Below are 72,089 nucleotides of genomic sequence, written 5' to 3' on the forward strand. Positions count from 1 at the left end.
GCCCTTAAAAGGGCTTTTTGCGGGGCATGCCCCAAAGTCAACAGCTCTTTTGCCTGTAAAAAAAAATACAACCCCCAACATTAAAACCCACCACCCACATACCCCTAATCTAACCCAAACCCCCCTTAAATAAACCTAACACTACCCCCCTGAAGATCTCCCTACCTTGAGCCGTGTTCGCCCAGCCGGGCAAGGATGGACCAAAAGAGGACATCCAGAGCGGCAGAAGTCTTCATCCTATCAAGGCAGAAGAGGACATCCGGACCGGCAGACATCTTCATCCAAGCGGCATCTTCTATCTTCATCCATCCGACGAGGAGCGGCTCCATCTTCAAGACCTCCGGCGTGGAACATCCTCCTTCCCCGACAACTAGACAACGAATGACGGTTCCTTTAAGTGACGTCATCCAAGATGGGGTCCCTCGAATTCCGATTGGCTCATAGGATTCTATCAACCAATCGGAATTAAGGTAGGAAAATTCTGATTGACTGATTGAATCAGCCAATAAGATTTAAGTTCAATCCGATTGGCTGATCCAATCAGCCAATCAGATTGAGCTTGCATTCTATTGGCTGATCGGAACAGCCAATAGAATGCAAGCTCAATCTGATTGGCTGATTGGATCAGCCAATCGGATTGAAGTTAGATCCCTAGGCGGAGGCCTACATCTGAGCTTCCAATTCCCCCTACCCGATCAGCCAGGTTAGAGCGATGCTAATACTACTGAAGATCTGAGACCATATCGGATACAGACACTACCTAGATCATGGAGGAGGGTTGCCTTTCAGCACTATAAATACTGATTACTCAACTGGACGTGCAGATGCAGAACAGATTCTTTGATCTCAGGCTCACTATTAGAGCCTCAATGAGGAAAGGACTTAGCGACACCCTCAAGATGGCGGACAGCAGAGCTTTCTTTGTACAGGATATGGAGCTACACACAGCTACAAAAACCATTTGTCCTGAGGCAGACAATAACCAGCACTGTGCTCCACAGTTCTGTCGGGCAGAAGAGGAGAATAACTTTTCCCCACCTACGAGTAACTTAGGTAACTCACGCACCGGGAATCATCTTACCACCATGATTCAGCAGGGGAGACCCCAAATAGAACCCCCACTAGATGGAAATCAGGACGGTGCTGCTGGCCATCCTACATATAAAGCCTGGGGTGTTGGGAGTCGGACCCTCACAATGCGAGGAAGACGGGGAGCATCCCAACAATGCTTGGACACTTTGGAGCAGCAAGTTACTACCAGAAATGGAAATTCCCGACAGCCTATACCAGCTTCCCTGCAATACCCCTAGACAATCACACACGCTGACCTGGTGGTGGTTCATAAGGTTTCCGATCCAGTCTCTGTTACATTGCAGCTTCCTACAATACCTAAGTTCTTGCATTTACAAACTTGATCTACTGACCCAATTTATCTCTTAAGCACATCTTGTGCTGCTTACCAACTCTGCTATACTTTGGGTTTGAGCTAGGCTATCTTAAGTACCGCATCCCAAATAATGTACCAATCTATGCATATAGATATACAGCTTGTCTACTACTCAGTGACATTATAGGTATACCAATATTTATTAATTAAGGGCATTACTATGTGCACACTTCATCTGAGATTACTCAACTATACTCTATTCTCCCTTTAAACCTTGGCTTGTGGGTATATTATATGTTTGATCTTTATCCCCCTAAACCCCCAAAATGTGGTCCCCCTTCATTACTATATCCCCTTATATCCTCAGTTAGTACTCAACCTATAATTTATATTATTATATATTTTAAAAAGTATCATAAGGTCCAAGTGTGGCCATCCTTGGGACTACCATATATATACTAGTTCCATAACCATATGACCCACAAGTGGTCAGCTTAGTAGTCACCCCAATAAGCTATGTTTATTATTATAAAATGGAGGATTCAGAAGCTCATGCCATGCACTATCTCAATCCTTAACTTCAATGTACCCTGTTAATGCTTTTCTCATGTTTCTCTGTGACTAAAATTGTAACATTTATTATTTGACAGTTACTATCTGCTGTATTGTTTTGTTTTGTTTTTTTAAATTGCTTGCGGTATAGCTATACCGACAAGACTTATAATGGCTGCGTTACTGTTTTAACACTGAAATGGCCATTTTTTCAGTGTTAAAACCTTAACGCAAAACTCATAATCTAGGTGTATGTTTGTAAAACATCAGAAAAATACCTCTTGGCAAGAAAGGCAAGAGTGAACAACCTGTAGTTAGACATTTCTGTGAAAAAGAACACACTATCCTGGATTTGAGGTTTAGATTAATTGACCACATCACCCCTCTAAAAAGTGGTGACCGCAGCAAACTTTTGTTACAGTTTTAGGCACGATGGATTGATAAGCTGAACACATTGGACCCACACTAAGTACATATGGCAATTGACTGCCATTGTTTTCTTTAGCTTAGCTTGGCAGGACTTCTCTCCTCAACTGTGGTGGTTGCTAGACAACTTTTTTACCTATTATCCACCGTGCAGTTTATAGAGAAGGATACATCAGGATTCACCGACTGAAAGTCTGGATCTTCTGCTGTTTCATAGTAATGGTGCCATGGCATATATTTCTAAAGGTATCTTATATGACTTTGCCTGCCTGAACACCATCAGTGGAGGGTTGCCTGTATCGCAATAAAGTCCAATGTGCACGTGAAATGGTCATAACCACCTACTTACCAACTGTGAACAAAGCGTATGATGAAACAGCCACTGTTTGGTTGAGAAACGCGTTGCTTGTTTTTAATTTTTTTTTATATTAAAGTAAGATTGTAACTTACCACTTGCTGCCATACTTTTATTTTTATTTCTATTTTTATTTTTATTTGACATTTTGTCACTGATACACCATCCTGTATCATCTCTGTATTTTACTGCTGAGCTGCCAAGTTTCCTGGTATACCAGAGGCCAGTCTGCTGGGTGACTGTTTAATCCCAGTCTGCCACATTTGCACCAAGAGGGGTGCTTCACTACATGTGATTGCAACTTTTATTACTATCTCCTGTTGTACCATACAATACAAAGCCATATTGGCGTATTTGTCTCTTTACATCATTTACAGATTACTCTATTAACACCGGAGGTCAGTCTGCTGGGTGACTGTTTTGATCCCAGTCTGCTTCACTTGCTCCAAGGGGTGCTTCATCTAATGTGAGTGCAATATAACACATTTTATATATATTATATCACTTAGTCATATAATACTAGGCCATGTGGCGCTTCTGTTTCCTTGTATATCTACAGATTACTTATCAACTGTTCTGTTCCAACACCTTGATGTCTCTACAGGTAGTCTATTAAACGATACATGTCTGTGTGCCTATCATGATTGGCATTTGTAATTAAAATCTATGATCTTTAGTGTGAAAATTGCAAAAGGTATCACAGGATGGGTTAAGAAACATTGAATGTTTCTTTTTGCTTATACTTTAGTATAATATTTAACCATGGTTACGATCAACAACATAACATTATCCTGATTGTCACTTGTAACTGCTACCCAATAATCTTCACTGGTTTGGACTGCAGTCTTGACTCAGGATTTATATTTGAGCTAACTTTAATTTACTGCTGTTACATACTAGCATACAGCAGCACTAATCATTATATGCTGGCTTTCTTCCACTATTTGATCAATACTTGGTGTAAACACCCATACCATAATCTCCAGGCTTGTGAGAAGTTTGTGTGGTGGGTCTGACATACATTATGGCATTATTGGTTAATATCCTGATTGCCCTTTAAAACTGCATCCCTGTGACCTACATGTCTTGTCATATAATTGCACCTTTAGACTTTGTAATATGTTGTCCACAATACATAGATAATGTGCCAATAATAACATGTAATTTTGTTGTTCATACCCAGACTGTTCAAGCCTAATAAGTAAATGTGATCAGGTCTTAGTGGCCGATATCTGGCTTTTGATGTTAGCCACTATTACTCTGCTAGTACTCCTTATTCTGATGACCGAGTGTCTGCTGTAAATACAATTATCTGTATCGGCAGTGTAACTTTGTTTAGTAACATGCCATTAATTGAAATAACAATAGGTGTGTCTAGAGTACCACCCACTTTTTTCCCACATTAGCATAGTATTCCTTTTTGTGAAGATTGCACACGTGTTGATACACCGGGGCCTATTTATGAAAGGCCTGTCGGACATGATCCGACATTGTGGATCATGTCCGACAGACAATACGCTCTCCGCATTCAGCATTGCAACAGCAGCTCTTGTGAACAGGGGAGTGTCAATCAACTCGATCGTATTGGATCGGGTTGAATTGCGGCAATGTCTATCCGCCTCCTCAGAGCAGGCTATGGAGCAGCGGTCTTTAGACTGCTGCTTCATAACTGGTATTTCTGGCGAGCCTGAAGGCTCACCAGAAACACAGAGCTTCAAGCTCCATACGAAGCTTGATACATATGCCCCACCTTCTTCGAGGGGATAGGCTGCTTGCTGGCAATACACACCCAATAGGCTGGACTTATGAACTGGCCTGTAAAAATGTATATTGTTTAAATTTGCTCTTGGTATGTTTATGTAAATGCTCTTGGTATGTTAACAACTTTATTTAAACTTAAGGATTACTTTGGATATACTTTTTTTACCATAAATACTTAAACACACTTTACTTTCCCGGAATAACACTAATGTTGATACATATTTTTATTTAATCATATACTGAGTCTCATTGTTGAATGTTAGTCCCTCTAGCAGTATACTCCCATCTGGAACTATTTGTAAGAATATAACATTGTCTGTATTTCTGAATCTTGTATATACACATGTTTGAGTGGAGGTTTGTATGACAACAACACTTGGGGTTACTATGGCAACATCTGGTTTGGGCACAATTTTTACAGGGGGGGTGTGCTTATTGTCTTTTTTAAGTGTGTGTCGTGCTGCACTTCTGGTTAGTCTGAGGAACGGGAGACAATCCCCAAAACGTCACCTTTAATAGAGGATTAATGAACACTTGATGTAATCCAGGGAGTGTGGTCTGTATTACATTATTTATACTATGTGTTTGCCCAGCACCCTGGTTAACATAGAAACATAGTAGATGAGGTTGAAAAAAGACAGAAGTCCATCAAGTTCAACCTATACAGATCTTAATACACTTACAAAAATGCTTTAATGAATTAAAAAATGTGACCTATTTAACAGAACCAATCATATCCCTGAATTCTGTTTTTAGCCAGAAATGTATCTAAACCATTTTCAAATGTATCTTAGACACTGGCATTTACTATCTCCTCAGGTAACAAGTTCCACAATCTGATTGCTCTTACAGTGAAAAAACATTTACATTGCAGGAGATTAAATCTCCTTTCCTCCAGCCTTAAATTGTGACCTCTTGTCACAAACAATTTTCTTGGAAAAAAACAGAACTTCTTCCATCTCTGTATAAAGGCCTTGAATATATTTGTATACAGTAATCATGTCACCTCTCAAGTGCCTTTTTTCTAGAGAAAACTGACCTAGTTTGTCTAACCTCTCACTATAGCTTAAATTCTCCATTCTCCTTATTAGCTTTGTGGCCCTTCTCTGATTTTTTTCTAAGTCTGCAATGTCTTTTTTGAGATCAGTCCCAGGAACTGCAGTCCATACTCAAGGTGAGGTCTTACCAGGGATTTGTATAGTGACAGAATTATGCTTTCCTCCATTGCAACTATACCTCTTTTAATACATGCTAGTATCGTATTAGCCTTAGAAGCCGCTGCCCTGCATTGTGCACCCATATTTAGCTTATTATCTATTACTATTCACAAATCCCTTTCCTCCTCTGTTTGGCTAAGTCTAGTTCCATTTACATAATAGATTACCTGCTTATTTTTAATTCCAAAATGTAGAACCTTGCAGTTTTCAGTATTAAATCTCATTTTCCATTTACCTGTCCATTCTTCTAATTTTTGTAGATCTCCATGTAAAGTAAGTTAATCCTGCCCTAATGTCCTTACACAACTTTGTATCATCTGCAAATATAGAGATGTTGCTTTTGAATCCTTGCTCCAAGCCATTCATAAAAAAATGGTTGTTGTTTAAAAATGTGTCAGTGAGAGTGGAAATCCCTATATATATCTATATATATATATATATATACATATACAGGGAGTGCAGAATTATTAGGCAAATGAGTATTTTGACCACATCATCCTCTTTATGCATGTTGTCTTACTCCAAGCTGTATAGGCTCGAAAGCCTACTACCAATTAAGCATATTAGGTGATGTGCATCTCTGTAATGAGAAGGGGTGTGGTCTAATGACATCAACACCCTATATCAGGTGTGCATAATTATTAGGCAACTTCCTTTCCTTTGGCAAAATGGGTCAAAAGAAGGACTTGACAGGCTCAGAAAAGTCAAAAATAGTGAGATATCTTGCAGAGGGATGCAGCACTCTTAAAATTGCAAAGCTTCTGAAGCGTGATCATCGAACAATCAAGCGTTTCATTCAAAATAGTCAACAGGGTCGCAAGAAGCGTGTGGAAAAACCAAGGCGCAAAATAACTGCCCATGAACTGAGAAAAGTCAAGCGTGCAGCTGCCAAGATGCCACTTGCCACCAGTTTGGCCATATTTCAGAGGTGTAACATCACTGGAGTGCCCAAAAGCACAAGGTGTGCAATACTCAGAGACATGGCCAAGGTAAGAAAGGCTGAAAGACGACCACCACTGAACAAGACACACAAGCTGAAACGTCAAGACTGGGCCAAGAAATATCTCAAGACTGATTTTTCTAAGGTTTTATGGACTGATGAAATGAGAGTGAGTCTTGATGGGCCAGATGGATGGGCCCGTGGCTGGATTGGTAAAGGGCAGAGAGCTCCAGTCCGACTCAGACGCCAGCAAGGTGGAGGTGGAGTACTGGTTTGGGCTGGTATCATCAAAGATGAGCTTGTGGGGCCTTTTCGGGTTAAGGATGGAGTCAAGCTCAACTCCCAGTCCTACTGCCAGTTTCTGGAAGACACCTTCTTCAAGCAGTGGTACAGCAAGAAGTCTGCATCCTTCAAGAAAAACATGATTTTCATGCAGGACAATGCTCCATCACACGCGTCCAAGTACTCCACAGCGTGGCTGGCAAGAAAAGGGTATAAAAGAAGAAAATCTAATGACATGGCCTCCTTGTTCACTGGTCTGAACCCCATTGAGAACCTGTGGTCCATCATCAAATGTGAGATTTACAAGGAGGGAAAACAGTACACCTCTCTGAACAGTGTCTGGGAGGCTGTGGTTGCTGCTGCACGCAATGTTGATGGTGAACAGATCAAAACACTGACAGAATCCATGGATGGCAGGCTTTTGAGTGTCCTTGCAAAGAAAGGTGGCTATATTGGTCACTGATTTGTTTTTGTTTTGTTTTTGAATGTCAGAAATGTATATTTGTGAATGTTGAGATGTTATATTGGTTTCACTGGTAAAAATAAATAATTGAAATTGGTATATATTTGTTTTTTGTTAAGTTGCCTAATAATTATGCACAGTAATAGTCACCTGCACACACAGATATCCCCCTAAAATAGCTAAAACTAAAAACAAACTAAAAACTACTTCCAAAAATATTCAGCTTTGATATTAATGAGTTTTTTGGGTTCATTGAGAACATGGTTGTTGTTCAATAATAAAATTAATCCTCAAAAAAACAACTTGCCTAATAATTCTGCACTCCCTGTATATATATATATATATATATATATATATATATATATATACACATATATGTGTGTGTTTGTGTATGTATACATATATAACCGCAATAGGCGGGATCAGACTGATCTTTACTTTACTAGAGGAAAGTTTTACTCTTTGAAAAGTATTACTGGGCTAAAAATAAACTGCACCCAGGTGGTAAATCCCCATAGACCAGACTGTTTTATTCAGTTGGTTGTTCATTCCTGTGAGTGCGCTTCTCTCTGTGTGTATTAAGTCTCCCTAAGGGAAAAAGGGGCAATCAAAAGTGGACTCCTTGCTCAGTGTGCTTAGGGGAATACTGCTACACCTCACTGACGAGGCGCAATGAAGGCCATCATTATTATCTGGGGTTGCTGTGTTCCTTGTTCAGAGAGAAATTGCCTGGTATTTTGTTATTAGACTGACCGTAATAGGCGGATCGGACTGATATAGTACAGGAAAGTTCTACCCTGTGAAAATAATTACTGGGCTAAAAAGAAGCTGCAACAAGGTTGTAAATCGACATAGAACAGGCTAACAAAGTTATTGAGCTGGTTGTTCATTCCTGTGAGTGCACTTCTGTGTGTGTGTGTGTGTGTGTATATATATCTACACACACATAATAGCCCTTCCTAGTCAATTTGCCACATACCATATCCCTTTTAACCCTTATTGGACATTTTTATTAATATTTACATTATTTGATTTATTAGATAGTGTATATATGAGTGCAATAGTTTATTTAAATATGTTTTTAATGTCTTTCAAATGTTATTTTTAACCCTTACAGTTTACACAAGTGCTCAAGTCACGCTAATTCTTCTAACACAGTTTCTGTTTGCACTTAAGGACTACCTTTTACTTTTTAACTCGTTATTTGTGTGCTACTTATCACAGTCGTGATATTGCTTATTGCGTCCCACACTAACATAAGTGAGCTACGTGTAATCTAGCCCACTGACATATAGTGCCCTGCAGTGTATCAGAAAGTGGAACTGTAGCCGGGGATTACATTTATGGTGCATGTGTAAGCTTTTTTTTTTAAAAAAAATAACTGCATAAGTACGGGCACTGTGTGAACACACTTTGAAACAAGCAATTTCATTGTATTTGTCAGCAATGTCATTGCTAACATCACCCACACTGACTGGAAGTTTATCAGAATGCAAAAGCACAACAAGGAGTCAAACTTATTTTGCATGAATAACTGCGGAAGGCCCATTCGAGTGCACTCTGGGATTTTTTTATTTTATTTAAAATCTAATTTAAAATATGCAATATGATTATAAACATTTAACTTTATTTCTAGACTAAAGTAAGTTTAAGTTATTTTAATTGTGCCATAATAATTAAACATTTTTTAGTTTAAATATCAAAATTCATTCAATGTAATGTCCTTTTAATGCTGAAATGTTTGAACCCGCTAAATAACATCTGGGATAACTTTTTTGCTCTGTAGCCTCTAGATCATTTTACATTTTAATATTTATATTAAATGGTATTTGTATCAAAATTTAGCTCAGCATACAATTTTACTAACAACTCAAATCCATTAAATTTATAATTTAGCAGAACTGTAGGGTATGTGTACATACAAATTGAGGTCAATAATGCCAAATTTGTCAATACTTTTATTAAACACAAACATAAATGATCAGTTATTACCAACTTAATTACTTAGAAGAATGCATTGTACCACTAGAAATGTACAATTAATAAATGTAAATGTAATATTTAAACATATCAATTTTATTCAGTAGTTCATCAGTATGATTAAGAGTTGAACTGATATATTTATATTAAAAAAATGTTCTAAGAAATCATTTTTATTATTAGAAGAGAGAGAAAAGCTGGTAAAAAAATGCCAATATGTAGACCCGTACTTCCATTGCTGCATGTCACAGAAACGCCTTGGATAGACGTTTGACTAGCACTGTCACAGATACTTTTAGTAGCACAACCCCGGACTGCTGTTTTTGTTCCTGCAAAGCACAAATATATTTATATATAAATCCAATACTTGAAAAGGTGATAACAACACTGTTTTAAAGATGATACATTATAAAATATCTTAAAAGAGGTGCATTCCTTAACTAAATATAAATTAAATAATATACGTATTATTTTACAAATAGCTGCAAAATAAGAATAATGCTATCTATTTTTATGGTCAAAAATATCTTATAACAATTGGTTTAGCGTAATATAAGATTAATTACAAACGGTGTAGTAACATCTGTAAGAGATGTCTGCATCTGAACATGCATATCCATTCATCATTAACTAGATGCGCAGATCAGGGATAATTAATTATCTTATAAACTGACTTGACCTCCCATGAAAAAAATAAAACATTTAATGTCAGTTACTTAATATTCAGTCTGTTTCCTGACTCCCACTTAACTATTTCACTAATATATATATTTTCAGTCTGAGTAGAATATGAGCCCTTACATCAGCAACACAACAAAATGATGGTAGCTGTTGGGTGATGTTAATTACTAAATCCCTTGACAGTTATACGGAGATTATACTTTGGGGCCGATTTAACAAGGGCCGAATGGCTCCTGATCCCCCTGTCTTAAGACCGCTGCTCCTTAACTAGTCCACCACCTTTGAAGACAGCAATTAACCAGATTGGATACGATTGGGTTCATTGGCACCTACTGCTAGCGGCCGATTGGCCGCAAATCTGCAGGGGACTGCATTGCACAAGCAAATCACCAGAACTGCTTGTGCAATGTTAAATGCCGACAGTGTATGCTTTCAGCATTTAGCGATGTCGGACGAACATGATTCGCTACAGAGATGTCCGTGCTCTATTTGATAATTCTGCCCCCATATTTGAATCACAGGAATTTAGTCTTTAAAATGAGAAGACTGATATATTTCTAAGGTGCCAGTTTTAAAAATCACCAGAAACCATAAAATAGCTGCTGGGTGATCTTAATTACTACAACAATCAGTTAACAGTTCTACAGAAATGATACCTTATTTTACTTACAGGATCTCAGTATATAAAATTAGGGGACTTATGATATATTTCTAAGTTGACAGGGTAAAAAAGGCCTCTCACACATCACCAGGACCCACAAAATACCTGCCGGGTGATCTTTATTACTACAACAAGTAGTTAACAGTTATACAGACATGATAACTTATTTTAATCACTGGCTCTCAGTATATAAAAGAGGGGACTTATGATTTATTTCTAATGTGAAGGGGTAAAAAAGCCTCTTAAAAATCATTAGAATCCAAAAAAAGAACAAATTATGTGAGTTATGAACTGGCAGCTGGACACAGTATCACGCATTTGAATGATAAGGAAGGCTAGTTCAAATAATGGGTCTCAGGTATGTTTACATATGTTGGGGGTTATCAAAGGTTATCAAAGGTTATATGCCACCCCCCTGGTGTTATCCAATATGCTTATGTTTCTGCAAGGTGATCATAGTTGCCATGGTTATCCACTAATAACCACCCAGAAATGTGACTCCTCCTTTGAAAAAAGGGCCCCTACTCTTTCAAAAACGAATCACATGTCCTGTTGTAGTGTTATTTTTGGGCACTTTGTTATTTTGGGGTATAATCAACTAGCAGACAGGTGATTTTAATTTATATGGCATTCACCTGCTAACTAAAGGGGGGCCCCCTAATTTTTGGGTAATACCATTTTTAATGTGAGGGGCAGTGTATTTGTTTGTTGTATGCTGCTTTGGGGATATAGTTTTCTTAGAAGTCACTGCTCCTCATACATTTGTTATAGCAACCACATAATAATGAGAACCATAAGAAACTTCCCACTTTCCAAACTGGGGGTACCCCTCTGTGTTTTATGGGGATAATAGGGACTCTAAAAGTGCCCCTTTCGTCTCATGATACACTGTACAGACGCTTAATTGGGGCCATTGATCACCATTACCATGGTGATAACCAATTAGAAGGAGTTTAATCATTCATTTAAAAGGGAGGAATTGCCTCTTTTAAACTCTTCTAATCAAACCATAATGAGACACCTGATCTGTATAATAGCCCTATCTCCCATAAGCAGAAAATATCAGATTTCTTGTGGGGTACATGATCATTTGTTTTAAAGGGACATGAAACCCATTTTTTTTTCATTCACGGTTTAGAGTATACAGTTTTAAACAACTTTTCCATTTACTTCTATTATTAAATTTGCATCATTCTCGTTTTATTCTTTGGGAGTAGCAATGTCCTACTGATTGCTATCTGAACACACTAGGAGATCCAGCAACAAGAGACATTTTTGTTTTTAAAGTATCCCTTTTCCCTGCAGTGTGGGACCCCCTAAACATTGACCTTCATACTTTTTTACTTGGTATTGGCAGACATTATGTCTTCAGGGAAAGAGTTTCACAGTTTGATTACTCTTACTGTAAAAAACAAAATGTTTATGGATATTCATTTTTATTCTTCTACCATTAAAGTGTGAGTTCTCCTAACCAATAGTTTATTTTTAAAAACATTTCTCACGCAATCTATTTGTATGATCCATGAATATATTCATAGAGTAAACACGGATACTTTGTCTACCCTCTTAAGTTCATCATTCATTGTATTACTTTTGTAGCCCTTCATACTCAATTATTATCAGGGTTTCATATGGAGGCAGCACTTAGGTTGTCTTCTCTTGTATTAATGCCCTTCTATTTATACATAATAATATCTTATTTCCAGTAAAGGCCACTGCCTAACATTGAGCACTAACTTTTACTTTGTTGTCTATGAGAACCCATAATCATTTTCAACCTGTTTCACCAAGTCTTGTGCCATTTACGTAATAGGTAGCCAGTTCACTTTTTCTTCAAAAATATATACTTTATTAATATTAAATATAATTTGCCATTTACCAGTCACCTCCTCCGGGTTTTATAAATCCCCTTGCAGAGTAATATCCTGATATGACTTTATCTCTTTACACAATTTAGCTTCATCTGCTATCTTGCAAAAATGATATGATGGATGATAACTAAATGAATTAAAACTGTACCTGCTAAGTTTGTAGACTGCAAAATACACCTGTCCTCATCTCCAGTACATGACACAGTTTCCTGAGTGTAACACCAGTCTGAGGTTGCAGAGATACAGGATCTACAGGTCAGTCCATTTTGTTGGGAGCTATAAGTTGGTACTTTCCATAAAATTAAGTAAATAAAAGCAAAGAAAAACACATTGAAATTATAAACAGATTGTCACCAACAACTCATATGGTGTTTCAGGTCAAACAGTGTAAATACATTGTATTAGATTAGTAGTATGCAAATGTTATTTTATAGTTCTATTTAATTATATAAATATTAATACATTGTTTGGGCTATATAACAAGTGGCGCACTATTGTTTACGCACAAGCGATATTGTTTTTTTTGTTAACGTTTGCATGCAAATTAAATTCCACAACTTCAGAGTTCTGGTTAACTGTTACGCGAGTCTATATATATATATATATATATATATATATATATATATATATATATACATACACATGTATTTATGTATTTATACGTGTATATATGTATTTAAAGACATATATACACATATAAATACAGATATACATATGTATAGAAATACATACAGTACATATATCTCATTGAAATCCTGCTCTCGTGTTTGCGAGAGCTGGTGGCTGTTATTTGTTTTGTTCAAAATGAGGCTCCAAAGTCTATGGAGGAATACAATCCTGCATTTGCAACTTCTTTTTTTCTGCGCAAGGATGTGACTACGAGAGAGAGTTTTACTTGCAATCTGTAACAAGTGCACAAATGGGAGCGAGATGGTAAAAAAAGTAGAGCGCAGATAAAGCACTCCACTAGTAATCTTGCCTTATATAGGTGATCATTTATTCAGCTATAATTAAAATGGACATAGGCTAAAATACTTTAACATACAATATATAGGTGTAATATGAAAGTACTGTTGCAATTATTACCAAAGTATGAATACGTTAATTAAAACATTCTAAATAATAATCAGCTAGATTACAAGTTTTGCGTTGCGGTGCATTCTGGTTGTAACGCTGGAAATATGTCCATTTCAGCGATAAAACCGGACCACTTGTCAGTATAGCTGGACAGCAAGCATTGTAGTCTGTAACGCAACGTCAATCCCGCACACAAAAAAGTGAAATTTTTGCTGGGATTTCCATTGCGCCAGTATTACAAGTTTTGGGGTGAGGCTAAAATGCTAGGGGTCTAGCCTATACCGACACAATCCATACCGCTTTCTGAAAGCAGTAGTTGTGGGTTTAAGGAAACAAAACTGTTTCACAAAACTCATAACTAAACTGCTACAAAGTACCCTAAACACCCAAAAACTACATATTAACCCCTAAACCGAGGCCCTCCCGTATCGCAAACACTATATAAAAGTTATTAACCCCTTATTTGCCACTCCCGACATCGCTGCCACTATACTAAAGTTATTAACCCCTATTCCTCCGCACCCCAACATTGCCCACACTATATTAAATCTATTAACCCCTATTCCGCCACTCCCTGACATCGCCGAAACTAAATAAAGTTATTAACCCCTAAATCTCTGGCCTCCCACATCACTACCACTAAATAAACTTATTGACCCCTAAACCACCAGCCCCCCACATCGCAAAACAACCTAAATTAAACTATTAACCCCTAAACCTAACCGTAACCCTAACACCCCTTTATTTTAACATAATTAAAATAGAGCTAAATTAAATTATAATTAATAACTTAATAATACCTATTTAAAACAAAATACAAACTTACCTGTGAAATAAAACCTAAGCTAGCTACAATATAACTAATAGTAATTTAGTGGGGGTTTTTTTTTGGGGGGGGCGGATTTAGCTAATTTAATTTAATTTATTTAATTGTATTTAATGTAGGTAATTTATTTAATTGTAGTGTAGTGTTAGGTGTTAGTGTAACTTAGGTTAGGTTTTATTTTACAGGTAAATTTGTATTTATTTTAGCTAGGTAGTTATTAAATAGTTAATAACTATTTAATAACTATTGTACCTAGTTAAAATAAATACAAACTTGCCTGTAAAATAAAAATAAACCCTAAGCTAGCTACAATGTAACTATTAGTTATATTGTAGCTAGCTTAGGGTTTATTTTACAGGTAAGTATTTAGTTTTAAATAGGAATAATGTAGTTAATGATAGTAATTTTATTTATATTTATTTAAATTATATTTAAGTTAGGGGGTGTTAGGGTTAGGGTTAGACTTAGATTTAAGGGTTAATAAATTTAATATAGTGGCGGCGACGTTGGGGGCGGCAGATTAGGGGTTAGTAAATGTAATGAAGGTGGCAGCGATGTTGGGGGCAGCAGATTAGGGGTTAATAAATATAATGTAGGTTGCGGCGATGTCCGGAGCAGCAGATTATGGGTTAATAAGTATAATGTAGGTGGCGACGATGTTAGGGGCGGCAGATTAGGGGTTAATAATATTTAACTAGTGTTTGCGAGGAAGGATTGTGGCAGTTTAGGGGTTAATATGTTTATCATAGTGGCGGCGATGTCCGGAGCGGCAGATTAGGGGTTAATAATTTTATTTTAGTGTTTGCAATGCGGGAGGGCCTCGGTTTAGGGGTTAGTTTATTGGTGTTAGTGTACTTTTTAGCACTTTAGTTATGAGTTTTATGCTATGGCGTTGTAGTGTAAAACTCATAACTACTGACTTTAGAATGCGTTAGGGATCTTGTCGGTATAGGGTGTACCGCTCACTTTTTGGCATCCCAGGACAGACTCATAATACCGGCGCTATGGAAGTCCCATAGAAAAAAGGGTTTATGAAGTTTACGTAAGTCGGTTTGCGGTAAGGCCAAACAAGTGTGCGGTACACCTATACCTGCAAGATTCGCAATACCAGCGGGCGTAAAAAAGCAGCGTTAGGACCTGTTAAAGCTGCTTTTTTTCCCTAAACACACAACTCGTAATCTAGCCAGAAATTATCCAAAACAATAAAAATTATTCCTTTTTTAATAACCTATTTAACAAAAAAAAAAACACCCCAAAATAAAAAAAACCCTAATCTATAATAACCTATCAAGGGCCGTTAAAAGGGCCTTTTGTGGGCCCTTAAAAGGGCCTTTTGTAGGGCATTGCCCTAAAGAAATCTGCTCTTTTTCTACAAAAGAAAAACAAACACCCCCTAACATTATACAAACCCCCACCCCCCAAACCTAAAAAATAAAGTAAAACCTAATCTCCCCCTTGCCTTGAAAAGGGCATTTGCATGGGCATTGACCTTAAAAGGGCATATAGCTCTTTTGCGGCCCATTAAAAAACATAATGGCTATTCTTAAAACAAAAAACCCACCCCAAAAAGAAGAAAAAACATTACACAAAATAACAAACGGATTATCAAAAATAATAACAATTATTCCTATTCTAATACCACCAACAACAAAAAAAACACCCCAAAACAAAAGAAAACTAATCTATAATAAACTACCAACAGCCCTTAAAAGGGCCTTTTGTAGGGCATTGCCCTAAAGAAATCAGCTCTTTTTCTAACCAAAAATACAAAGACCCACTAACATTATACACACCCACCCCCGGAAACCCACAAAATAAAATAAACTATTTTTAAAAAAACTACCCATTGCCCTGAAAAGGGCATTTGTATTGGGCATTGCCCTTAAAAGAGCATTTAGCTCTTTTTCTTGCTCTTAAAAGGGCATTTAGCTCTATTAAGAAATGCCCAAACCCTAATCTAAAATAAAGGTCCAGGTGAAGGTCCATCAATCCGATGTGGAGGTCCCTTTCATGCAATCATCCACCGCACACTGAGGATTGAAATGCAAGGAACCCCTTTTATACAGCCAATATGATTTTATCAGCCCTAATTCCTAATGGCTGAGTCCAAATTTTCAGCCAAGAGAAATGCAATGGTACCCCCAGGGTTCCTTACATTTCATTCCTCAGTGTGTGCTGGACGATCGCATGAATGGGACCTCCACGTCAGATCGATGTACCTCCGCCTTGGACCTCCACCTGGACCTCCTCTTTGGACCTTCGCCTGGACCTCCGCCTCCGCGCATCGACCGCTCCACCTCCAAAGGGATAAAGAAGATGCCGGTCCTGCGATGGATGAAGATGGAGCCGTCGGGATGAAGATCCCTCAAGTGGGACTTCAGCAACTGTGAGTACCTAAAGAGAGGTTAGTGCTAGGTTTTTTAAAGTTGGGGGGTGGGGTTTGTAATGTTAGTGGATCTTTGTATTTCAGGTTCGAAAAATAGCTGATTTCTTTAGGGCAATGCCCTACAAAAGGCCCTTTTAAGGGCTATTGGTAGTTTATTATAGATTAGTTTTCTTTTATTTTGGGGTGTTTTTTTCTTAAATGGGTATTAGAAAATAAATCATTTTTATTGTTTTTGATAATTTGTTTGTTATTTTGTGTAATGTTTTTTCTTCTTTATGGGGTGGGTTTTTTGTTTTTAGAATACACATTTTTTTTTTTTTTAAATGGGCAGCAAAAGAGCTGATTTTTATTTTGTGGGTTAAGGGGGTCGGAGTTTGTATACTGTTAGGGGGTGTATGTTTTTCTTTTGTAGAAAAAGAGCAGATTTCTTTAGGGCAATGCTTACAAAAAGGCCCTTTTAAGGGCCCACAAGGTCCTTTTCAGGGCCCTTGGTAGTTTATTATAGATTAGGGTTTTTATTTTGTTTTTTGTTTTCTTTGTTAAACAGGGTATTAGAATAGGAATAATTTTTATTGTTTTGGATCATTTTGTTGGTTATTTTTTGTAATGGTAGTTATTTTTTTCTTTTTTGTAATTTTAGTGTTTTTTCTTTTTTGTAATGGTAGGGTTTTATTTTTGTAATGTTAGGTTTTAGTGTAAGGCAGCTTAGGTTTTATTTCACCGCTAAGTTTGTATTTATTTTAACTAGGTAGTTAGTAAATAGTTAATAACTATTTATTAACTAGTCTACATAGTTAAAAAAAAAAAAAAAAACTTACCGGGGAAATAAAAATAAAACCTAAGCTAGCTACAATATAACTATTAGTTACATTGTAGCTAGCTTAGGTTTTATTTCACAGGTAAGTTTTGTATTTAGTTTTAAATAGGTAATATTTAGTTAATAATTGTAACTTTAATTTAGCTCTATTTTAATTATGTTAAAGTTAGGGGGTGTTTAGGATTATGGTTAGGTTTAGGGTTAAATTTAGAGGTTAATAGTTTAATTTAGGTTGTTGCAATGTGGGGGGTTGGCGGTTTAGGGGTTAATAGGTTTATTTAGTGGTAGTGATGTGGGAGGTCAGAGGTTTAGTGGATAATAACTTTATTTAGTGGCGGTGATGTCAGGGAGCCGCGGAATAGGGGTTAATACATTTATTATAGTGTGCACAATGTTGGGGTGCAGGGGAATAGGGGTTGATAACTTTAGTATAGTGGCAGCGATATCGGGAGTGGCAGATTAGGGGTTAATAGATTTATTTCGGTGGCGGCAATGTCGGGATCGGTAGATTAGGGGTTAATAACTTTATTAAGGTGTCAGTGATGTCATTGGCAGCATATTAGGGGTGTTTAGACGTGGCGGTTATGTTAGGATGTTAGGTTTAAAATGTAACTTTTTTTCCACATAGATATCAATGGGGTTGCATTAAGGAACTTTTCATTCCGCTCTTCTCTGACTCTCTCTCTATTGATGTCTATGGGGAAAGCGTACACAAGCACGTATTCTCAGCCCTTGTATTTTTTGCGGTATGGAGCTAAACGCAACCAAATCGCACGCACAAGGAGGCTGTTCTGAAATTTGTAATGGCAGTGCTATTGGCAGTGAAATAACACAACTTTTGTTGCTTTCGTTTCGCACCCTCTAACGCTCATAACTTGTAATCTACCCGATTGTTTGTATTAGATGGGATAAGATTGTTTGTATTAGATGGGATAAGATTGTTTGTAATAGATGGGATATATATATATATATATATATATATATATATATATATATGTGTGTGTCTTCTTTTGAAAAATTACACATCTGCAAACTTTCCTTCAGATTTGAACCATACCTGCCATCAATTACAGACAGACAAACAAATGAGACAAAGCTAGACAAAGAGATAGTAATGGGATTATACAACATTATAAATAAAGGTATTGTAAAGAATGGGATAACATAATGATGGGGCTAATATAAAAAGTTACTTACAAGTGGGTGTTGTTGGAGTGCAATTGTCAGTGCTACAACAACTGCTTGAAACTCTGACTTTCATATATGGATTGCTGATACTTCCCTTAACATTACATTCACTTGCTGGAGAGCATGATCTGGCAAACAAGTTAACTTCAGTTCCACCTAAAAATACAAATGGACGTTGTTATTGAATGTTAGAGAGACAGATAAATAATAAATAATGTTCTTCAATAGTGATTACTTTATAGAAAATAAATCCACTAATATTTTTTAATGCATCTTACTGCTTTACATTTCTATATGGTTAAATAATCTAAAGCTGCTCCCATAGGGACATGAAACCTTTTATGATTTAGACAGAGCACACACATTTAAAAAAACTTTCCAATTTACTTTTATTTGCAAATTTGCTTAATTTTCCTGGTATACTTTGATGAAGGAACAGCAAGGCACTACTTGGAGTTAGCTCAGCACATCGGAAAAGCCAATGACAAGAGGCATGAATGTGCAATCAGCTTCCAGCTCACAGGAGTGCATTGCTGCTTTTGAGCCCGACTAGGTATGCTTTTTAACAAAAGATACTAAGAGAATGAAGAAAAATAGCTAATAGAAATAAATCAGACATTTGAAAAACATTGCATGTTCTATCTGTATCATAAAAGTTTAAGTTTGACTTTACTGTCACTATAAAGGACAGTGTAGTAAAAAATAAACTTTCATGATGCAAATAGGGCATGCAATTTTAAACAACTTTCCAATTTACTTTTATTATCAAATTTGCTTTGTTCTCTTGGTATTCTTTGTTGAAAGCAAAACCTAGGTAGGCTCATATGCTAATTTCTAAGCCTTTAACGAACGCCTCTTATCTCAGTACATTTTGACAGTTTTTTACAGCTTGACAGCGCTCGTTTATGTGTGCCCTATAGATAACATTGTGCTCACTCCGGTGGAGTTACTTAGGAGTCAGATGATTGGCTAAAATGCAAGTCTGTCAAAAGAACTGAAATAAGGGGCATTCTGCAAAGGCTTAGATACAAGGTGATCACAGAGGTAAAACGTATTAATATAAATGTGTTGGTTATGCAAAACTGGGGAATGGGTAATAAAGGGATTATCTATATTTTTAAACAATACAAACTCTGGAGTAGACTGTTCCTTTTAATTTGCATTAATTTATATTTTATGCTGATTTAATTTAAATAAGATTATTTATTTTCAGGATTTTATTTCTTTAATTTCTTTAGACCATTAACATTACCTGTAACCGTAGTAACACTGTATGTTGACAAACATTGGTAGCCAGTTGCACATGTTTTGCTGCTGCCTGTACATGAACTGCTAGTTCCAAAGCACTCTACACATGAGAGAGAATAACCTAAAATGAAAAATACTTTCTCATGAATTTCAAATAAACAGAAAATAAATAATAAATAAAACCATCCCCTAAAACATGCCCATATCAATGGGCTGAGCCTGCAAGTTTTTATGTTAGGTATTAAAATGCTTATTATGGCTTGGGGGGATGAATAAGCCCAACCAGCTATTTGATTATTATTATTATTTATTTATTAAGCGCCAACAGATTCCGCACCACTGTCCATGGGTACAATGATAAAAAGTACAGTACAATACAATATAAGACACCGGACAACATTAAACAAACAAATACAGGGGGAATTTAGTGCCCTGTTCCCGTGGGAACTTACAATCTACATGGGTAGAAGGGTGAGAAACAGGAGGTGGGGACTGCAAAGGTGATAATGATGTTAGTGTGGAGTTAGATGAGGGCAGCTATTAGGCAAGAGGAATTCATTAGTTGCTGATTTGGTTATAGGCTTTATATATAAAATCTATCTCTTCCTCATGCTCCCACTGGCAGATTAAACAGTACTATTATATTCTCTTTACATAGTTTTTATACAGAGAAAACATTTGTTACTCATATTTTCAGTGTAGATGGAAATACTACAGGAAAAAATAGCTATTTAAAGTAACAAAACTAAAGTAGACAATTAAATACAATCCAGCAGGTAAAATGGACCATTGGGAACACATTAAAGCAGTGATCTCAAAGTACAGGCCCTGGGGCCATATGCGGACCCCAAGATAGTTTCATATGGACCTCCCTTGTTTGAGATAAACCATTAATTTGGGCTATCATTTTTTTTTAGGGTTCTAAGAAGTGTAACTAGTTGATGTTGTTTTATATAGGCACTCAAAAGATAAATATAAAGACTAGAATCCAGTGTAGACTTCCACCATGCACTGGTTGGATAAATGTCACTTTTGACATTGTTATACAGATCCAGAATGATCAATTCACTTGGCACTCACAAGATAACTATAGAAACTGTGTATGTCTGTTGTGGGCTACAACTCCCACCATGCATTACTACTTGGGTAAATGTCACTTCCAGTTCCTAGTACTTACTAATTTCAGGCAGCCCCAATGAGTGCAGGACACTTGGCCAGTGGCCCCCGGATACTTTGAGTTTGATATCCCTGAATTAAAGGGTAGAACATTTTAGAGTATGCTATTTTTTAAGTTATATTGGTTATTTAACCCCTTAAGGACCAAGGGCATTTTTCAATTTCTTTCCCTAAAGGACCAGGGCTATTTTTAAATTTCTGCGGTGTTTGTGTTTAGCTGTAATTTTCCTCTTACTCATTTACTGTACCCACACATATTATATACCGTTTTTCTTGCCATTAAATGGACTTTATAAAGATACCATTATTTTCATCATATCTTATCATTTACTTTAAAAAAATGATAAAATATTAGGAAAAAATGGAAAAAACACACTTTTTCTAACTTTGACACCCACAATCTGTTACACATCTACAACCACCAAAAAACACCCATGCTAAATAGTTTCTAAATTTTGTCCTGAGTTTAGAAATACCCAATGTTTACATGTTCTTTGTTTTTTTGCAAGTTATAGGGCCATAAATACAAGTAGCACTTTGCTATTTCCAAACGATTTTTTTTTCAAAATTAGCGCTAGTTACATTGGGACACTGATATCTGTCAGGAATCCCTGATTAACCCTTGACATGTATATATATATATATATATATATATATATATTAGAAGACATCCCAAAGTATTGATCTAGGTCCATTTTGGTATAATTCATGCCAGCATTTCACCACCAGATGCAATCAAATAAAAAAAATTGTTCACTTTTTCCCAAATATTTTCACAAACTTTAGGTTTCTCACTGAAATTATTTACAAACAACTTGTGCAATTATGGCATAAATGGTTGTAAATGTTTCTCTGGGATTCCCTTTGTTCAAAAATAGCAGAAATATATGACTTTGGCGTTGCTTTTTGGTAATTAGAAGGCCGCTAAATGCCACTGCGCATCACACGTGTATTATGCCCAGCAGTGAAGGGGTTAATTAGGGAGCATGTAGGGAGCATCTAGGGTTAATTTTAGCTTTAGTGTAGTGTAGTAGACAACCCCAAGTATTGATCTAGGCCTATCTTGGTATATTTCATGCTACCATTTCACCGCTAAATGCAATCAAATAAAAAAAACGTAAAATTTTTCACAATTTTAGGTTTCTCACTGAAATTATTTACAAACAACGTTTGCAAGTATGGCATAAATGATTGTAAATGCTTCTCTGGGATCCCCTTTGTTCAGAAATAGCAGACATATATGGCTTTGGCGTTGCTTTTTGGTAATTATAAGGCCGCTAAATGCCACTGCGCACCACACGTGTATTATGCCCAGCAGTGCAGGGGTTAATTAGGTCATTTGTAGGGAGCTTGCAGGGTTAATTTTAGCTTTAGCATAGAGATCAGCCTCCCACCTGACACATCACACCCCAGGATCCCTCCCAAACAGCTCTCTTCCCTCCCCCATCCCACAATTGTCCCCGCCATCTTAAGTACTGGCAGAAAGTCTGCCAGTACTAAAATAAAAGGTATATTTAAAATGTAAAAAAATTTTGTAAAGCATATTTACATATGCAGCTGTGTAGGATCCCCCCTTAGCCCCCAACCTCCCTCATCCCCCCCCCAAACAGCTCTCTAACCCTCCACCTCTACCTTACTGGGAGCCATCTTGGGTACTGGCAGCTGTCTGCCAGTACCCTGTTTGCAAATACAAATGTTTTTTTTTAGTTTTTTTTTTAAGTTTTTTTCCATTTTTTCTGTAGTGTAGCTTCCCCCCTCCCACAGACAAATCCCCCACCCGCTCCCAGATCCCTTAGATTTACTTTTGTTAGGGATTTTATCCCCCCTTACTGCCAGTCTTATATAATGATTTTGCTGTAGTGTAGCGGTTCCCACCCGTTCCCTCCCCATGCACGCGCCCACCCACCGGCCCCGTGCATGCACGCACTCCAGTGCGCGTGCCCAACAACCCCGCCCCCCTCTCTCTTCAATTTGTCACCGATGGCCGCCCACCCGCCTCCCACGGTCAGCTCCCATCCACCAACGATTGCGGCCATCGATGCCGGTGCAGAGAGGGCCACAGAGTGGCTCTCTCTGCATCGGATGGGGGAAAAATGTTATTGCAGGATGCCTCGATATCGAGGCATCACTGCAATAACCGTAAAGCGGCTGGAAGCGATCAGGATCGCTTCCAGCCGCTTTAATCCCCAAAGTCGTACAGGGTACGTCGCTGGTCTTTAAAGACCAGGTTGTGTGCGACGAACCCTGTACGGCTCGTGTCGTTAAGGGGTTAAAGTATTTTTGAAGCATGAGACAATGTTATGTCTGTTTGTGATTTTATGACCAAGTAATTTATTATATTTTGTTTTGGATGAAACAGATTTTTTTTTTTGGGGAGGGGTTCTTTTATTTGCACCAAAACATGTATTATGTTTTCACTTAAAAATATATAGGACACTGTAAAACAAATTGCGATTGAGAAAACTCCGCTAGAGTTAAACATTTTGCTCTAGTCGGGTTGCATTCATAGTACAAGTTCAAAACAAATTATTTTACGCAAGCGGAAACCCGAAAAGCACAAAAATCCTAACGAGTTTTCGCGTGCGTGTGCATGTATTTCTCCATAGAGAACAATGGAGTCAAATAAGTTGAAACACCTTGATCGCGCAAACTACATTGCATTTTTTAATTCCCCATATAAGTCAACGGAGAAAATTAAATAGTTGGAAAAAAAACTTACACCCATAGCACAAACAACATAGCACAATCGCATTAGCAAATAGATATTATTTACAGTAAATACATAGTTAAAACCTTTATTAAATATGAATATTGCATAATGGCAAAGGGCTCTAATGCACTTACAGTATATACTGTATGTCTATATACTGTATGTGTAAATATATCTTAATGTTTTTATTTGTGTATATAAGACTGTAAATACATATATAAAGATAAAAATACATTAAGTACATGTTTATAGACATATATATATATATACATACAAATAAATATTTAGCAATGTATATGTATGTATCTCAATGTTAAAAGTCCTTTTTGGCTTTCTTTTTTTCTAGCACCCAAGATCTCTTATCTTTGAGCCCTTATAACTGTTTGGTGCAATTTTTTTTTTTTACATAATTTATATTACACAGTGTTAATAGTAGTGTACTTTTTAGTATATTTTTGAAGTGATTTGTGCAACTTTTTTTTTTTTGTAAAACAGTTAAAGGGACACTGAACCCAAATTTTTTCTTTCGTGATTCAGATAGAGCATGACATTTTAAGCAACTTTCTAATTTACTCATATTATCAAATTTACTTTATTCTCTTGGTATCTTTATTTAAAATTCAAAAATGTAAGTTTAGATGCCGGCCCATTTTTGTGAACAACCTGGATTGTCCTTGCTGATTGGTGGATAAATTCATCTACCAATAAAAAAGTGCTGTCCAGAGTTCTGAACCAAACAGTAGCTTAGATGCCATCTTTTTCAAATAAACAGAACAAGAGAACAAAGAAAAATTGATAATAGGAGTAAATTAAAAAGTTGCTTAAATTTGCACGCTCTATCTGAACCACGAAAGAAAAAATTTGGGTTCAGTGTCCCTTTAACCACAGCTCTGAGATTGCCGTAAAGTTTGAAGAGTAAATCGCAATTGCACTAGCGCAATCTGGATTTTGCTCAACTTGTAATACCAGCACAATGGAAATGGCTCGAGAAAACGCAATATTGCTTGCATTAAAGAGTTATAAGGGCTCAAAGATATATATATATATATATATATATATATATATATATATATATATATATATATATATATATATATATATATATATATATATATATATATATAGATAGATAGATAGATAGATAGATAGATAGATAGATAGATAGATATAGATAGATAGATAGATAGATATAGATAGATAGATAGATATATATATATATGTGTGAGCAGATGTATTTGTGTGTTACTGTATATTTACTGTACATATTTCACATTCTACTGTACCTCACTTACAGGATAATGTACTTTTTATTGTAAATACATATTTCTTTATACATCTGTATATACCAATATATATTCCTATAGATATTTAGGTATAGATATGTACTTTACATGAACAGTATTTCATATATATATATTTATTAATAAAAAAGCACATTATTTTCTACGTGAAGAACAAAAAATGTAAAATATATTGGGTTTTGCAATTTAGATTTTTTATTTTAAAGCTGGTTATTGAAATATTACATATAAAATATTAAAGAAAATTAATATAAATTATTAACAATTAGTAAACATACTGTAAAATATATAGATATATTATATGGAATATTTATAATATTTTACAGTATGTTTAATTTTTTTAATAATTTGTATTCATTTTTTTAATATCTTATATGTAATATTTCAATAATGTGCCTTAAGTTTACTGTTTTCATGCATGCTAACCCGACCACTTTAAAATCCAAATTGTGAAAGACGATGCACAAAATAAATATTATTTATTCCAATGTTCTTCACATACACCTAGATTACGAGTTTTGCGTTGCGGCTTTTAACACTGAAAAAATGGCGATTTCAGCGTAAAAGCAGAAACTCTGCTATCGGGAGTCGTGTCAGTATAGCTATACAGCAAGCATTTTAGCCTGTAACGCAATGTCAATCCCGCACTCAAAAAAATGACGTTTTTGCATGGGATTTCCATAGCGCTGGTATTACAGGTTGTGCGTTGAGGCTAAAAAGCTTGCATTACAGCCTATACCGACACGATCCATATCGCTTTCTGTTCTGTTTCACAAAACTCATAACTAAACTGTTACAAAGTACACTAACACCCATAAACTACCTATTAACCTCTAAACCGCCACCCTCCCATATCGCAAACACTATAATAAACCTATTGACCCCTAATCTGCCGCTCCCGACATCGCCAACACTAATAAAAATTATTAATCCCTATTCCGCCGCTCCCCAACATCACCGCCTCTATAATAAAGTTATTAACCCCTATTACGCAGCTCCCCGACATCGCTGACACTATAATAAAGTTATTAACTCCTAAACCTCCAGCCTCCCACATTGCTGCTACTAAATAAACATATTAACCCCAAAACCTCTGGCCCCCCACATCGTCGCAAATAAATAAACCTAGTAACCCCTAAACCTCCGGACCCCCACATCGCTGCTACAAAACAAACCTATTAACCCCTAAACTGCCAGCCCTCCCACATCGCAAAACACTAAATTAAACTATTAACCCCTAAACCTAACACCCCCTAACTGTAAATTAAAATTACAACATAACTATCTTAAAATAAATACAAACTTACCAGTGAAATAAAAATAAACTTAAGTTTAAGCTATAAATTAATCTTACATAACTATTCTAATAAAATTAAAAAAACTACCAATTAAAAAAAAAAATTACACATTTAAAAAACCCTAACAGTATGAAAAAAAAATAAAAATCTAAAATTACAAATTTAGAAAACCTAACACTACGAAAAAAATTAAACAATCAAAAATTACAAAAAATAATAAACACTAAATAATGAAAAATAAAATCACTAAACTTACTAAAAATAATAAACAAAATTATCAAAAATAAAAACAATTACACCTAATCTAATAGACCTATAAAAATAAAAACAATTACACCTAATCTAATAGACCTATAAAAATAAAAACAATTACACCTAATCTAATAGACCTATAAAAATAAAAAAGCCCCGACAAAATAAAACACCCCCTAGCCTACAATAAACTACCAATAGCCCTTAAAAGGGTATTTTGTAGGGCATTTCCCTAAGTTAAACAGCTCTTTTACCTGTAAAAAAAAAATACAAAGTCCCATCAACATTAGAACCCACCACCCAACCAACCCCCAAAATAAAAAAACTAACTCTAAAAAAAAAACAAAGCTACCCATTGCCCCTAAAGGGGCATTTTTATGGACATTTCTCTTAAAAGGGCATTCAGCTCTTTTTCATTGCCCTTAAAATGTCATTTAGCTCTTTTAAAAAGCCCAAACCCTAATCTAGAAAAAAAATAAAAATACATTTGAAAACAGAATTTATGCTTACCTGATAAATTACTTTCTCCAACGGTGTGTCCGGTCCACGGCGTCATCCTTACTTGTGGGAATATCTCTTCCCCAACAGGAAATGGCAAAGAGTCCCAGCAAAGCTGGCCATATAGTCCCTCCTAGGCTCCGCCCACCCCAGTCATTCGACCGATGGACAGGAGGAAAAATATAGGAGAAACCATATGGTACCGTGGTGACTGTAGTTAGAGAAAATAATTCATCAGACCTGATTAAAAAACCAGGGCTGGCCATGGACCGGACACACCGTTGGAGAAAGTAATTTATCAGGTAAGCATAAATTCTGTTTTCTCCAACATTGGTGTGTCCGGTCCACGGCGTCATCCTTACTTGTGGGAACCAATACCAAAGCTTTAGGACACGGATGAAGGGAGGGAGCAAATCAGGTTACCTAAACGGAAGGCACCACGGCTTGCAAAACCTTTCTCCCAAAAATAGCCTCCGAAGAAGCAAAAGTATCAAATTTGTAAAATTTGGCAAAAGTGTGCAGTGAAGACCAAGTCGCTGCCTTACATATCTGATCAACAGAAGCCTCGTTCTTGAAGGCCCCAGCCCTAGTGGAGTGAGCTGTGATTCTTTCAGGAGGCTGCCGTCCGGCAGTCTCATAAGCCAATCGGATGATGCTTTTAAGCCAAAAGGAAAGAGAGGTAGAAGTTGCTTTTTGACCTCTCCTTTGACCTCTCCTTTTACCAGAATAGACGACAAACACAGAAGATGTTTGTCTGAACTCTTTTGTAGCTTCTAAGTAGAATTTTAGAGCACGGACTACATCTAAATTGTGTATTAGGGGCCCTAAGCGCCAGCTTATTTCTGTTCTCATCTAAATTGTGTAGCAAACGTTCCTTCTTTGAAACTGGATTCGGACACAAAGAAGGTACAACTATCTCCTGGTTAATATTCTTGTTGGAAACAACCTTTGGAAGAAAACCAGGCTTAGTACGCAAAACAACCTTATCTGAATGGAACACCAGATAGGGCGGAGTACACTGCAGAGCAGATAACTCTGAAACTCTTCTAGCAGAAGAAATAGCAACCAAAAACAAAACTTTCCAAGATAATAATTTAATATCTATGGAATGTAGAGGTTCAAACGGAACCCCTTGAAGAACTGAAAGAACTAGATTTAGACTCCAGGGAGGAGTCAAAGGTCTGTAAACAGGCTTGATCCTAACCAGAGCCTGAACAAATGCTTGAACATCTGGCACAGCTGCCAGTCGTTTGTGTAGTAAGACAGATAAAGCAGAAATCTGTCCCTTTAGAGAACTCGCAGATAATCCTTTATCCAAACCTTCTTGCAGAAAGGAAAGAATCTTAGGAATTTTTATCTTATTCCATGGGAATCCCTTGGATTCACACCAACTGATCTTTTCCATATTTTATGGTAAATCTTTCTAGTTACCGGTTTTCTGGCCTGAACCAGAGTATCTATCACAGAATCTGAAAACCCACGCTTTGATAGAATCAAGCGTTCAATCTCCAAGCCGTCAGCTGGAGGGAGACCAGATTTGGATGTTCGAATGGACCCTGAACAAGAAGGTCCTGTCTCAAAGGTAGCTTCCATGGTGGAACCGATGACATATTCACCAGGTCTGCATACCAAGTCCTGCGTGGCCACGCAGGAGCTATCAAGATCACCGAGGCCCTCTCCTGTTTGATCCTGGCTACCAGCCTGGGAATGAGAGGAAACGGTGGAAACACATAAGCTAGGTTGAAGGTCCAAGGTGCTACTAGTGCATCCACTAGAGTCGCCTTGGGATCCCTGGATCTGGACCCGTAGCAAGGAACCTTGAAGTTCTGACGAGGCGCCATCAGATCCATGTCTGGAATGCCCCATAATTGAGTCAACTGGGCAAAGATCTCCGGGTGGAGTTCCCACTCCCCCGGATGGAATGTCTGATGACTCAGATAATCCGCTTCCCAGTTTTCCACACCTGGGATGTGGATCGCAGATAGATGGCAGGAGTGATCCTCCGCCCATTGTATTATTTTGGTCAATTCTTTCATCGCTAGGGAACTCCTTGTTCCCCCCTGATGATTGATATACGCAACGGTCATCATGTTGTCTGATTGTAATCTTATGATTCTGGCCTTTGCAAGCTGAGGCCAAGCCCTGAGAGCATTAAATATCGCTCTTAGTTCCAGAATGTTTATCGGGAGAAGAAACTCTTCCCAAGACCATAGTCCCTGAGCTTTCAGGGATTCCCAGACCGCGCCCCAGCCCACTAGACTGGCATCGGTCGTGACAATGACCCACTCTGGTCTGCGGAAGCTCATTCCCTGGGATAGATGGTCCAGGGTCAGCCACCAACGGAGTGAATCTCTGGTCTTCTGATCTACTTGAATCACTGGAGACAAGTCTGTATAGTCCCCATTCCACTGTTTGAGCATGCACAGTTGTAATGGTCTTAGATGAATTCGTGCAAAAGGAACTATGTCCATTGCTGCAACCATCAACCCTACTACTTCCATGCACTGAGCTATGGAAGGACGTGGAACAGAGTGAAGAACTTGACAAGTGCTTAGAAGTTTTGACTTTCTGACATCTGTCAGAAAAATCCTCATTTCTAAGGAATCTATTATTGTTCCCAAGAAGGGAACTCTTGTTGACGGAGACAGAGAACTTTTTTCTATGTTCACCTTCCATCCGTGAGATCTGAGAAAGGCCAGAACGATGTCTGTATGAGCCTTTGCTTTTGAAAGGGACGACGCTTGTATTAGAATGTCGTCCAAGTACGGTACTACTGCAATGCCCCTCGGTCTTAGAACCGCTAGAAGGGACCCGAGTACCTTTGTGAAAATCCTTGGAGCAGTGGCTAACCCGAATGGGAGGGCCACAAACTGGTAATGTTTGTCCAGAAAGGCGAACCTTAGGAACTGATGATGTTCTTTGTGGATAGGAATATGTAGGTACGCATCCTTTAGATCCACGGTAGTCATAAATTGACCTTCCTGGATAGTGGGTAGAATCGTTCGAATGGTTTCCATTTTGAACGATGGTACCCTGAGAAATTTGTTTAGGATCTTTAAATCCAGAATTGGTCTGAAGGTTCCCTCTTTTTTGGGAACTACGAACAGATTTGAGTAAAATCCCATTCCTTGTTCCGTCATTGGAACAGGGTGTATCACTCCCATCTTTAACAGGTCTTCTACACAATGTAAGAACGCCTGTCTCTTTATTTGGTTTAAGGATAAGTGAGACATGTGGAACCTTCCCCTTGGGGGTAGTTCCCTGAATTCCAGAAGATAACCCTGAGAAACTATTTCTAGTGCCCAGGGATCCTGAACATCTCTTGCCCAAGCCTGAGCAAAGAGAGAGAGTCTGCCCCCTACTAGATCCGGTCCCGGATCGGGGGCTACTCCTTCATACTGTTTTGTTAGCAGCAGCAGGCTTCTTGGCCTGCTTACCCTTGTTCCAACCTTGCATAGGTTTCCAGGCTGGTTTGGGCTGTGAGGCATTACCCTCTTGCTTAGAGGATGCAGAATTAGAGGCCGGTCCGTTCCTGAAATTGCGAAAGGAACGAAAATTAGACTTATTCTTGGCCTTGAAATTCCTATCTTGTGGAAGGGCGTGGCCCTTTCCCCCAGTGATGTCTGAGATAATCTCTTTCAATTCTGGCCCAAAGAGAGTTTTACCTTTGAAAGGAATGTTGAGCAATTTTGTCTTGGATGATACATCCGCTGACCAAGACTTTAGCCAAAGCCCTCTGCGTGCCACAATTGCAAACCCTGAATTTTTCGCCGCTAATCTAGCTAATTGCAAAGCGGCATCTAAAATAAAAGAGTTTGCCAACTTAAGTGCGTGAACTCTGTCCAAAACCTCCTCATATGGAGTCTCTCTACTGAGCGACTTTTCTAGTTCTTCGAACCAGAACCACGCTGCTGTAGTGACAGGAACAATGCACGAAATGGGTTGTAGAAGGTAACCTTGCTGTACAAAAATCTTTTTAAGCAAACCTTCCAATTTTTTATCCATAGGATCTTTGAAAGCACAACTATCCTCGATAGGAATAGTAGTTTGCTTGTTTAGAGTAGAAACTGCCCCCTCGACCTTAGGGACTGTCTGCCATAAGTCCTTTCTGGGGTCGACCATAGGAAATAATTTCTTAAATATAGGGGGGGGGAACAAAAGGTATGCCAGGCTTCTCCCACTCCTTATTCACTATGTCCGCCACCCGCTTGGGTATAGGAAAAGCGTTGGGGTGCACCGGAACCTCTAGAAACTTGTCCATCTTGCATAATTTCTCTGGAATGACCAAGTTGTCACAATCATCCAGAGTAGATAACACCTCCTTAAGCAGTGCGCGGAGATGTTCTAATTTAAATTTAAATGTCACAACATCAGGTTCAGCTTGTTGAGAAATTTTTCCTGAATCTGAAATTTCCCCATCTGACAAAACCTCCCTCATGGCCACTTCAGATTGGTGTGAGGGTATGACAGAACAATTATCATCAGCGCCCTCCTGCTCTTCAGTGTTTAAAACAGAGCAATCGCGCTTTCTCTGATATGCAGGCATTTTGGATAAAATATTTGCTATGGAGTTATCCATTACAGCCGTCAATTGTTGCATGGTAATAAGCATTGGCGCGCTAGATGTACTAGGGGCCTCCTGCGTGGGCAAAACTGGTGTAGACACAGTAGGAGATGATGTAGTATCATGTCTACTCCCCTCATCTGAGGAATCATCTTGGGCAATTTCATTATCTGTGGCAGTACTGTCCTTACTTTGTTTGGATGCTATGGCACAATTATCACACAATTTTGAATGGGGAGACACATTGGCTTTCATACATATAGAACATAGCTTATCCGAAGGCACAGACATGTTAAACAGGCTTAAACTTGTCAATAAAGCACAAAAAATGTTTTAAAACAAAACCGTTACTGTCTCTTTAAATTTTAAACAGAGCACACTTTATTACTGAATATGTGAAAAAGTATGAAGGAATTGTTCAAAATTTACCAAAATTTCACCACAGTGTCTTAAAGCATTAAAAGTATTAAAAGCTTTAACCCTTAAAATAACGGAACCGGAGCCGTTTACAAATTTAACCCCTATACAGTCCCAGCAACAGCCTTTGCTGTGACCTAACCAAGCCCAGAGGGGAATACGATACCAAATGACGCCTTCTAGAAACTTTTCCAACTACTTTCAGGTCTTCACACATGCATCTGCATGTCTTGCTCTCAAAAACAACTGCGCAGTAATGGCGCGAAAATGAGGCTCAGCCTACAAATGGGAAGGCCCTCCCTGACTGGAAAAGGTGTCTAACATAGTGCCTGATGTTAAAAACGTTCCCCAAGTTTATAAGTGTGAATTATCAGCATAAACATGTATAAAATGTCCAAATAAAGCAATCAATTTAGCCCATAAAAGTGTCTACCAGTTTTATAGCCCATATTAAGCCCTTTATTCTGTTTGAAACTAAGAAAATGGCTTACCAGTCCCCATGAGGGGAAATGACAGCTTTCCAGCATTACACAGTCTTGTTAGAAATATGGCTAGTCATACCTTAAGCAGAAAAGTCTGCTAACTGTTTCCCCCAACTGAAGTTACTTCATCTCAACAGTCCTATGTGGAAACAGCAATCGATTTTAGTTACTCTCTGCTAAAATCATCTTCCTCTCACAAACAGAAATCTTCATCCTTTTCTGTTTTAGAGTAAATAGTACATACCAGCACTATTTTAAAATAACAAACTCTTGATAGTAGAATAAAAAAAAACTACATTTAAACACCACATACTCTTAACCATCTCCGTGGAGATGTTGCCTGTGCAACGGCAAAGAGAATGACTGGGGTGGGCGGAGCCTAGGAGGGACTATATGGCCAGCTTTGCTGGGACTCTTTGCCATTTCCTGTTGGGGAAGAGACATTCCCACAAGTAAAGATGACGCCGTGGACCGGACACACCAATGTTGGAGAAAAATACCTATGGTTGCTGAAGTCCAGACATCCAGGCGGTGATAAATCTTCATCCAGGCGGCAGAAGTCTTCATTCAGGCGGCAACATCTTCATCCATTGCAGGGGCGTCTTCTATCTTCATCCCGGCAGCCCCCAACTTAAACTATGCATGTGTGTCTCATTGAATCTCCTGACTCTATAGATGCTCATTCATGAGACACGCATGCGCATTGACGGCACAGGAACCGATAATACGATCTCGGCTATGATACTATGTATCACAGCAGAGATTTATTTTAACGCATGCGCAATACAGGACGCTTTAAAAGGAGCATGCACAGATGACCACGTAAGAGTGGATGGGACCGCTCTTACTTCTGAAATAGACAAACCAGGAAATGAACCTAGGACAAATCAGTATTGTACTGATAAAAAATGTACATCTAATCAGCACTCACATTCCTGTGATAAAAATTTTTGGTGGATATTGACTTTGATGAGACTCCTAAGTGGAGTTTTAGAGCTAGAATATTAAAATTTAACTTTTATTCAAAATGATTAAAATATATTACAAACACACAAAGACAAAAACTTTTAAAATGATCGTCTGCTGTAGAGATTATTTTCAGTATTAGGTAAATGCTCAATAGGACTAAGCCTGTAACATGTGATTTCAGAACTATAGTGATAAATTCATCTATAGTTTAATGTTGCTTATATAACAATTCACTGGTTTTTCTAAGGTCTCAGTGGATATTATGTTAGTGTAGGTTCTTAGGTTACTTGGATAATAATTTTCTAATGTAATATTAGGGTTTGAGCGAAATGAGTTTAACTACCTGTATTCCCATTGAGTTAAGCACTATATCTGGGAGGATGTCACCAACCTAGATATGACCTACAGATTCTATTATACCAAGTTAACCGTTATTTGTTAGTTAATCAATAGTGACTCATTTTAGCTACTGTGCTTGTTATAGTAAAAAGGCATTGCCTGATATTGCAGAAGATTTAATTAATTATATAAGTATCTTGAGCTTGTTGTTGTGTACTCCAAACACTATGAGACTGGTAGTGGATGTTTGGCTCCAATTTTACCTGAGCCAGTTGTAATAATATCGATGCTATGTGTTAAATTTATTTCTCCACTAGGTGTCAGTGTTGTACTTTAAATTCTCCCTTTTAATAATATCTGAAATGCCGTTCGCTATATACTGGGGATAATCAAATTATCTAAGATATAGGAAGCCTATGACAATTGCTGAGAGTACAGGTACTTGTGTAAGCGGATTGCTGTTAGCTCTACTATCCACTTTGAAGTCTTAAAAGTCTTTTGAATGTCATTAGATTGTGTTGTAACTCGATAATATTAGGCTTACAAGAAAAACTGGACACTGGGAGAATGTTTAGAAATTTTACTAGGACAGTTAGTAATCATGTGGATAGAACAAATGGTTATATTGTTATAGTATGGCTATATTGAAATACAATGTAGCGCATCTCATTTGTAAGTTAAAGTTCAAGAAAATAAGTATATTTAAACTTGCTCTGCAATTAAGGCTTTGCACTTTGGTGCTTATAAAATTTGTTTTAACACTTTCCTAGGCTTCCACTTAGATTCAAATGATTGCAGTCTTTTTATTGTTGCGAGTATATCTGTGTGCATAGGGTTAAACTCAGCTTTAACTCGTTATGTACCGTATTAATGTTAAATGTTTTTATTCATTGTTGTCTCAGTTAGAACAATTGTTTCCTATAATAGGTTATCAGTTTTTACCTTTGTATTCAGTTAGGTAGTTAAGTTGCCAGTCTACACCATTGATCTGTCAGTTATCAGTGAATCGTTTATATAGAGATAGACCGGTCTATACTTTTATTCTGTTAGTTAATGAATGGTCTCTATAATAATATACCGGCCTATACCTTACTTTTGTGATTTCATAATGGATGGTCTTTAGGATAATTTACCAGCCTATACCTTTATTCTGATAGTTGTGAGTGTATAGTCTCTATAACAATTTACCGGCCTATACCTTTAAGGGCTGACCTGTTACTCACAAAGTTTTGTATCTTGGAAATAACATTAATGGTTTTCTATAGGGGTTTACCGGCCTACACCTTGGGTAATTCTCTAACAAATAACACGGTTGGTTTTGGACTTTGTAAGGATATCAATCTGAGTTTGAGCGTACGAGTTACAAGTCTAAATTTAACTTAGGAGATGGAAATTTTATACTTGCAAATAGGTTGTGCAAACTAACGCCTAGCTACGCATGCTTTTTTCTGGCCGCACCTTTTAAATACCGCTGGTATTGAGAGTTCACAGAATGGCTGCATTAGGCTCCAAAAAAGGAGCGTAGAGCATATTTAACGCAACTTCAACTCTCGATACCAGCGGTGCTTAGGGATGCGGCCAGCTTCAAAAACGTGCTTGTGCACGATTCCCCCATAGGAAACAATGGGGCTGTTTTGAGCTGAAAAAAAACCTAACACCTGCAAAAAAGCCGTGTTCAGCTCCTAACGCAGCCCCATTGTTTGCTATGGGGAAACACTTCCTACGTCTGCACCTAACACTCTAACATGTACCCCGAGTCTAAACACCCCTAACCTTACATGTACCCCGAGTCTAAACAACCCCTATTCTGCCGCCCCCACTATCGCTGACCCCTGCATATTATTATTAACCCCTAATCTGCCGCTCCGTAAACCGCAGCTACTTACATTATCCCTATGTACCCCTAATCTGCTGCCCCTAACACGGCCGACCCCTATATTATATTTATTAACCCCTAATCTGCCCCCCTCAACGTCGCCTCCACCTGCCTACACTTATTAACCCCTAATCTGCCGAGCGGACCGCACCGCTATTATAATAAAGTTATTAACCCCTAATCCGCCTCAATAACCCTATAATAAATAGTATTAACCCCTAATCTGCCCTCCCTAACATCGCCGACACCTAACTTCAATTATTAACCCCTAATCTGCCGACCGAATCTCGCCGCTACTATAATAAATGGATTAACCCCTAAAGCTAAGCCTAACCCTAACACTAACACCCCCTAAATTAAATATAATTGAAATCTAACGAAATAAATTAACTCTTATTAAATAAATTATTCCTATTTAAAGCTAAATACTTACCTGTAAAATAAACCCTAATATAGCTACAATATAAATTATAATTATATTATAGCTATTTTAGGATTTATATTTATTTTACAGGTAACTTTGTATTTATTTTAACCAGGTACAATAGCTATTAAATAGTTAAGAACTATTTAATAGCTAAAATAGTTAAAATAATTACAAAATTACCTGTAAAATAAATCCTAACCTAAGTTACAATTAAACCTAACACTACACTATCAATAAATTAATTAAATAAAATACCTACAATTATCTACAATTAAACCTAACACTACACTATCAATAAATAAATTAAATACAATTCCTACAAATAAATACAATTAAATAAACTAACTAAAGTACAAAAAATAAAAAAGAACTAAGTTACAAAAAATAAAAAAATATTTACAAACATCAGAAAAATATTACAACAATTTTAAACTAATTACACCTACTCTAAGCCCCCTAATAAAATAACAAAGCCCCCAAAATAAAAAAATGCCCTACCCTATTCTAAATTAAAAAAGTTCAAAGCTCTTTTACCTTACCAGCCCTTAAAAGAACCTTTTGTGGGGCATGCCCCAAAGAATTCAGCTCTTTTGCCAGTAAAAAAAAACATACAATACCCCCCCCCCCTAACATTACAACCCACCACCCACATACCCCTAATCTAACCCAAACCCCCCTTTAATAAACCTAACACTAAGCCCCTGAAGATCTTCCTACCTTGTCTTCACCTCGCTGGGTATCACCGATCGGTCCTTGCTCCAAAATCTTCATCCAACCCAAGCAGGTGCTGGCGATCCATAATCCTGCGGCTGAAGAGGTCCAGAAGAGGCTCCAAAGTCTTCATCCTATCTGGGAAGAAGAGGCGATCCAGACCGGCAACCATCTTGATCCAAGCGGCATCTTCTATCTTCATCCGATGAGGAACGGCTCCATCGTGAAGACCTCCAGCGCGGATCAATCTTCTTCCTCCGACGTCCAACTGAAGAATGACGGTTCCTTTAAGGGACGTCATCCAAAATGGCGTCCCTCAAATTCTGATTGGCTGATAGGATTCTATCAGCCAATCGGAATTAAGGTAGGAAAATTCTGATTGGCTGATGGAATCAGCCAATCAGAATCAAGTTCATTCCGATTGGCTGATCCGATCAGCCAATTAGATTGAGCTTGCATTCTATTGGCTGATCGGAACAGCCAATAGAATGCGGGCTCAATCTGATTGGCTGATTGAATCAGCCAATTGGATTGAACTTGATTCTGATTGGCTGATTCCATCAGCCAATCAGAATTTTCCTACCTTAATTCCGATTGGCTGATAGAATCCTATCAGCCAATCAGAATTCGAGGGACGCCATTTTGGATGACGTCCCTTAAAGGAACTTTAAGTCCCTTAAAGGAACCGTCATTCGTGGGGAAGTGGTCGGAAGAAGAAGATGGGTCCGCGGTGGAGGTCTTCAAGATGGAGCCGGTCGTCATCGGATGAAGATAGAAGATGCCGATTGGATCAAGATGGTTGCCGGTCCGGATCGCCTCTTCTTCCCGGATAGGATGAAGACTTCGGAGCCTCTTCTGGACCTCTTCAGCCGCCGGATTATGGATCGCCAGCCCCCGCTTGGGCTTGGATGAAGATTTTGGAGCCTGGAACGATCGGTGATACCTGGCATAGTGAAGACAAGGTAGGAAGATCTTCAGGGGCTTAGTGTTAGGTTTATTTAAGGGGGGTTTGGGTTAGATTAGGGGTATTTGGGTGGTGGGTTGTAATGTTGGGGGGGGGGGTATTGTATGTGTTTTTTTTACAGGCAAAAGAGCTGAATTCTTTAGGGCATGCCCTGCAAAGGGCCCTGTTCAGGGCTGGTAAGGTAAAAGAGCTTTGAACTTTTGTAATTTAGAATAGGGTAGGGCATTTTTTTATTTTGGGGGTCTTTGTTATTTTATTAGGGGGCTTAGAGTAGGTGTAATAAGTTTAAAATTGTTGTAATATTTTTCTGATGTTTGTAAATATTTTTTTATTTTTTGTAACTTAGTTCTTTTTTATTTTTTGTACTTTAGTTAGTTTATTTAATTGTATTTATTTGTAGGAATTTTATTTAATTTATGTATTGATAGTGTAGTGTTAGGTTTAATTGTAGATAATTGTAGGTATTTTATTTAATTAATTTATTGATAGTGTAGTGTTAGGTTTAATTGTAACTTAGGTTAGGATTTATTTTACAGGTAATTTTGTAATTATTTTAACTATTTTAGCTATTAAATAGTAAATAACTATTTAATAGCTATTGTACCTGGTTAAAATAAATACAAAGTTACCTGTAAAATAAATATAAATCCTAAAATAGCTATAATATAATTATAATTTATATTGTAGCTATATTAGGGTTTATTTTACAGGTAAGTATTTAGCTTTAAATAGGAATAATTTATTTAATAAGAGTTAATTTATTTCGTTAGATTTCAATTATATTTAATTTAGGGGGGTGTTAGTGTTAGGGTTAGGCTTAGCTTTAGGGGTTAATCCATTTATTATAGTAGCGGCGAGATTCGGTCGGCAGATTAGGGGTTAATAATTGAAGTTAGGTGTCGGCGATGTTAGGGAGGGCAGATTAGGGGTTAATACTATTTATTATAGGTTTATTGAGGCGGGAGTGAGGCGGATTAGGGGTTAATAACTTTATTATAGTAGCGGTGCGGTCCGCTCGGCAGATTAGGGGTTAATAAGTGTAGGCAGGTGGAGGCGACGTTGAGGGGGGCAGATTAGGGGTTAATAAATATAATATAGGGGTCGGCAGTGTTAGGGGCAGCAGATTAGGGGTACATAAGGATAACGTAGGTGGCGGCACTTTGAGGTCGGCAGATTAGGGGTTAATAAGTGTAGGCAGGTGGAGGCGACGTTGTGGGGGGCAGGTTAGGGGTTAATAATAATAATATAGGGGTTGGCGGTGTTAGGGGCAGCAGATTAGGGGTACATAAGTATAACGTAGGTGGCGGTCGGCAGATTAGGGGTTAAAAAAATTGAATCGAGTGGCGGCGATGTGGGGGAACCTCGGTTTAGGGGTACATAGGTAGTTTATGGGTGTTAGTGTACTTTAGAGCACAGTAGTTAAGAGCTTTATAAACCGGCGCTAGCCCAGAAAGCTCTTAACTACTGACTTTTTTATGCGGCTGGAGTTTTGTCGTTAGATTTCTAACGCTCACTTCAGCCACGACTCTAAATACCGGTGTTAGAAAGATCCCATTGAAAAGATAGGATACACAATTGATGTAAGGGGATCTGCGGTATGGAAAAGTCGCGGCTGCAAAGTGAGCGTTAGACCCTTTCCTGACTGACTCTAAATACCGGCGGTAGCCCAAAACCAGCAGTTAGGAGCCTCTAACGCTGGTTTTCACGGCTACCGCCCAACTCTAAATCTAGGCCTAAGTCAAGTAATGAACTCAAACAGCAGCTCTAGGCTAGCATCAAATTTGAAATATATTACACAATAATTTTACTGAAAATAACAGGTAAAAAATGAAAACCGAAATAAACGAAAATTAAATTTTCGGCCGAAACATTTCTGAGGCCGAAATTTCGGTGCATCTCTAGTATGCAGCGAAGGCGGGCGGACAGCTTTGCAAGTTGAGAAGTTATCCATTCGCCTTTTAATACATGGGGCCAATAATCAGAATGTGGAAGATATGAATTCCTTATACTGAACTTTGTAACAATTTTGGCAGCTTCCATTAATAATAATTTGGATAACTTCTATTAATCATTTATGCTGAACTTTGTAACAGCTTTATTCAACAAGGGAGCTTCCCCACAAGGCTATGTGGATAACCTGTGAATCAGTACAGGAACATTGTGACTTTCAGTGTGGATATCTGTTAGGATTTTTCTATGATCTTATATATAACATGATGGGGTCATAATGTTATCTTATGGAATCATAGGTGAGGGTGGAAGTAAAATTTACCCTTAATTAAATAAATTTGCTGTCGAAATTGTGAAGTGCTGAACAGGTTTATCTGTTTTTTGGAAAGGTTAAAAATAATTTAACCCTTCAAGTGTCTTTTATTTTTGTATCTATCAATATAATAATCTATGTGCACAATTACTCTATAATGAATTATAAATACAGATTTAATATAACAGTCTATTTGTTGTAATCCTTCACTGTTGATATTTAGTAATTCATATAATCTGAACCACAGTGAGTGGTTATTCTTTAAATATATTTTCGTGCACAAGGGAATTTTTAGGAGTTTATTGAACTAAAATCCTGCCACCCTTCCCATAGTGGGATAGAAATGGCAGGCCTTAATAAAACAGAATAAGTTTTTAATATTGATTAAACTTTCTCAATACGAGGAACAAAATTAGAAACCAATTTATATTCAAATGAAGGTATAACAATACATAGAGCTTTTAAAAATTATAAAAATAAAATTCTAACGCCGGTTATTACATGGTTTTGGTATCACATATACAGCGCCGCATACAAATGCGGCAGATATATTTCACAAGTCGGCCGCAATTTTTATCCCATAAGCTAACATAGAACCGTGTTGCACATCGGTATCACATATTCAGTGCGGCGAAAATGGAGACATTTTACTCCATTTTCACCCTCGCCACACATAGGCAAGCGCAGCAAGCCTTGCGCTGAGTATGTGAGCACCGTAACCCCTTGAAAAATAGTAACTAACACCTAACACATGCGCAATATCTATCTACCTCCTGAAAATAACTAACACCTTATGCATGTGCAATATCTATTTAACTCCTGAAAATAACTAACAACTAACACATGCGCAATATCTATCTACCTCCTGAAAATAACTAACACATTACGCATGTGCAATATCTATCTACCTGTCAACCGTCATCCCCCCACCGCAATAACTAATAAACAATATTAACCCCTAATCTGCCAAGCCCCACATCACAAAACATCTAATTAACCTATTAACCCCTAAACCGTCATCACCCACAACGCAATATACCTTAAAAAACTATTAACCCCTAATCTGCCATTAACCCACATCGCAACAAACCTTATGAATCTATTAACCCCTAATTCGCTATCCCCACACAACGCAATAATCCTAATAAAAATATTAAACAGCCAATAGGATTTCAGTAGCTCTCATTCTATTGACTGATTTGAATTTGAAGACTCAAATCAGCCAATAGGAATTCAAGCTATCCCATATTTAAACGCATATCTTGAATTTAATCCTCAGTGTGCAGCAGTGATTGTACGAAGAGGATCTCCATGCTCCATGGCTCTGCAGTCGCCGGTATTCATTTCCACCATCGCCGGTCTTCAGTTTCGCGGTCAACGGTCTTCAGTTCCGCCCTCCGCTCCACGACTGGCTTGTTCCTGGAAGAAGATAGAAGTGATCGCCACTTGGAAGAAGATGTAGGCCGCTTGGAAAAAGACTTCACCGCCTGGAAAAGGACCTTCTCCGCCAAACTTCAGGAACCGTGAGTACAAAATTGGGGGTTAGATTTAGGCTTTTTTAATTATTTTTTTTTAGATTAGGATTATGGGCACTCTTAAAAGAGCTGAATGCCCATTTAAGGGCAGTAAAAGAACTGAATGCCTTTTCAAGGGCAATGCCCATGCAAATGCCCCTTTAGGGGCAATGGGTATTTTAGTTTTTGTGTGTTAGGTTTATTTATTTTGTAAGGTTTGGTGGGTGGTGGATTTTACTGTTAGGGGGGATTTAGAATTTTTTTTTAACTGCAATAGAGCTGTTTAACTTAGGGCAATGCCCTCTAAAAAGCCCTTTGAAAGGCTATTGGTAGTTTAGAATTAGATAAGGGGGTGTTTTTATTTTGCGGGTGCTTTTTTATTTTCATAGGGATTAGGTTTAATTTTTAAATTTTGGATAATTTTGTTTATTATTTTCTGTAATGTTAGAATTTTTTATTTTTGTAATATTAGATTAATTTAATCTTAGTTTTTTATATTTTTAAGTAATGTTAGCTTTTTTATTTTATTTGTTTGTAACTTAATATTTTTTGTTAGGTAATTGGGGTTAATTTAGGGGTGTTAGGTTAGGGGGCTTAGTAATTTAATTATTTATTTGCGTTGTATGGGTTTGGTGGTTTAGCGGTTAATATTTTTATTAGTATTAATGCGTTGTGTGGGGAAGGCGGATTAGGAGTTAATAGGTTAATTAAGTTTAGTTAGATCTTGAGAAAGTCCCAGCTTTGGGGCTGAAACACGTTGATGTACATGTTATAAGTAGTCACTGCTCGAGTTTACATATAGGGTAAGCCTATTTTCAATTAAGTTTATATTCATATTAGCGTTATTGCACTATGTGATTTGTGTTTTTCGCAGGTACTGCAATTTTTGGATCCTATTGGATTTCTTATTCACTTTTTTCACTTTATTCACTTTTCCCCAATTTTTATTTTTATTTTTTTTATTTTGATGTGTCAGATTTGTCTTTTTTTCTCCACTTTTTTGTGTCATACCAATACAAATAAAAGAAATAAACATGAGAATACCTAAACATTTGTAATTGCAACAATTTTCTGGTGAAGTGGTGCTTTATTTGACAGAAATGCACGGGTGCCAATATTTTTAGTCATGACTCTATATATAGACTGTCTACCCTGTCCGGTCTGAGAGTGCAATCCTTTCCTGTGTTTTATATGTACTCAGAGAAATTACAAAAGCCTGTGTCAACCTTGGAGTTTCCCAGTTGGTTTTGTTTGAAAGCATGGAATGGTTGTGTGCAGGGTAAGTTCCCAGGAAGAGAGAGACCTTGACCTGGTCCTGGGTTTAAAACATTTGATACCTGTCTGGTCTGAGAGTGCGGTCCATTCCTGTGTTTTTTAAATGTTGATTGTTGCCTGTGCCTAAGCCTTTTAAATTTGCCATCTTATATTAAGGACATAACTGATGTCCTTAAAAAATTGGACCAAATTTCCACCAATCCGGAAACATTATTGGTGGCAATTGATGTAGAGGCCTTATATTCAAATACCCCCCACCTAAAAGGTATAGAGACTTGCAAATTCTTTCTAAACCAAAGAGGCCCTGAATATAATCATCATACAGATTTTGTCATGAATCTATTGTCTTTCATTCTAAATCATAACTATTTCCTTTTTAAAAATAAATACTATGAGCATATTTTAGATTCCACAATGGGCACCTACTGTGCCCCGTCTGACATATGCGTGCCTGTAGCTTGGAAAATGGGAACAGGAACATATATTAAACTGCAGATTTGAGTCCTCAGTGGCACTATGGATTAGATTAATTGACAATGTGCTCTTATTATGGTAAAAAACACAGAGATAAAACTTGCAGAATTTATGAATGAGCTGAACCACAATGAATTGAATCTTAAATTGCCATATACCTGTAGTGCCACTGAGGTCTCTTTTCTGGATTTGCACATTATGTAAACAATGAACTGAAAACAGCAACTTTTTGAAAAGAGACAGCAGTCAATGCTCTGCTATCTTTTGATAGCAATCATCCTAGAAACCTCATTCAAAATATGCCCTATGGACAATATCTTAGGCATAGAAGAAACTGTTCTGACTTTGAGCAGTTTATGGAGGAATCTAACAGTTTGAAAAAACCCTTCAAAGAGAGGGGGTATTCCCAACAATGCTTGAAAAAAGCCTTTGACAAACTTTGATCAAGTTAGACCAAATTGGAGGGGGTGTAATATTTAGGGCTAGATTTATCAAAGCTGAGGCGTACAGGGGAACATATACATGCCCCTGTATGCCTCAGCTCGCCTGTGGCGGGGCGAAATTACCCGCAGGTAATCAACATTGCACACGAGCACAATTTTGTGCTCACGTGCAATCCCGCCCCCTGCCTGCGCACAGCCAATCACATGCGGGCAGGAGCTGTCAGTCTCCTCGGTCGGACTCGACCGCGGAGATTGAATTTCGCCACCTTAGAGGTGGCGTAGAGCTTAGGGAAGCAGCGGTCTGGGGACTGCTGCTTTATAAATTATGGCGAGCAAGTTCTTGTGAGAACTTGCAGCCGTAGGGGCTTGATAAATCGAGCCCTTAGAAGTAACTACTCAAGTTAGAAGCCAAATGGATTTTTCAGTTGAAACCCCTACCTCCCAAAGGGTTAAATCTTGACTTTAATTTGAGTTGTTTCTTATGAATTACTTCTTATGATTTATTTTTTTTATCTTTTATTAAATAATTTTTTATTAAGGAATTTTTTGTTTAAAATAATATTTTATTTAGAATTATTTTTTATGAAGTGTTTTATGAAATAATTGTGTATCTTTCATATCTGTTTAAGATTGTTTGTGTACCATTTGCGTATTTTTCATATTTGTATAAGATTGTGTTTTTTATGGAATTTGTTTTAAATATTTTATACATTTGATATGTTTCATGTAGTGCAATATAAAATGCTTTTAATAACCTTCCCATATGTTATGGGAGGTGTATGGTGAAGGGGAATTAGCACATACCGATATTTGTAACTTTAAAATATATACAATTTTATTCTGGTCCTTTTTATTATTCAATAGAATTATATCAAGAGTCTTTAAAAATAAATATATATATATATATATATATATATTTATATTTGATTACATCATATTAAATTAATAACATAAATAAGTTCACACAAACACTTTAGGACCAAATCATAGATAATATAAGGCATGTAAGGAATGTACTTAATATCCCTTTAAATTACACATATCCCTTTAATTAAATGTGGATAAAATGCTCCTATTGAATATTTCTAACTGAGCTTTAAAAATTATTATTTTGAAATGCGTTGCTCAGTTTCATACGCTTCCGTAGCGAAGCACACCTGTTGGCATCAGCTTAAGCCTATCTGAGGTTTGTCTTTGTGTGCTTATGAGCACATATTGTCCATATGCTCTATTTTTTACATGTTTTTTTATCTCCTCTAAATTTGTCATTTAGAGCTATAATAGCAGCCTTTAAACCACAAAATTAGGCTTTTAGACAGCAACATAGGGTATTTCATATGAATTTTGCTCATCAATGTTATAACTTTATAATGAATAATTAATTATTTACAATTGTGTTTTTCATCCCTTTCTTTTATTTTACACTTTATCAGGACACTGCGCTCTCAAGTTCCCTTTAATCCCAATAGTACTGTTTCTTTAGGGTTTGAGAGGGCCCTAATTGTATTGAGAATGTTTGTATTATAACATTCTTGGCGCTGGTCATATCTATATTTCAGATTTTAGGTACTGCAATGTGCACCTGCTTTGCACCGACATATGTGTGCCTGTATCTTGGGAAATGGGAACAGGAAAATATATTAAACTACTGATTTGAGTTCTCAGTGTCACTATGGATTAGATTCATTGACAATTTGCTCTTATTATGGGAAAGCGCAGAGATAAACTTGCAGAATTTATGAATGAGCTAAACCACAATGAATTACATCTGAAATTCACATATACCTGTAGTGCCACTGACGTCTCTTTTCTGGATTTGCACATTATGTAAACAATGAGCTGAAAACAGCAACTTTTCGAAAAGAGACAGCAGGCAATGCTCTGCTATCGTTTGATAGCAATCATTCTAGAAACCTCATTCAAAATATACCCTATGGACAATATCTTAGGCATAGAAGAAACTGTACTGACTTTGAGCAGTTTAAGGAGGAAGCTAACAGTTTGAAAAAATGATTCAAAGAGAGGGGGTATTCCAAACAAAGCTTGAAAAAAGCCTTTGACAAATCTAAAAATAAAAATAGAGATGAATTATTGTATAGTCCCACTAAATATGATTTAAAAACTAATGAAAATCTAAAAAGATTCATAAGCACATAAAACAATAGATGACAGGATGTACGTTCCATTCTTAAAAAAATACTGGCATGTTTTAATGGCAGATTCTACAATTTTGTGGTTTGTTGGAGATACCCCTTAATGACCCCAAAAAGAGTACCTAACTTAAAGGGACATTGAACCCATTTTTTTTATTTTGTGATTCATATAGAGCATGCAATATTAAGCAACTTTCTAATTTACTCCTATTATCATGTTTTCTTCGTTCTCTTGCTGTCTTTATTTGAAAAAAAAAAGGCATCTAAGCTAAGGAGCCAGCTTTTTTTTTTTATTCAGACCATGGACAGCACTTGTTTATTGGTGCTGTCCAATCAGCAAGGACAACCCAGGCTATTCACCAAAACAACCCAGGTTGTTCACCAAAAATGGTCCGGCACCTAAAATTACATTATTGCTTCTCAAATAAAGATACCAAGAGAATGAATAAAATGTGATAATAGGAGTAAATTAGAAATTTGCTTAAAATTGCATGCTCTCTCAGAATCACAAAAGAAAAAATTTGGGTTCAGTGTCCCTTTAAAGGACAGACTGGTACATAGCCATTTAACAAATATAAGTGATGGTAACTAATTGAGGAGTAAAGAGAGAGAAGGCAACTTCAACTGCTCACATTGCTCAGTATGTAGAGATAGGATAGTCGGTAAATGCTTTGTATACAAAAATTGTACATATAACAAGATCAGAGGTCACATAAACTGTAAAAGTGAGGGTGTGGTTTACATGGTTTTCTGTGACTGCCCAATGTACTACACAGGACAAACTTATAGAGAGCTGAAGGAGAGGATTAAAGGGACATTATACACTCATTTTTTCTTTGCATAAATGTTTTGTAGATGATCTATTTATATAGCCCATAAAGGTTTTTGTTTTTTTAAATGTATAGTTTTGCTTATTTTTGAATAACATTTCTCTGATTTTCAGACTCCTAACCAAGCCCCAAAGTTTTATGAGAATACCGTCAGCTACCTTCTCCAGCTTGCTCCTGTTTGTGTAAAGGGTCTTTTCATATGCAAAAGAAGAGGGGGGGGAGGAAGTGTCTTATTTGCCACTTGCAGTGGGCTTTCCAACTACCTTTTCAACAGAGCTAAACTGAGAGCTTCTAAGTAAGTTTTGAAACAGTTTTATACTGGATTTTTATATCAGTATCTGTGCATCTTATTCTTTATAGTAGTGTCTATTACATTCAGTTATATGAAAATGAGTGTATACTGTCCCTTTAAGGAGCATAAAAGAGACATCAAAAATAAGTGTATCAAAAGTAGCAGTGTTGGACCAAAGTTTTGGACCATCAATCGAGCAACAAGAATCTTTTGAAATTCAGAGGCCTTGAAATTGTAGATTTTAAAAATAGGGGAGGATATTTGAATCAATTTTTTTACAGTAGGAGTGCAAATGGATAAACAACATTAAAGGGACACTCAATCAAAATTAAACTTTCATTATTCAGATACAGCATGTAATTTTAAACAACTTTCCAATTTACTTCCATTAAAAAAAATGTGCACATATTTACAATTTTTGAGTCACCAGATCCTACTGAGCATGTGCAAGAATTCACAGACTATACGTATATGCATTTGTGATTGGCTGATTGCTATCACATGGTACAAGGGGAGTGGAAATATACATAACTTTGAAATTTTTTATAAAAAAAATCTACTACTCATTTGAAGTTCAGACTAAGTGCTATTGCATTGTCTTGTTATCTTGCATTTGTTGATTATGGAAATCTAAAGTGTTGACTGTTCCTTTAAGAGCCTAAAGGCAAATGGGATTTATCAGGAAATAAACTTTGCACCATTTCTGGGAGATTAAATTTGAATTAAATACTTTAAAGGGGTATACCTCTCTTCTACTTAAATATGCTGGATTTATATTACAACCAACAATAAGTAAAGAAATAAGATATCTGCCCCTTTAAGAGCAAATTAAATAAGCCTTATGGTATTGAAATTAAAGCAAGACAATGGAGATTTTTTCTTTGTGTGTAGTATACTTGTACCTTCCAAATCATTTTTTTCTGATTCAAATATGATATGATTCAAATATGCTTAAAATATAGAAGCAAAGTACATTGATACCTATCATTCAATTTCAATTGAATCTCTGCAATTTTGTCAATATGTAATACATTCAGATTTGTTTTGTTTTGTATATGGCATAATCATGTAGCAAATCATGTAAATAGTATATATTAAGCAACAAATTGTATAACAATTGTGCTACTGATATTTCACCAATGGCGATGTAAATAGGCAGAGTCTCATGTTTTAAAAGGTAAAGAGCTGAGCACCCAATCAGATTCAAGCCAGATGAAGCCTTGTAACACAGAAGTGAAACGCACCTAGCTGTTTTCTTATCGGTGGTGATATCAGCTGTTCACCACCGATGTTATTTTGCAGCTCCCTGCAGCAGTTGCTGATCGTCTCCACCGAAGGCATGTTATATACACTAAGTGCCTTCAACTGAATGCTATATCTACCAGTGTCCCTTCAAGTACTATCAACTCCCACAATACCCTGAGATGGGCTGGATTTCGATATTACCTTTGCGGTCATGTGAGTATGTACTACGGGCTGAATACATTGGAGTGCCGTGTGACTCACAAAGGTATATTTTCAACTTAACCATGGGATAATCATTATTGGATATTGGATTACAAATGATCAAGGTAACATCAAATTACCTATATGCATAACAAGGGACTGGTTGAATCTCTTTGGATGACATACTAATCCAGACTTAAAATCGCAAATACAATGTTGCTATTTTGAAGTGATACATTGTAACTGTGTGTTGAATAAGATTGGAAACAGCATTTCTTAATTTGGAGTGATTAAATCCGCTCTGCTGCTATGAACTGTAAATCTGACATTTTATTTATTATACTGTTTGGCTAATGTATAATGTTCTACTGAATAAACCTTGATTGAGCTATCAATTTGCAGTAAATAACCTGATGCTGGATAATAGTGGTCTTTCTTTTCTTCTTTTTGTTTTTAACTATTATATTACCACTACCGTGCACTGTTGGCAGTATTTTTTTATGTAAAAAACGCTGCTTTTAAATGGTACAGCAATATATATATATTGGTGCTGATATTACTAGATATGTATTTATATGTGTATAGACACATATATATGCATAAATACATATGTATACATATATAGACATATAAATAAATATATATATATATATATTATTATTATTATTCTTTATTTATAAAGCGCTGACAGATTCTGCAGCGCTGCCCATGGGTACAAGGATAACAGTACAGTGGAGAAACAATATGATAAGACACAAAATTTGACAGACAAATACAGGGGGAATTGAGGGCCCTATTCCCGTGGGAACTTACAATCTAGACGGGTAGGAGGATTGGAAACAGGAGGTGGGGACTGCAGAGGTGAGAATGATATTAGTGAGGAGATAGAGGGGTGATAAGCTTCCCTGAACAGAAAGGTCTGTAGGGAACGTTTAAAGAACGAGACGTTAGGGGCAAGTCTGACATCTCAAGGAAGTGCATTCCAGAGGGTTGGTGCCGCACGAGAGAAGTCCTGTAGTCTAGAATGAGAGGAGGTGATGGTAGAGGACGCAAGAAGCAGGTTGTTGTTGGATCTTAGGGGACGGGCAGGAGTATATTTGTTGATGAGTGAAGACAGGTAGGGTGGGGCAGCATTGGTGAGGGCTTTGTAGTTCAGGGTGAGAATTTTGAATTTAACTATGTTGTGAATCTGGAGCCAGTGAAGGGACTCACAGAGAGGTGCAGCAGAAACAGAGCTTGTGCACTCAGCTTGTGCACTCTTCTTGTGCACTCAGTAGTACAATCAAGCAGGGGCTTTCAATTTATAAACTCAGGTTGTGAAATTCTCCCCTATTAATAGCTGGGGGAGTGGCTGATCTACAAATACTATGTGAACTTGGACTATAGAAGAACATAAGAAAAAAACAACTCGTTGTTTTGTGTAGGATTATGCACATAATAATATTAGCTTCAGGCAAATACACACATACATAGCTTTCTCTAAGAAACTAAGAAAAAAAAAACATATTTAAAGGGACAATATACTGTAAAACATTTCCTAGTTGTGCATTCTACCTGCTGGAGTGTATGAAATTGCTTACAAATAGCCAATTTACCTTAATTTTGGTATTTGAAAGAGATGCTTTTTCTGGTGGTATCATTACCTATATTGAAAAATTAAATAATTCAGTGTTGGCTATAGAAAATACATTTAAACATAGCCAACAGAAGAAATTACACTCACTGGGCTCTATTTAACAAGCTCCGTATGGAGTTTGATGGCCCCTGTTTCTGGCGAGTCTTCAGACTCGCCAGAAACAGCAGTTATGAAGCAGCGGTCACAAAGACAGCTGCTCCGTAACCCTATCCGTCCGCTCTGAGCAGGCGGACACACATCGCCACAATACAATCCGATCGAGTTGATTGACACCCCCTGGCCGCAAGTCTGCAGTGGGCGGCGTTGCACCAGCAGCTCTTGTGAGCTGCTGGTGCAATGCTGAATACAGCGTATTGCTTGCCGTATTCAGCGAGGTCTGGCGGACCTGATCCGCAGTGTCGGATCAGGTCCGCCAGACCTTGATAAATATGCCCCCCAGTATGAGGTAGGAGAGATAAGTAATGAAATGTTAATTTCCGAATGTTCTCTCTAAGGGCCAGATTCTGAGTGGCAGAGGGGGTGACTGGGAGTGGAGTTGGGATGTTTCCTCAGATTGCAAGTGTTTTATTGAGAAAATAGTCAGCAAAGTCTTGAGCACTGAATGCAGATGAGGGGGGTGGTGCAGGTGGGTAGAGGAGAGAGTTAAAAATAGAGAAGAGTCTTTTAGGGTTTGAGGAGTGAGTGGACATAAGAGAGGAGAAGTAGGTTTGCTTAGCTAAGTGAAGGGCAGAGGTGTAAGAGTAGAGAATGAACTTATAGTGCATGAAATCATGTTCAAAGCGGGATTTCCTCCAGACACGTTCAGCAGTGCGGGAGCATTTTTTGTAGTTGACACGTTTGTTGGGAGTGCCAGGGTTGGAGCTGACGACGTGGGGCTTTGCGAGGTTGGGGTGGAGCAAGAGTGTCAAGTGAGGCAGAGAGAGTATTGTTATAGTGGGTTATAGCAAGGTCAGGGCAGGATATTGTGTAAGTGTGGGGGAGGCATAGTTGAATAAGATTGGAGAGTTGGGGAGCGTCCACAGTGTGCAGATTTCTACTGGTGCGGGGGCGAGACGGGGAAGTAGGTTTAGTATCTATATTAGGATTAAAGGTGAGCAGATGGTGGTCTGAGATGGGAAATGGGCGACATGCAACATTAGAGAGAGAGCAGAGATAGGAGAATACCAGATCAATTGTGTGTCTATTGTGGTGGGTAGGGAATAGGGTGGATTGTGAGAGACAGAATGAGTTAGTGAGTGAGAGAAGTTTAGAGGCAGCAGGGGCAGATGGGTTGTCAATGGGGATGTTGGAGTCCCCTAGGATTAGAGCAGGTGTGCTTGTGGAGAGAAAGTAAGGAAGCCAGGCAGCAAAGTTGTCAAGTATATTGGAGTTGAAGTATATTGGAGCTCTTTGCAGTTAAGTAGCTGAAAACATGAAAAATCATATTTATACAATATTCATATTTAATAAAGTGTTATACACTGTTTTTGTGTAAATATTTCACATTCTAATGTTTTTACATAGGGGACTATGTTCTAAGTATTTATATATATATATATATATATATATATATATATATATATATATATATATATATATATATATATATATATATATATATATATATATATATATATATATATATATATATATACATATTCAGAAATATATAGAAATATGTATTTATAAATAAATATAACATATTCCTCTAAAGAACATTGGAATGTGAAATATTAATATTTCATGTCGGGTTAGCGCACTTGAAAAAATGCGATCGGGTTTGTGTGACTTGTTAGGTGTTAGTTTTTCTTTCCACTTTTCACGCTCCATTGAAGTCTATGGCAGAATACGTTAACATGGTTACGATATTGTAACCTCTGCTTACAGTTAGCTCGCAAGTGGGAGTGATAAACAGCACTCCACTTGTAATATAGCCCTCAATTTGTAGTATATTTCATAACATGCAAGGTATGCCAGAAACAATATGTAGGTTGCACAACAAGATTGCATAAGGGAACACCTTTCTATTACTGCTGACCCACCTGCTACTACTGTGACACATCAGTTTGCTTTACTTACTAATTATAAATTAGGAGACATGTTTTGCTTTCATGTTTAGCTTTCAAAGCAGCAACATTAAATAGAAAAGAGGCCACATACATCTTCAAGTGAAAAACAGGTCCATTTAATGGTATGAATGAGATATCAGATTTTAAATATCTATATAATCTATAGATTAGGTCCTGTTTTATGCACTCATTGTTTTGACTTTCCTGTTTTCTCTTGTGGGTTTCATTCATTATTAATTCATTATGTGCTTGATTATAAGTATAAGTTTCACTCATGCGCAAACACCTATGGAAGTAAACTTTAATGCCGGCATGTTAGCATGCATTTTACAAGTTGAAAGTAAATACTTTGCGAGCGAGCAAAACCTGATGTGCACTAACTTCAGGACTTCTGATATCAGGACTGTGTTAACTTATTTTCCCCATAGACTTCAGTGGAACGTGTTAAAGAAATAAAAAACACTTATCGCTTGCGTGTTAACCTAACACTGCGTTAGACCTTCAGGGCTAAAGCCAGTTATGAATATTTTACATTCCTTCACATAGATGAAAATAGTATTTATATATATTTACAGGGAACACACAGTTCCCATAGAAGGCAATGTAAAGGCACTTTTCAGTGCCGTTTTGCTTTCTAACAACCCACACCCGCTCTATTTAACCCCTTGGGGTCTATTTATGAAGCAGCGGAAGCTGCTTCTGACCCTCTCCGCTTCAGTTCCGACTCGCCGCCACCTCTGAGATGGTGGACAGCAATCAAGCCGATCAGATACTATCGGGTTGATTAACACCCCCTGCTAGTGGCTGATTGGCCGCAAATCTGCAGGAGGCGGTATTGCACCAGCATTCACAAGAACTGCTGGTGCATTGATAAATCCCGACAGCGTATGCTGTCTGCATTTATCGATGTGTGGCGGACATGATACGCTACATCGTATCATGTCCGTCCGCACCTTACTAAATATACCCACTAAAAACTATTAGTGCAGTTTAATAAAAAAAAAAATGCTACTTCTTTATTTTAAAAAAATGTTATTTTGGGGCAATTGGGGGACATTTAAAAATTAACCAGAGGTCTCACCTATGGTTAATTCACATGGTAGCAATAACCAGCTACTTGTAATGGCTGTTTTATTTATTGTGTGCCCATATATCTGCCCTTCTGCACGCTACAATAGCCCTTTATACCTTTATAATGTTTGCATGATCTTTTTCTATCTCCTTACTCCATAAGTGCTCTTCTATTTATATTTTTGTTTAAAAAAAAGTTTTTTGAGTGTAAAGTGTTCCAGACTTTCTGAATGCTCCTATTTTGAACACTCTCTTTTCTGTTAAGGTTTATACATTTTGTTTGATGGATTTACATAATTCTTAATAACGTTTTTCATAATGTTGTAATTTTCTATTTCAGCTCTAAATTCAAATTTATAAATGTTTTAATTCAGTTACTTTACCAAAAAATGTTTACATAACAATGGAGACATTTTATAATCTATTACAGGTATTTGATGTTTTCACTATTTTTTCACAGTGAATTATATAAAATTCTAGATAAACTATATTTTGTGTTAGAATTTTTAGTGAGAAAAAAACAATAACTCTATTTATAACTCTAATGTTTTATAAATACACAATTAAGATCCAATATATAAAGCATAAATCATGATTTAATTGAGAATGTAGAGTCTTACCTTGTGGTATAAGTGATGAGAGAACACAAAGGATTGCCACAACTGATCTCATTATGTATAAATGGCAGAAAGCAGAAAGAGATGTGAAGTCTTCTTGTGCACTCAGTAGTACAATCAAGCAGGGGCTTTCAATTTATAAACTCAGGTTGTGAAATTCTCCCCTATTAATAGCTGGGGGAGTGGCTGATCTACAAATACTATGTGAACTTGGGACTTTAGAAGAACATAAGAAAAAAAAACTCGTTGTTTTGTGTAGGATTATGCACATTATTATATTAGCTTCAGGCAAATACACACATACATAGCTTTTTCTAAGAAACTAAGGAAAAAAAAAACATATTTAAAGGGACAATATACTGTAAAACATTTCCTAGTTGTGCATTCTACCTGCTGGAGTGTTTGAAATTGCTTACAAATAGCCAATTTACCTTAATTTTGGTATTTGAAAGAGATGCTTTTTCTGGTGGTATCATTACCTATATTGAAAAATTTAATAATTCAGTGTTGGCTATAGAAAATACATTTAAACATAGCCAACAGAAGAAATTACACTCACTGGGCTCTATTTAACAAGCTCCGCATGGAGCTTGATGGCCCCTGTTTCTGGCGAGTCTTCAGACTCACCAGAAACAGCAGTTATGAAGCAGCGGTCACAAAGACCACTGCTCCATAAACCTGTCTGTCCGCTCTGAGCAGGCGGACACACATCGCCACAATACAATCCGATCGAGTTGATTGACACCCCCTGGCCGCAAGTCTGCAGTGGGCGGCGTTGCACCAGCAGCTCTTGTGAGCTGCTGGTGCAATGCTGAATACAGCGTATTGCTTGCCATATTCAGCGAGGTCTGGCGGACCTGATCCGCAGTGTCGGATCAGGTCCGCCAGACCTTGATAAATATGCCCCCCAGTATGAGGTAGGAGAGATAAGTAATGAAATGTTAATTTCCGAATGTTCTCTCTAAGGGCCAGATTCTGAGTGGCAGAGGGGGTGACTGGGAGTGGAGTTGGGATGTTTCCTCAGATTTCAAGTGTTTTATTGAGAAAATAGTCAGCAAAGTCTTGAGCACTGAATGCAGATGAATGCAGATGAGGGGGGTGGTGCAGGTGGGTAGAGGAGAGAGTTGAAAATAGAGAAGAGTCTTTTAGGGTTTGAGGAGTGAGTGGATATAAGAGAGGAGAAGTAGGTTTGCTTAGCTAAGTGAAGGGCAGAGAGAGTATTGTTATAGTGGGTTATAGCAAGGTCAGGGCAGGATATCGTGGAAGTGTGGGGGAGGCGTAGTTGAATAAGATTGGAAAGTTGGGGAGCATCCACAGTGTGCAGATTTCTACTGGTGTGGGGGCGAGAGGGGGAAGTAAGTTTAGTATCTATATTAGGATTAAAGGTGAGCAGATGGTGGTCTGAGATGGGAAATGGGCGACATGCAACATTAGAGAGAGAGCAGAGATAGGAGAATACCAGATAAATTGTGTGTCCATCTCGGTGGGTAGGGAGTAGGGTGGATTGTGAGAGGCCGAAGGAGTTAGTGAGTGAGAGAAGTTTAGAGGCAGCAGGGGCAGATGGGTTGTCAATGATGTTGAAGTCCCCTAGGATTAGAGCAGGTGTGATTGTGGAGAGAAAGTAAGGAAGCCAGGCAGCAAAGTTGTCAAGTATATTGGAGTTGAAGTATATTGGAGCCCTTTGCAGTTAAGTAGCTGAAAACTTGAAAAATCATATTTATACAATATTCATATTTAATAAAGTGTTATACACTGTTTTTGTGTAAATATTTCACATTCTAATGTTTTTACATAGGGGAATATGTTCTAAGTATTTATATATATATATATATATATAAATATATGTATATATATATATATATATATATATATATATATATATATACATATAGATATTCATATATATATTTTTCTATATATATTTATCTTTATAAATATATAAATATATATATATATATATATATATATATATATATATATATATATATACATATATATATATATATATATATATATATATATATATATATATATATATATAAAATCAGAAATATATAGAAATATGTATTTATAAATAAATATAACATATTCTTCTAAAGAACATTGGAATGTGAAATATTAATATTTCATGTCGGGTTAGCGCACTTGAAAAAATGCGATCGGGTTTGTGTGACTTGTTAGGTGTTAGTTTTTCTTTCCACTTTTCACGCTCCATTGAAGTCTATGGCAGAATACGTTAACATGGTTACAATATTGTAACCTCTGCTTACAGTTAGCTCGCAAGTGGGAGTGATAAAAAGCACTCCACTTGTAATATAGCCCTTAATTTGTAGTATATTTCATAACATGCAAGGTATGCCAGAAACAATATGTAGGTTGCACAACAAGATTGGATAAGGGAACACCTTTCTATTACTGCTGACCCACCTGCTACTACTGTGACACATCAGTTTGCTTTACTTACTAATTATAAATTAGGAGACATGTTTTGCTTTCATGTTTAGCTTTCAAAGCAGCAACATTAAATAGAAAAGAGGCCACATACATCTTCAAGTGAAAAACAGGTCCATTTAATGGTATGAATGAGATATCAGATTTTAAATATCTATATAATCTATAGATTAGGTCCTGTTTTATGCACTCATTGTTTTGACTTTCCTGTTTTCTCTTGTGGGTTTCATTCATTATTAATTCATTATGTGCTTGATTATAAGTATAAGTTTCACTCATGCGCAAACACCTATGGAAGTAAACTTTAATGCCGGCATGTTAGCATGCATTTTACAAGTTGAAAGTAAATACTTTGCGAGCGAGCAAAACCTGATGTGCACTAACTTCAGGACTTCTGATATCAGGACTGTGTTAACTTATTTTCCCCATAGACTTCAGTGGAACGTGCTAAAGAAATAAAAAACACTTATCGCTTGCGTGTTAACCTAACACTGCGTTAGACCTTCAGGGCTAAAGCCAGTTATGAATATTTTAAATTCCAATGTTCTTCACATAGATGAAAATAGTATTTATATATATTTACAGGAAACACACAGTTCCCATAGAAGGCAAAGTAAAGGCACTTTTCAGTGCCATTTTGTTTTTTAACAACCCACACCCGCTCTATTTAACCCCTTGGGGTCTATTTATGAAGCAGCGGAAGCTGCTTCTGACCCTCTCCGCTTCAGTTCTGACTCGCCGCCACCTCTGAGATGGTGGACAGCAATCAACCCGATCAGATACGATTGGGTTGATTAACACCCCCTGCTAGCGGATGATTGGCGACAACTCTGCAGGGGGCGGTTTTGCACGAGCGTTCACAAGAACTGCTGGTGCATTGATAAATCCCGACAGCGTATGCTGTCTGCATTTATCGATGTGCGGAGGACATGATACGCTACATCGTATCATGTCCGTCCGCACCTTACTAAATATACCCCCGAAAAACTATAAGTGCAGTTTAATAAAAAAAAAAAATGCTACTTCTTTATTTAAAAAAATGCTATTTTGGGGCAATCGGGGGACATTCGGTCTGACCTATGGTTAATTCACATGGTAGTAATAACCAGCTACTTGTAATGGCTGTTTTATTTATTGTGCGCCCATATATGTGCCCCTTTACGGGCACGCTACAATAGCACTCCACTTGTAATCTAGCCCTTTATACCTTTATAATATTTGCATGATCTTTTTCTATCTCCTTACTCCATAAGTGCTCTTCTATTTATATTTTTGTTTAAAAAAACGTTTTTTGAGTGTAAAGTGTTCCAGACTTTCTGAATGCTCCTATTTTGAACACTCTCTTTTCTGTTAAGGTTTATACATTTTGTTTGATGTATTTACATAATTCTTAATAACGTTTTTCATAATGTTGTAATGTTCTATTTCAGCTCTAAATTCAAATTTATAAATGTTTTAATTCAGTTACTTTACCAAAAAATGTTTACATAACAATGGAGACATTTTATATTCTATTACAGGTATTTGATGTTTTCACTAATTTTTCACAGTGAATTATATAAAATTCCAGATAAAATATATTTTTTGTTAAAAATTTTTGTGAGAAAAAAAACAATAACTCTATTTATAACTCTAATGTTTTATAAATAAACAATTAAGATCCAATATATAAAGCATAAATCATGATTTAATTGAGAATGTAGAGTCTTACCTTGTGGTATAAGTGATGAGAGAACACAAAGGATTGCCACAACTGATCTCATTATGTATAAATGGCAGAAAGCAGAAAGAGATGTGAAGTCTTCTTGTGCACTCAGTAGTACAATCAAGCAGGGGCTTTCAATTTATAAACTCAGGTTGTGAAATTCTCCCCTATTAATAGCTGGGGGAGTGGCTGATCTACCAATACTATGTGAACTTGGGACTTTAGAAGAACATAAGAAAAAAAAACTCATTGTTTTGTGTAGGATTATGCACATTATTATATTAGCTTCAGGCAAATACACACATAGATAGCTTTCTCTAAGAAACTAAGAAAAAAAAAACATATTTAAAGGGACAGTATACTGTAAAACATTTCCTAGTTGTGCATTCTACCTGCTGGAGTGTATGAAATTGCTTACAAATAGCCAATTTACCTTAATTTTGGTATTTGAAATAGATGCTTTTTTTGGTGGTATCATTACCTATATTGAAAAATTGAATAATTCAGTGTTGGCTATAGAAAATACATTTAAACATAGCCAACAGAAGAAATTACACTCACTGGGCTCTATTTAACAAGTTCCGTATGGAGCTTGATGACCCCTGTTTCTGGCGAGTTTTCAGACTCACCAGAAACAGCAGTTATGAAGCAGCGGTCACAAAGACAGCTGCTCCGTAACCCTGTCCGCCTGCTCTGAGCAGGCGGACACACATCGCCACAATACAACCCGATCGAGTTGATTGACACCCCCTGCTGGTGGCCCATTGGCCGTGAGTCTGCAGTGGGCGGCGTTGGACCAGCAGCTCTTGCGAACTGCTGGTGCAATGCTGAATACAGCGAGCGTATTACTCGCCGTATTCAGCGAGGTCTGGCGGACCTGATCCACAGTGTCGGATCAGGTCCGCCAGACCTTGATAAATATGCCCCCCAGTATGAGGTAGGAGAGATAAGTAATGAAATGTTAATTTCCGAATGTTCTCTCTAAGGGCCAGATTCTGTAAAGGTCTTTGGACTGTTGAGAATCTTTAAAAAAAAAATGCTCAACAGTACTTTTATTTCCCTGGGGAAATCCTATAAAGCCCCTTATTATTATGAAAACAGAGTCTTGTTAAGGGGAATATACTACATTTTTGTATAGGAAGAAGGGTCAAGCATTACAAAAGTACACAATGAAAATAGTAATTAAAAATCATACAAAATGAATAATTCAATCATGCACATGAAAATATGCAGGAAACAATTTTACTGTTAAGGTGCATCAAAAATCATAACTAAATTGTTCAACAATAATCGTATGTAAATTACACAGGAATACATTGGCCTCTATTTATGAAGCCGTCTACTTAGCTGTATTCGTTGACCCAATACGCTCGCCTAAGCTCGCCTACCATTGCCGCCGCGGACCTGAATACGTTCGCCAAAGTTATCAAAAAAGCTGTCAAGAAGCCACGCACCAAGTACAGAGCGATGAGCAGCGGACTGTTGTTAACTGACAGTCATCGATCTCGCTGCTCATCGGCTTCTTTGAAGCTTTTTTGATAGCCTGTCACTAAGCACCCACACTAAACTACACTGTTTTACACCCTAAACCGCCACTCCCGGAGCCCCCCACAACTAAATAAAGTTATCACCCCCTAAACCGCCGCTTCTGGACCCCGCTGCAACTATAATAAAAGTATTAACCCCTAAACCGCCACTCCCGGACCCCGCCACCACCTACATCATACCTATTAACCCCTATACTGCCCCCCACTACACCACTGCCACCTATATTCAAGTTATTAACCCCTATCCTGCGGATCCCGGACCCCGCCGCAAATAAATACATTGATTTACCCCTAAACCGCCGCACCCGGAGTCCACCGCCACCTATATTAAAGTTATTAACCCCTATCCTGCCCCCCACTACACCGCTGCAACCTACATTAAGCTCATTAACCCCTAAACCGCTGCTCCCGGACCCCACCGCCACCTATATTAAACTTATTAACCCCTACACCTAAGTCTAATACTAACACTAACACCCCCTAACTTTAATATTATTTTAATAAATCTAAATAAAACTTATTCCTATTTAAAACTGAATACTTACCTGTAAAATAAACCCTAAGATAGCTACAATATAACTAATAATTATATTGTAGCTATTTTAGGATTTATTTTTATTTTACAGGCAACTTTGTATTTATTTTAAAAAGGTACAATAGTTATTAAATAGTTATTAACTATTTAATAGCTACCTAGTTAAGATACTTACAAAAATACCTGTAAAATAAATCCTAACCTAAGTTACAAATAAACCTAACACTACACTATCATTAAATAAATTACCTACAATTACCTACTATTAAATTAAATTAAATAAACTAAACTATAGTACAAAAACACCCACTAAATTACAGAAAATAAAAAAGAATTACAAGAAGTTTAAACTAATTACCTAATCTAAGCCCTCTAATAAAAAAATAAAGCCCCCCAAAATGCCCTACCCTATTCTAAATTACCAAGTAACCAGCTCTTTTACCAGCCCTTAAAAGGGCTTTTTGCGGGGCATTGCCCCAAAGTAATCAGCTCTTTTACCTGTAAAAAAAATACAACCCCCCAACATTAAAATCCACCACCCACATACCCCTACTTTAACCCACCCAAACCCCTTAAAAAAACACTAACCCCCTGAAGATCTCCCTACCTTGAGTCGTCTTCACCCAGCCGAGCCGAATTCTTCATCCAAGTGGCACAGAAGAGGTCCTCCATCCAGCAGAAGTCTTCAGCCAGGCGGCGTCTTCAATCTTCATCCATCCGGAGGTTTAAGGGATGTCATCCAAGATGGCGTGCCTCAAATTCCGATTGGCTGATAGGATTCTATCAGCCAATCGGAATTAAGGTAGGAAAAATCTGATTGGCTGATTCAATCAGCCAATCAGATTGAAGTTCAATCCGATTGGCTGATCCAATCAGCCAATCGGATTGAGCTTGCATTCTATTGGCTGTTCCGATCAGCCAATAAAATGAGAGCTCAATCCGATTGGCTGATTGGATCAGCCAGTCGGATTGAACTTCAATCTGATTGGCTGATTGAATCAGCCAATCAGATTTTTCCTACCTTAATTCCGATTGGCTGATAGAATTCTATCAGCCAATTGGAATTCGAGGGACGCCATCTTGGATGACGTCCTTTAAAAGAACCTTCATTCGTCGTTCATTCGTCGGTTGAAGAGGATGGCTCCGCGTCGGCTCCTTTGAAGATGGCTCTGCTCCGGATGGATGAAGATTGAAGACGCCGCCTGGATGAAGACTTCTACCGGATGAAGGACCTCCTCTGCGCACCTTGGATTTAGATTTCGGCCCGTTGGGTGAAGACGGCTCAAGGTAGGATGATCTTCAGGGGGTTAGTGTTAGGTTTTTTAAGGGGGATTTGAGTGGGTTAGAGTAGGGGTATGTGGGTGGTGGGTTTTAATTTTGGGGGGGAGTTGTATTTATTTTTACAGTTAAAAGAGCTGATTACTTTGGGGAAATGCCCCGCAAAAAGCCCTTTTTTAGGGCTGGTAAAAGAGCTGGTTACTTGGTAATTTAGAATAGGGTAGGGCATTTTTTATTTTGGGGGGCTTTATTATTTTTTGGGCTGCTTTATTATTTTATTAGGGGGCTTAGCTTAGGTGTAATTAGTTTAAACTTCTTGTAATTCTTTTTTATTTTCTGTAATTTAGTGTTTGTTTTTCTTGCACTATAGTTTAGACGATTTTAGGTAATTGTAGGTAATTTATTTAATTTATTTAATGATAATGTAGTGTTAGGTTTAATTGTAACTTAGGTTAGGATTTATTTTACAGGTAATTTTGTACTTATTTTAGCTAGGTAGTTATTAAATAGTTAATAACTATTTAATAACTATTGTACCTAGTTAAAATAAGTACAAAGTTGCCTGTAAAATAAAAATAAATCCTAAAATAGCTGCAATGTAATTATTAGTTATATAATAGCTATCTTAGGGTTTATTTTACAGGTAAGTATTTAGTTTTAAATAGGATTAATTTAGTTAATACGAGTAATATTATTTAGATTTATTAAAATAATATTTAAGTTGGGGGGTTAGGGTTAGTGTTAGACTTATGTTTAGGGGTTAATAATTTTAATATAGGTGGCAGCGGTATAGGGGGGGCAGGATAGGGGTTAATAATTTTAAGATAAGTGGCGGCGGGGTCCGGGAGCGGCTGTTTAGGGGTTAAACAATTTATTTAGGTGCAACGGGGTCTGGGAGCGGCAAGATAGGGGTTAATAAGTTTATGTAGGTGGCGGCGATATAGGGGGCAGCAGATTAGGGGTTAATATGTATAATGTAGGTGGCGGCGGGGTCCGGGTGCAGTGGTTTAGGGGTTAACATGTTTAATATAGTTGCGACGGGGTCTGGGAGCAGCGGTTTAGGGGTAATAAATTTATTTAGTTGCGGTGGTGTAGGGGGGGACAGATTAGGGGTGTTTAGACTCAGGGTACATGTTAGGGTGTTAGGTGCAGATGTTTCCCATAGGAATCAATGGGATATCAGGCAGCAGCGAACATAAGCTTTCGCTGTGGTCAGACTCCCATTGATTCCTATGGGATCCGCCGCCTCCAGGGCGGCAGATTGAAATTCAGGTATGCTGGACCGGAATAGTGGCAAGCGTACCTGGTAGTAGTTTGATAACTACCAAAAGTACTTGCGTTCCAAACATCTGTAGTGACGTAACCATTGATCTGTGTCGGACTGAGTCCGGCGGATCGAAGCTTACGTCACTATATTCTAGAAACAACAAAGGGAGTCAGTGGCGCCTAAGACTGACTGGTTAGAAACATATATTCAATTATTATATATAATAATGCCCATTCAAAGTGAACCTGTAATGTCCCTTTAAGACATTCCACTTCCACCTTCTCACCTGCCTATAAAACCTTACTTCCTGAGCACTACTTTGCTTGATTATTTTGTTTGTTCTGATTGGAATACTTCACAGAAATCAAGTCACTCCTGCTATCATCTCTATTAACTCAAACTGAGTGGATATTGAACTTTTGCTTATTGAATTTAACCCTCAAAAGGATCTTTCTAACTATCTGCTGCTTTCTACTATAGACACTTAAAACAGCGCAGCCATAAGAATCCATTTCATAGATTGCCTGTCAGTCTCTCTCCTAAAGTGCCGCTTCACTTACCACCACAGTGTTACAGAGGATTATCTGACGTCTCCAGCCACAGCTGATTCATCACCTGCTTCGCTAGGACTTCAACTCACCTTCCTCCCGGAAGCCACGGAACAATCTCTCAGTCTGAACAGTACTGCAACTTAGCCACTCAGCTGTCAGGAAGAACTCCGGTCTCACTCCGCCATTACAGCGTTCCATGCTGCAAGGAAAAGCCAAGCACAGGCTACCGCAAGTATAACTCTGCTAATCAAATACTCTCAAGTTGTTTCTAGTTCATATTATCAACCGTACTTACTCAGTCTTTATATTAACAATTAATCTCATGCTAAAGAACTCTATCTTTGATCTAGCTAAATTGCCTTAATCCATATTTGCCTCTGTAAATTTATCAGACTTGCACACTTGTATGTCTGAATAGAATCATATTTGTCTATCAGCCTTTTCTGTGAGTTCACTCTTAGCAAAACGCTTGAAGCATATTGCCAGGTTATAATTTGTATCTCTTGGCGTTTGCAACTAGCAACGCACTACAATTCTAAAAGATACAGTTTATCTTACATAATAATCAAGCCTGAAAAAATAAATATGGACTCCCAAGCCATAAAAACAGAGTTTGAAACCTTAAACCAAAAAGTTGATTATTTGGCAAGAGCGCTCACAGGCTTACAAGCTAAGAACACTGCTTTAAAAAATGTTTAGAAGGAAATAATAACTCCTAGAAATCTAGACCCTCCTGAACCACACATTAACCCTCGTGCAGTCTTTTCAGGAAATAGGTCAGATTTCAGAGACTTCAAAAATTCTTGTTTACTGCTTTTTTCTATGAAACCCCACACCTATCATACAGAAACCATAAAGGTGTGTACTGTTATTTCATACTTAACAGGGGAACCCAGGACCTGGGCTAACCGTTTTTTTGAATCCAGTGATGAGATTTTGAATTCACTTGATGCATTTTTTTCCTTAATGGCATCACTTTATGAAGATGCCAACACACAAATAAATGCAGAAACTAAACTTAGATCTCTGAGACAGGGAAAACGTCCTGTTGAGGATTATGTCACAGAATACCAGATGTGGGCCACAGATACATTGTGGAACGACATCGCATTAAGAAATCAATTCAGGCTTGGGCTTAATGACATCTTAAAAGATGAAATCTCCAGAGTAGAGATGCCTGAGACCCTAACAGGACTTATTAAGTTGGCAACCACCCTAGACCGCAGTTTAAGGGAATGCCGCACTGAGAGACTGACTTCTGACTCCTCATTTAAAAGACCAACTGCTACCTATATCGACAGAAGCACACCAGTAAGTGTCCCCTTGGAGATTGGCATTATCAAGGCTCCCCTCACACCAGAGGAAAAAGCAAGGAGACACATCTCTAACCTATGTCTTTACTGCGCTAGTAAAGATCATACAGTGGGAACTTGTCCCATTCTACAACGTTCTAAGAAGAGTAAGCCATCCCATATCTATATTATATCCCTGCAGAAACAGACTCATGCACTTACTGTTTTTCTATGTTTGCAGTGGGATCAACATCAGTTCAAGACTGAAGCTATTATTGACTCTGGCGCATATGGTTGTTTTATGGATGCTTCCTTTGTCAAAATATAAAATAAAATACCTATAATTTCAAAGCAAAACCCTCTTTTTGTTAAGGTAATAGATGGATCTCTAATCCAGAAAGGACCGGTAACACACCATACCATCCCACTAATGTTACAGACAGAAGAGGGTCATGTTGAATTTCAAAGCTTTGACATCATACCCACAGCCATTCACACAGTCATCTTAGGTTTACCCTGGTTGGTAAAACACAATCCTATTATCAACTGGGAAGAATGTAAAATACATTTTACTTCTGAGTTCTGTAAAAACACATGTTTCCCACAACAGACTATAGCCACACTGCAGACTACCATACCTCCTGAGTACCAGAACTTAGCTGATGTGTTCAATACGAAAGAGGCTGAGACCTTACCACCCCATAGGACTTTCGATTGTCCGATTGATTTAGTTCCAGGTTCAGTTGCCCCCTTCGGTAAAATATACCCACTATCACAACAAGAGCTACAATATCTCAGAGACTACTTAGACGAAAACCTTATAAAAGGCTTTATAGTACCATCTGTATCCCCCGCAGAAGTGGGCATATTTTTTGTAAAGAACAAAGATCAAACATTAAGGCCAATTATCGTCTATAGAGCTCTGAACGCAGTAACCATTAAAAACCGGTATCCACTTCCACTCATCCGTGAACTCCTTGAGCGCCTTAATGGTGCATCTATATTTACTAAATTAGACCTCAAGGGGGCGTATAATTTGATCAGGATTAAAGATGGGGATGAGTGGAAGACTGCGTTCAGAACCCGCTACGGGCTATTTGAATATAGAAAAGTCACTTGTGTGTGAGCACCTAATTGCAGCCCTGTGGTGGGGTAGCTTGTGTGTTCCTAGCTGGAAAATTTTGTTTCAAAACCGGCAAGGTTTTACCCCGTTGACTCACCCTGGCTTCTGGTATCCGTCCGGGTACTTCTTCTTACGCCTCCATTTCTGTGTGGGCCCGTCCACAGGGAGAATTCCTTAGCGGTGGCTACTGGGTATGCACTATGGGAATCCCCGCAAAGTGCCTCTCTAGCCTCCGTTGGATTACTGCTCCCCTCTTGGGCTCTCTCCACATGCGAGTGAACGGCGTCTGACGTCACCCGGTGCTCCGCCTCCAGCTGACTACTTTGTTGTATGCCGAGTCTCACTGCAGTTCGTTTGACAGTGCGGGTAAGTGATTTTCAGGCAAAGATAAGCTGTGCGATCCAATGTGCTTGCTTGCTGGGTCTCCAGACCAATGTGTATACAGAAAAAGATGAAGCAGCACCAGTTTCATGCACTTAAAACTGCTTTATTGACAGCTTTTACAACTTTCAAATGTAAGCAGGCAGTATTGTGGTGACAAACTGTGCCTAGACAAACATACATAGATGAGAAACTGCTAACATGTTTCGGCCCTTCTGGCCGTAATCTTAGCTACATTGTTTCTCCCCAATTCACCTTTTATACTTCTGTGCTCATTGTGATTGGTTAAAATTTGATCCAGTGTGTCTGCCTAATTGGGCACAAATGATTACCATTCTAATTTGAACAAAAACATGTCAGCTATTACATGAACACCTCCAATGAGTGAACTTAAATGGAACATAGTTACATTTCTATCATTGCTAACATTTTCCATATCCTCCCTGTGAAATTACATGGAATAACTGAAAGGAAATGAAGCACAAAATATTATAAAATGTTACAATATACTGATAGAAGATTAATTACCATAACTTTATATTAAAAAATGCTTCCAATGTTCATATTGTGTTGCTACAATCATCAAAACATAATAATCAATTGTGGTGAATGATGTTGTGAGAACTTAATCATAAAATGACTTATTTTTAATTTATTTTTAATTTATTTGTAACAAATCTATACAAACATAGGAGGCTAAAGATGTGACACTGAAAGATTGAGAAAAGTTAAAGAGGGAGGCGCACTGGACCCACAGGAACCAATACTTTTGTTTCATTCCCAAAAATTGATTAGATCAAATTCTGAATTCAATCCTGTGGGAATTCTTGTTTTTAACCTGTGTATCCAGTACACCTCCCTCTTTGCTAGTAAAGTCTCTCTATCCCCCCCTCTCTTTTTACATTTCACTTGCTCAATAATAGTCCAACTAAGTGAACTTATGTTTTTATTGTGTTTAATTTTGAAATGTTGTACGAGAGGGGTCATGAGCTTACCAGCTTTTATGTTAGTAATGTGTTCACGGATCCTTTCCCTTGCTTCCCTAGTAGTGAGACCTGTATACTGTACTCCACAAGTTTCACAGGTTAACAAGTAGACCACATAAGTGGATCTGCAATTCAAACATGAAAAATGTCTGAAATGTTCTCCCGTGGCTGTACTGACAAAACCCTCACTCAACTGTAAAAAACCACATGCTATACATGGACCATAATTGCATTTATAGACTCCATTGAATCTTAGCCATGATGAGTTAGAAATGTGTGTTGCTCTCAGCTGTGTGGGGGCTACTATGTTACCAATTGTCATTCCTTTTTTGTATGCAAATCTGCACCCTTTGGACACTATATTGGTAAGGCCCTCATCCGCTGTTAACATACGAAAATGTTTTCATATGATATTGCATACTTGATGGTATTGTGCACTGTACTTTGTCACAAAGGTTGTTTTTCCAAAACTTCTGTTTTTATTATGTGAATTTTTCAGAGTGAGAAATTAATTTCTCTCTCTTTTTGAAATGTCTTCTCTGACCCTGGTAACTTCCTTTCTGTCATAGCCCCTATTACAGAGACGATTCTCTAAATCTAGTGATTGCTGTTCAAATTCTGACTGTGTTGAACAGTTTCTTTTTAGACGTATAAACTGCCCTTTCATTACAGAAAAGAATACCCTTTTGGGATGGCTACTCTTCGCGTGCAGGAGAGTGTTCCCAGAGATTGGTTTTCTGTACACTTTGGTTTGTATCTTTCCATGTTCACCCATTAATGTTACATCTAAAAAATTTATTTGGGTTTTACCAAAATCATGGGTTAGTTTTATGCCTGCTGTGTTTCTATTTAATTCCTCCAGAAATTTCACCAACTCAGCTTCTTCCCCCTCCCAGATGATCAGAAGATAATCTATATATCTTCTGTAATATTTTATTCTATTTTTCCAGGGGCCATCACCTCCATAGATGTGGGACAGCTCCCACCAACCCATAAATAGGTTGGCGTATGAGGGCGCAAATTTGGCCCCCATGGCTGTCCCACACCTCTGGAGGTAATGGACCCCTTCAAACTCAAAAAAATTATGAGTTAGAAGAAACTTAGTAACTCTAAGAATAAATTTACAGAATGAGGGATCATAGTTGGTGGATCTTTTCAAGAAAAATGAAATTGCTTCCAAGCCCGCACTGTGTGGAATGCTAGAGTACAAAGAGGTAACATCTAGAGATGCCCAACTAAAGCTATCATTCCAACTGAGAGAATCCAATTCAATCAAAAGTTGTTTCGTGTCTCTCAGGTAGCTTGACAAGTTCTGTACCAAAGGTTGCAATATAGCGTCCAGCCATTGTGACAATGGTTCCAAAATTGAACCAATGCCGCTAATGATCGGGCGACCCTTTACCTCTGAGATGGATTTATGCACCTTGGGTAAGAAGTTGAAGATAGGCTTAACCGGACACTCCACTTTTAGGAAGTCACAGGTCTTTTCATCTAAAAAGCCTTCCTCTTTTCCGTCATCTATGAGATGTGATAATTCAAGTTTGAATCTGTCTGTTGGATCTTTTGTTAAACTCAAATATTGGGAACAGTCTGTTAGTTGTTGTGTGGCTTCTTTTGAAAAGAAGGCTTTATCCATGACAACCACGGACCCTCCCTTGTCAGAAGCTCTTATGACCAAATTGGGGTTCTCTTTTAGACCCCTAAGTGCCAACTTTTCTTACCTATTTAGATTTTTCTGTTTATCAAGATTTACTGTGTATGCTAATTGTGTGAGATCTTTCTCAACTCTATATTGGAATTTTTCCAAAATGTCCCCTCTTGAGTGTATAGGATAAAATCTTGAAGCTCCAGAAAGAGAGGGGCCTTTTCTGATATACTGATCAGTCATTTCATCTTGTGAGAATTCATTCTCACAGGCCAGTCTCTCTAGAGCTTCAAGATCACACACTTCTTGAAAGGTCATAGATGTTGTTTTTCCTGGTTCAATTCTATTGGGGGATAAAACTTCTTCATCAGTCACATTCTCATTGCTTTGTGAAAAATGTTTCTTAATTGTTAAATTCCTGATCAGCCTGTTTACATCCACTAGTGTCTGGAATAAATTAAAACTGTCCGTTGGTACAAAACTGAGACCATAGTTTAGGACCTTAACTTCCAGCTCACTTAGTTGGTATGCTGACAGGTTGATCACAGAATTTAAATGTATTTTGTCCCTGATCTCCCCCGTCTGGGCGGCCGGGGGGGGTTTGGGGGCACTGCGGGCGAACCCTTCAAAATGCCCTTTCCTTTTATATCTCCCCCCCCCCCCCCTCCTGACTCGCCTGTTGCACTGGGAAAAACCTGTACCATTTCAGAATTTTCAGGTTCCCTAGCTGTTGTCTTGGGCCTATTCGTATTATCTGTGGGGAGTTTTGTATTCCCTGATGTTATATGTGTTCTGTTCTCTCCACTGGGTGTTTTGGCTCCCTCTTTTTCAGGGTCCTCCTCCTCTCCGGAGGTTGAACAATCCCCAGAGGATTCGGCTTCACTTTCATTGAAAGTGACTCTTTTAGTATTGCCCTGATTCTTTTTGTTTTTCTTTCCTATTCTCTTTCCCTTTGGAAAACATTTTTGATCGTTATCTCTTTTGTATGTAGTTCTCTGCTTCCTATTCCATATATAGACTTTATTATTTTCATAGTCAGATAAATCCCTCAGGTATTTATCATGTTTTATTTCCATTATAAGGGACTTAGATTCAGCTAGGGAAACCTTCAAAATAGAATCAAACTTAGCATATAAAACATCACTACTGCGTACATTTAATTCAATCTGTAAAACATCAATTTCTTTAGATACAGAGGCTAACATTTTAGATTTAAATTCTATGAGCATCCCCATAAGCTTAAGTGAACAGTCTGATAGAACACTGTTCCACACTCATATAAAGTCCTCATCTTCTACAGCAAATGTTGGGAACTTGTTAACCCTTAGTCCCCTGGCGATCATTCCATTTGTTATGTACTTTTGTAGTGTCCAAATGTCCCATTTTAACCTCAACTCTTTATCCAAAAGTGCTTCCAATTGCTCAAATAGCTTACTTAGCGTATAGGTGGAATATTCTGATGAGAACACATTCTCAATCTCCTTAGTGTCAAATGTTCGTTCATTAGAGGATTGCAGTGAATAAAAACTGACAATATTGCTTAGAGTGTCACTTGCTCTTTATTCCATAGTGTAAAAGAGAGCTGTCACTGCGTCTTGTCTGGAAATCACTAAACAGAGTTCAATGCAAAAAGTGCTCTGCCACTATCGACAGTAAACCAACTGTGAAATATAAGAAATGTCACTTGTGTGTGAGCACCTAATTGCAGCCCTGTGGTGAGGTAGCTTGTGTGTTCCTAGCTGGAAAATTTTGTTTCAAAACCGGCAAGGTTTTACCCCTTTGACTCACCCTGGCTTCTGGTATCCGTCCGGGTACTTCTTCTTACGCCTCCATTTCTGTGTGGGCCCGTCCACAGGGAGAATTCCTTAGCGGTGGCTACTGGGTATGCACTATGGGAATCCCCGCAAAGTGCCTCTCTAGCCTCCGTTGGATTACCACTCCCCTCTTGGGCTCTCTCCACATGCGAGTGAACTGCGTCTGACGTCACCCGGTACTCCGCCTCCAGCTGACTCCTTTGTTGTATGCCGAGTCTCACTGCAGTACGTTTGACAGTGCGGGTAAGTGATTTTCAGGCAAAGATAAGCTGTGCGATCCAATGTGCTTGCTTGCTGGGTCTCCAGACCAATGTGTATACAGAAAAAGATGAAGCAGCACCAGTTTCATGCACTTAAAACTGCTTTATTGACAGCTTTTACAACTTTCAAATGTAAGCAGGCAGTATTGTGGTGACAAACTGTGCCTAGACAAACATACATAGATGAGAAACTGCTAACATGTTTCGGCCCTTCTGGCCGTAATCTTAGCTACATTGTTTCTCCCCAATTCACCTTTTATACTTCTGTGCTCATTGTGATTGGTTAAAATTTGATCCAGTGTGTCTGCCTAATTGGGCACAAATGATTACCATTCTAATTTGAACAAAAACATGTCAGCTATTACATGAACACCTCCAATGAGTGAACTTAAATGGAACATAGTTACATTTCTATCATTGCTTAACATTTTCCATATCCTCCCTGTGAAATTACATGGAATAACTGAAAGGAAATGAAGCACAAAATATTATAAAATGTTACAATATACTGATAGAAGATTAATTACCATAACTTTATATTAAAAAATGCTTCCAATGTTCATATTGTGTTGCTACAATCATCAAAACATAATAATCAATTGTGGTGAATGATGTTGTGAGAACTTAATCATAAAATGACTTATTTTTAATTTATTTTTAATTTATTTGTAACAAATCTATACAAACATAGGAGGCTAAAGATGTGACACTGAAAGATTGAGAAAAGTTAAAGAGGGAGGCGCACTGGACCCACAGGAACCAATACTTTTGTTTCATTCCCAAAAATTGATTAGATCAAATTCTGAATTCAATCCTGTGGGAATTCTTGTTTTTAACCTGTGTATCCAGTACACCTCCCTCTTTGCTAGTAAAGTCTCTCTATCCCCCCCTCTCTTTTTACATTTCACTTGCTCAATAATAGTCCAACTAAGTGAACTTATGTTTTTATTGTGTTTAATTTTGAAATGTTGTACGAGAGGGGTCATGAGCTTACCAGCTTTTATGTTAGTAATGTGTTCACGGATCCTTTCCCTTGCTTCCCTAGTAGTGAGACCTGTATACTGTACTCCACAAGTTTCACAGGTTAACA

The 72,089-nt window shown here is 37.6% G+C and overlaps 1 protein-coding gene across 1 annotated transcript; it reads right to left on the bottom strand.

Moving 5' to 3' along the window:
• Positions 1 to 9,323: 9,323 nt before the first annotated feature.
• Positions 9,324 to 54,319, bottom strand: LOC128639094 (phospholipase A2 inhibitor and Ly6/PLAUR domain-containing protein). Its single transcript, XM_053691246.1, has 5 exons — positions 54,168 to 54,319; positions 20,123 to 20,239; positions 18,880 to 19,026; positions 12,725 to 12,865; positions 9,324 to 9,692 (listed from the first exon to the last, which is right to left on the bottom strand). The coding sequence occupies exons 1-5, from the start codon at positions 54,217 to 54,219 to the stop codon at positions 9,523 to 9,525; spliced, it is 627 nt and encodes a 208-aa protein (XP_053547221.1). The 5' UTR covers positions 54,220 to 54,319; the 3' UTR covers positions 9,324 to 9,522.
• Between the last annotated feature and the right edge of the window lie 17,770 nt (positions 54,320 to 72,089).

This window comes from Bombina bombina, chromosome 8 (genome assembly GCF_027579735.1).
Source record: "Bombina bombina isolate aBomBom1 chromosome 8, aBomBom1.pri, whole genome shotgun sequence".
Lineage (NCBI taxonomy): Eukaryota > Metazoa > Chordata > Amphibia > Anura > Bombinatoridae > Bombina > Bombina bombina.

Bases quoted from the DNA above. Each gene is read 5' to 3' on its own strand.
- LOC128639094 (XM_053691246.1), bottom strand. From the start codon at position 54,219: ATGAGATCAGTTGTGGCAATCCTTTGTGTTCTCTCATCACTTATACCA. The intron at 20,240-54,167 runs GTAAGACTCTAC...TTTTCATTTTAG, and splicing joins CTCATCACTTATACCACAAG to GTTATTCTCTCTCATGTGTA. The intron at 9,693-12,724 runs GTACAGTTTTAA...TGTGCTTTGCAG, and splicing joins GCAGTCTACAAACTTAGCAG to GAACAAAAACAGCAGTCCGG.